Source organism: Hyperolius riggenbachi, chromosome 7, assembly GCF_040937935.1.
Source record: "Hyperolius riggenbachi isolate aHypRig1 chromosome 7, aHypRig1.pri, whole genome shotgun sequence".
Lineage (NCBI taxonomy): Eukaryota > Metazoa > Chordata > Amphibia > Anura > Hyperoliidae > Hyperolius > Hyperolius riggenbachi.
This window is the reverse complement of record NC_090652.1, coordinates 128564545-128636633: the sequence shown is the minus strand read 5'-3', so window position 1 is coordinate 128636633 and position 72089 is coordinate 128564545. Positions and strand designations below refer to the sequence as shown.

General features: G+C 44.7%; 1 protein-coding gene across 2 annotated transcripts; it reads left to right on the top strand.

Moving 5' to 3' along the window:
* The first annotated feature begins 12514 nt into the window (after nucleotides 1-12514).
* C7H16orf89 (chromosome 7 C16orf89 homolog) lies at nucleotides 12515-68231 on the top strand. Of its 2 annotated transcripts, XM_068246826.1 has the most exons (8): nucleotides 12515-12775; nucleotides 14881-15027; nucleotides 42739-42898; nucleotides 48521-48638; nucleotides 51365-51503; nucleotides 54365-54469; nucleotides 60833-60919; nucleotides 68069-68231. In XM_068246826.1, exons 1-8 carry the CDS (start codon nucleotides 12604-12606, stop codon nucleotides 68149-68151), a joined length of 1011 nt encoding a protein of 336 aa, XP_068102927.1. In that variant the 5' UTR covers nucleotides 12515-12603; the 3' UTR covers nucleotides 68152-68231. The 2 variants fall into 2 exon arrangements, with proteins under 2 accessions (XP_068102927.1, XP_068102929.1); XM_068246828.1 differs by lacking the exon at nucleotides 54365-54469.
* The last annotated feature ends 3858 nt before the right edge of the window (nucleotides 68232-72089 follow it).

The following is a 72089-nucleotide window of genomic DNA, read 5'->3' as shown; positions in this document are numbered from 1 at the left end:
ATGTTGTATTGATGTGGCTCTGTAAAATGTGTTAGCTACAGGCTTATTTTACTGTGCACCAGCGGTTCTGTATGTGCAGCATTGCTTCTGCGGGCAAAAAGATTATTTACATATTCAAGAGTGATGTATCATGAGAAACCACAGTTGTTCACTCAGGCTCTGTTCACATCTCAAATCGAAATCGCTGACGGCAGCGATTTTTTATTTTTTTGGTGTTTTTTTTTCCCTCCCAGCGCTCCACTGCGCGCTACGATTTTGTGCAAAGTGTTTTTGTAAGCGCTTTTGCAGAGTGATTCCGTTTCGTTACTTCCTGACATAAGTCAGGAACAGTGGCGTAGCTCCAAACCTCTGGGCCCCGATGCGGAATCTGGATGTGCCCCCCCGGCAACAACAGCCCCCCTCCCCCGGCAACACCCGACGCACACACATATCCGAATCCCTATAGCCAGCTATAGGTCCCCCCAGTATAGATAAGCCAGTATAGTTGCCCCTGGTATAGGTTAGCCAGGTAGGTGCCTCCAGCATAGGTAGCCAGTATAGTTGCCCCCAGTATAGGTTAGATAGGCAGGCGCCGCCGGTATAAGTTAGATAGATAGGTGCCCCCAGTACAGGTTAGCTAGGTGGGTGCCTCTAATATAGGTAGCCAGAATAGTTGCCCCCAGTATAGGTTAGTTAGGTTGGTGCCTCCAATATAGGTAGCCAGTATAGTTGCCACCTGTATAGGCTAGCTAGGTGCCCCCAATACAGGTTAGACAAGTAAGTGCCCCCAGTATAGGTTAGATTAGGTAGCTGCCCCCCAGTATAGGTTAGATGAGGTAGGTGCCCCCCAGTATAGGTTAGATTAAGTAGCTGCCCCCCAGGATAGATTAGGTAGCTTTCCCCCAGGATAGGTTAGATTAGGTAGCTGCCCCCCAGGATAGATTAGGTAGCTGCCCCCAGGATAGGTTAGAGTAGGTAGCTGCCCCCCAGGATAGGTTAGAGTAGGTAGCTGCCCCCCAGGATAGGTTAGAGTAGGTAGCTGTCCCCCAGGATAGGTTAGATTAGGTAGCTGCCCCCCAGGATAGGTTAGAGTAGGTAGCTGCCCCCCAGGATAGATAAGGTAGCTGCCCCCCAGGATAGGTTAGAAAGCTGCCCCCCAGGATAGATTAGGTAGCTGCCCACCCAGGATAGGTTAGGTAGCTGCCCCCCCAGGATAGGTTAGGTAGGTAGCTGCCCCCCCAGGATAGGTTAGGTGGGTGGCTGCCCCCCCAGGATAGGTTAGGTAGGTAGCTGCCCCCCCCCCGGATAGATTAGGTAGGTAGCTGCCCCCCAGGATAGGTTAGGTAGGTAGCTGCCCCCCCCAGGATAGGTTAGGTAGGTAGCTGCCCCCCAGGATAGGGAAGGTAGGAAGGTGCCCCCCCCCCCATAATGAAGGGGGGAGCCGCAGCTGCGGGGAGGGCAGCCCAAACTCTCCCTCCCTTCCTCTCCCCCCCCCCCCCCCCCCCTCAGATGCAGAGTGAGCAGCGCACGGAAGAACTCACCTCCGTCCCTGCGTTCCAATCGCCGCTGATCTCCTCCCGCTGTATAGATGCTAATACACACTGCTTCCTGTTTAGCCGGAAGCAGTGTGTATCAACTTCTATGCAGAGAGGAGATCAGCGGCGATTGGGACGGAGGTGAGTTCTGCCTACAGTGCTTCCGTGCGCCACTCACTCTGCATCCAGGGAGAGGAAGGGAGGGAGAGGTCGGGCTGCCCTCCCCGCGGCTGCAGCTCCCCCCTCCCAATAGCGCGCACGGATCTCCAAACGGACATGGGCCCCCCGGGCCCCCCGGGCCCCTCCCCCGCCTCTTCAGGAGCCGGGCCCGGTCGCCGTGGCGACCGTTGCGACCACGGGCCCTACGCCACTGGTCAGGAAGTGAGCTGTTTGACCCAAAAAAAATATATACAATGGATTTATTGTTAAAAATGCAAACTTAATCGCCGCAGAAAAAGGTTTTGTGAGTGTTTAGCGCTCCTCCTATACCTTCCATTAGAGCAAAATCGCCTCAAAAATGGTACAGGCACCGCTTTGCAAAACACACTGATATGAACCTTCTCATAGAGAATCATTGCACAAGCGTTTTGTTCGCGATTTTGAAAATCGTATGCACTTGAAAAAAGGCAGAAAAAGTGCTTAATGTGAACAAGCCCTCAAAGCTGAATTATTGTAAATACCTTCTGTTTTAATAAAAAGCATACCATTCTATTCATTATGTTCCCCTGGGCCCCTCTGTGCTGTTTCTGCCACTCCCTGCTGCAATCCTGGCTTGTAATTGCCAGTTTTAAGCAGTGTGTACAAACAAAAGACATGGCTTCTAACCAGAGTGTGATAAGGCTGAGAGGAGCTAAGTCTGACTCACACAGAGCCTGCAGGGGGCGTGGAGAGGGTGTGTATAGCTTCTATCCTATCACAAGCAGACCAGCACATTCCTGCCTGAGTGCCTGAGCCCGACAAAGCCGTCAGAGGAAAGAAGATTAGATTATACAACAGAGATAATACAGCCACTGTGCAACTAGGAAAGGCTGCAGTAATCCAGACCACATTAGAACAGGTATAAGAACTTATAGGATAGAAGAAATAGGCTGAAAATTTTATTACAGAGTCTCTTTAAGAAGGCAAAATTACATTTATCTTTGCTTCTTGAAAATGGTCTTTTTGGTCTTTTTTTTAGCTATTTATACCTTCCAGGTGGTTCTGGGTCACCATGAGCTGTCTGGTATTTCATGGTACTGATCCAAGCCCTATCCCATAGAGCTATATCAATCCATACCATGCACTGATGAGGACCAAAACGTCAGAAAATGTATTATTAGCTGCAGGCTCACTATACACCAGCCATTTTGGATGTGTAATCTTGCTTCCGGGAGCAGAAAGGGATGATTTTCATATTCAGCCGCATTGCCTCATGAGAAACCGCAGTTTTTTGTTTTTTTTGCATAAAGCTGAATTATCACAATTACCTTCTGTTTTATGAATGCACAATTACATATAACCTGTAATGTAAAGCATTGTACTTGTGCTGCAAGAATTAGCTGGTGTTAGAGTTACTAACTCACCCGCTCACCCTTAAATCAGGAAAACCACAGTGGTGTTTGTGGGTTTTTCTAAAGTGTTTGTAAGTTCTGTGGCCGCCCCCATTTGCCTTGCTGTGCCCGTCCCTAGCTCGGCAACCGTGGCCTGATAGGTGGCTGCCGAGCTAGGGGGAAGGTCGTGGTAATGAAGATGGGCTTGGCCACAGAGCTCGAAAAAAAATGAGGGCAGCCAAGGGGGAGTGGAGCTTCAGATGTCTAATGATTTGTGGGCGAGTTGCTAACACTGGCACCAGCAGATCCGTGCATCACATAGACTGAGGTTTGCATTAAGGGCTTTTTCATCCTTATTCATTTACAAATTTAGTCCTCTTTAAATAAACAATTACTGTATTTTTGGACTATAAGACTCACTTTTTCTCCCCCAAAAGTGGGGAAAAAAGTCACTGCATCTTATAGTCCAAATGCAGGGAGTTCCTGACAATACGAACCTCCAACCCGCCGCAATGTTGGGTACTCCCTGTACTGTCCCCATGCAGAGGAGGACACTGGGGCAAACGGAGGACACAGGGGGACACAAAATGGCATAGAGGAGGACACAAGAGGGACACAAAGGGGCATAGAGGAGGACACAGGGAGACACAAGAGGTACAAGGGGGCTTGAGGTACAAAGGGGGCATAATCCACAAGATGCCCCTTCACCATGGATGTACCTGGTTTAGTATATATTTTTTCCCGTTTTTTTTTTCCTGTAAACCTAGGACCTATGGTCAGGAGTGTCTTATAGTCCAAAAATTACGGTATTCTTTCACTTTAACCTAGTGTCTGGTTTTCCATACATTTCTACAAATGTGGTCCTTGCTTACCAGTCTGAGCAATCTCACAGAGAAAGCAGCGGCCACTATGCTGTAATTATTGGAGCATTAAGTCCTCCAAGGCTTCGGTAGTCAGACATATTCTAAATGCTGCAAAAACACTATTGGTCAGGGCTTGGGGAACTACAAAAACACCTACGCTAGTAGAAATAGTTAAAGAACTAGATTCAATCTATGACCTGGAAAGTACAGTTTTCAACATACAAGGTAGATCAGAGAAATTCTCTGATATGTGGAGATTATGGTTAGTGTTGGGCGAACAGTGTTCGCCACTGTTCGGGTTCTGCAGAACATCACCCTGTTCGGGTGATGTTCGAGTTCGGCCGAACACCTGATGGTGTTCGGCCAAACCGTTCGGCCACATGGCCGAACTAAGAGCGCATGGCCGAACGTTCCCCGAACGTTCGGCTAGCGCTGTGATTGGCCGAACGGGTCACGTGGTTCGGACCCGAACGCGCTCTGATTGGCCGAACTGTCACGTGGTTCGGGTAAATAAATACCCGAACCACGTCATATCTCCGCCATTTGTCTGTGGGTTTAGCTTTGGGTAGGCAGGCAGGGTAGTTCGCGCTCCAGCCACGCTAGCCAGGGTCCCCCCAGTCATTGTGTGTCGCTGCTGGGAACAGTAGTACACCGCTCGCTCAGCCACACTATATAGCATTGTGTTTACTGCCACTCTGTGTACCTCGCTCAGCCACACTATATAACATTGTGTTTACTGCCACTCTGTGTCTGCTGGGAACAGTAGTACACCGCTCGCTCAGCCACACTATATAGCATTGTGTTTACTGCCACTCTGTGTACCTCGCTCAGCCACACTATATAGCATTGTGTTTACTGCCACTTTGCGTCTCAAAAAGCGTGGCCTTCTCCTCCTGCGCCTCCTCCTGTTCCATCACGTGTGCTGCTGCTGCTGCTGCTGGGTTAGCGTTGCCGGTCCCTGTTTATTGAACCTCTCATCTTTATTACATTTATGACTGCATGGCTGCAAAAAGCATTGCTATATCCGCATGCTATTTGTCCTCATGCAAGGCCTGGGTTGTTGTGTCTGAAAGCGTGGCCTTCTCCTCCTGCGCCTCCTCCTGTTCCATCACGTGTGCTGCTGCTGCTGGCCTGGGTTAGCGTTTCCGGTCCCTGTTTATTGAACCTCTCATCTGTATTACATTTATGACTGCATGGCGGCAAAAAGCATTGCTATATCCGCACGCTATTTGTCCTCATGCAAGGCCTGGGATGTTGTGTCTCAAAAAGCGTGGCCTTCTCCTCCTGCGCCTCCTCCTGTTCCATCACGTGTTCTGCTGCTGGTGCTGGGTTAGCGTTACCGGTCCCTTTTCCTGGAACCTCTTCTCTGTATTACATTTATGACTGCATGGCGACAAAAAGCATGTTACCTGTGCAAAGAAACATGACATTTTCCACATTTAAAAGACAGTTTTTCCTTTGAAACTTTACAATCAATTTTCTCAAAAACTATAAGCTCTTTTTCAAATATTTTTTTCCTCTTGTACCCACTCCCAAGGTGCACATACCCTGCAAATTTGGGGTATGTAGCATGTAAGGAAGCTTTACAAAGCACGAAAGTTCGGGTCCCCATTGACTTCCATTATGTTCGGAGTTCGGCGCGAACACCCGAACATCGCGGCGATGTTCGGCGAACGTTCGCGAACCCGAACATCTAGGTGTTTGCCCAACACTAATTATGGTCCTTTTACAGACACTCTGAGGAATTCAAACAGATTCTTGATGAAGAATAGTTCCAAATCCTTGAGGAGCCACTATGGCCTTGATCCGACCAACATACCTGTCCAACTCCCACTTGTACTGATATATATTAATGCAAACTCTGAGACCCATAGTTCCAATGTTATTGTTATTTTGTTCTTTATATGATTGAAAATAGTCGACCTTGTCATAGACATATATGGGGATGTAAGAGACGATAGACAATGATGCAGCTACTTGAAAGCCTCAGAAAAGGTTACCGTCAGTGGACTAAACAGACTTTTTGAGCAACAGAAGGTTTTCTTCCCATTTTTCTAGAATACTTGAGACAAGAACTTTATACACTATGCTATTTGTATGGTTAGCACTAAAAATCCTCGCTACTGTTATTGTTCATGTCTATATATATATATATATATATGTATATATATATATATATATATGTGTCAACTACAATAAAGAATTTTAAAAAAAGAAAGCAGCGGCCACATTTTGCTACGAGATGACAGCAAAGAAACTTCAGGGAAAACATAAGTCTTTAATGGGCATGCTGTCTCTCATATACCCCCCAAAAAGAGATACCAAAGGGATAAAGAAGTACCAACATAATGCCCACCCAACCACATCCCCTCCTACCACCCAAAACCACCTACCAGCTAATTAAAAAGTACTTTCCATGTTCACATTCACTAGTCATTGTGCGCTGAGATGGATGCACAGGTGGGGATTTTTGTAATTGGAGTGGGGTGTAAAGTTCAGGGAACTCCTGCAAGCTAACTGTTACATCTTTCAAAATTAAATTCTGTCTGATAAGAGACAAGACATGCAATTCCTCATTACCTCAGACTTCAGTCTAATCCAAAATACACAAAAGATAGCCTAATGCTGGGAATACGTGGCTCAATTCTGAGCTGATAAGATGGTTCGATCATTTTGCCACTCGATTCATCATTGAAGTGAATTGAAAAAAGATAAGAAAAACGAGCGTAAGATTAGAGAATCGATTGGGCAAAACAATCAGGCGCAGAATCGAATGCCAGAATTCACCCGTGTATTCCCAGCATTAGTTTGGAGGAGACTGAAGGTCTAAAACTTAACTTTTAATAACTATGTTAAAACCACAGGTGGTTACAAAACATTGCTTGTGATAATGACAAAGCAATAGATTGAGGTAATAGTAGCAATAGACAAAACCTTAGGATGCATAACAGGCATCTACTGGTGGAATAGCATGCAGTAAAATATTTTACACCTTTTTTCAGTAAGCGTGTCAAAGCTTAGCTCAAAACCACTTGAAAATAAATCACATATAGGGTGCACCAGCAGCAATAACTTGGTAAGCCAAACAGTAACAAACTTTGGGCTTGATTCATGAAGCCCTCCATGACAGCCATGCAACCTAAATTCATGGAGGCACGAGGTCCTGCAGAGTAGGACTTCCTTAGTTACGTGCGCTGCTTAAATTAGCAACGCACTTTTCCTTAAATGCCGGCCGCTGCTGTGAAGTATCAAAACCACAGTACTTTACTAACTCGGCCACTACTATGTTAATTAACATAATTACTATGTAGTAACTGGACTGTTAATTAACATAGTAGCGGCACAGCAGCACCCAGCATTTAAAGGAACGTGTGTTGCTTATGTAAGCAGCTGCAGGACCGTGCGTAGCATGCCTCCCTGAATTTAGGTTGCGCTGCTGTCATGGAGCTTTCGTGAATCAAGCCTATTATATCTAAGAAAAAAGCACAAAATCCTTTAAAACAAGTTTGATTGAAAGCTACTATAATTTTCATATATAATTCTAGAAAAATAATATAGTATTGTATAAATGTAAGCCTATGAAACATAATAGAATCCAAATGTATTGAGTTCAGGTAGGACTCTCTGTGCTCCTCTCTTCAGCTGATGCCTCCCTTTCATCCTGCTCTGTCCACCACTATAGCTTGTGTGTCCCACCATGTTTGTAGCAGCTGTGTCTCTAAACGTATTTTTGGTCCCACTCTTCTGTACGTAGCCCATTGTGCTTGGAGAGACAGTGAGGCACTGCAGCAGATAGAGGATGAGAGTGAGAGGCACAGCCCTGGGTCGCCCATGAGGCGGGGTGAGGCAGGTTCCTCAGGCAGCAGAAGTGGGGGGGGGGGGGGCAGCACCCACCTGGCCGTGGGTGGGGGGGTGGGGGTGCTGAGCTGGAGGGGGTAGCAGCCAGGACGGGGGAGCAGCGGGCACAGTGGCGAGGATGGTGGTCAGACCCCCCCCTCACCTGGGGCTCCCCTGTCCACTCTCTCCCTCCATCTATTAGTGCAGAATTTAATTGCGTCACAGAGAGCGGGGACGCAATTACTCACCTCCTTGCGTTCCACTGCCGCATCACTTCCTGCAATGCTGCCCACTGTCAGTGGGTGGCATTGCAGGAAGTGACACGGCGGTAGAATGCAAGGAAGTAAGTTATTGTTGGAAAATGTATGTGTAAGCAGGTGGAGGAAGACCAATCAATGGCATGCACTGCATCAAGTGGTTCAACACTTTAAGTTTGATCAATGCCAAAATTATTTCTGCTGAAATCTATTGAGATCGAGAGTACAGTATGGTGTCGAAATTACACCATAATGTTGATGACTATTTAATTGATTTCCAATCAAAAAGTGATTGATTGGCTTGGCATGTCAGACTGCATTTCACCCATGTCAATCCTCTGCTCATCCATCATCGTTTGGTACACAGGTGCAACCACCAGTAATATAAACTCCAAAGAGTGATTAGTGCGGCAGAAAAGATCATTGGATCACCACCACCACCTCTCGATCTCCTCCACACGGCAAGACTGAAGACAAGAGCCACCAAGATCTCACTTGTTCCCTCCCACCCAGGAAAACGATTCTTTGAGCTCCTCCCATCGGGTCCCTGTTACAGGACAATCCCCTCTAAAACTACCAGGTGTAGGAGCACCTTTGTTCCTTAAGCCATTCTCCTTCAGAACTCTAGCGTTCCCACCTAGGTCCCCCCCCCCCCCCCGCGTAAATTCCATCAATTTCACAGTACAGTCTCCCCTGCGCTCACCCCGCTCCTCCAGGCACTGCACACTTGTTAGCAGACTCTTAATAATTCTGAATATAATTTTGCCTTCCAAGTTTTTTTTTTATTCCTCACAATGGTGTAAATACCCAGATCAGTTCATTTCGGCACGCGGCTCTGAGAGCAGAGTGCCGAAACTGGGCACCATCATAGCAGCAATGCTATGATGCGCGCCCCACGTAGCGGTAATTCGGGGCTCTGGTGGCTGCCAGACCCCGGATTACATCTCCCTCTGAGTTGCGACAACTCGGAGAGGGAATAGTATTTAACGCCGCCTCGGAGTTTAGCCGCAGTGGGGAAAGCCATCATTTGGCTCTCCCCACGCCGAACTGAGCGGCGACGATATAATATGCACCCGTAAATACCTTCCTGTATTTATCATTGAGCACTTCTATTGCGGTTAATAATAATATTCTGTACATTTGTATAGCGCTTTTCTCTTGTCAGACTCCAAGCGCTCAAGAACTGCAGCCACTAGGACACGCTCAAGAGGCCACCCTGCAGTGTTAAGGGGCCCATACACCTAACGATTGTCCCGCCGATATACAGCAGATTTGATCACTGTGAACGCTGACAGAACGATCGATTTCCGTCCAAAATCAATCGTTCCCGTCGATCCGTCCGTGCGGAAGATTTTTCTCGATTCCTGGTGGGTCGGGAGTGCGACGATAGCGGCGTTCGAATGCCCGATGACCGACGCAATACAGCGGAGATACATTTCCTGTTCTGGCCGGCGCGACTCCCCCGGTCTCCACTGTCTTCTTCTCCTCTCCGGGCTCCAGGGCTGCAGCCTCCTTGAACTTCCTGTCCCGGTAGGAAGTTTAAACAGTAGAGCGCCCTCTATTGTTTAAACTTCCCCTCCACAGGAAGTTCAGTGAAGCAAGCCAGCCGGACCGGAGACCAGCACGGAGAAGAATACAGCGGAGACCGGGGGAGTCGCGCCAGCCAGATCAGGTAATGTATAGCTGGCGGACAGGCGGGTGGCAGCGGCAGCAGCATCACAGATTGTGATTTCATGCTGAAATCGATTCACAATCTGTTTGCAGTAAAGGCAGCCATACGATCCCTCTCTGATCAGATTCGATCAGAGAGGGATCTATCTGTTGGTCGAATCTGATGGCAAATCGACCAGTGTATGGCTACCTTTAGGGAATCTTGCCTTAAATTCCAGTACACTATCCAGCCACTAGTTTGTTTAGTGTTTGTTGTCAATGCATGCCTGTTCTGTTGCCAATGCCATGTGTGCCGCATCCAATTCCGGGTACAACAACGATTGTACTCTGTGAATAAAGCTTTCTAATTCTGATGTATGCCAAGGACTGATCAGCTGCAGTATACTCTGTTCATGTTTGGCTTTGTGTGTGTGTGTGTGAGAGTATCTGTTTTTGTATTTAAGAGATTTGTATACATTGAATAAATAGAGGATTCAGACTTCTGAAAATGTAAATTTATCAGTATGTCATCAATGAACGCTTAGGGTTAAACTAAAATTATCAGCTTACGTCAGTTTATGTGAACATTTAAGGGAAGAGTTACGTAATAGTGAAAATAAACTTTCCCAGCATTGCTAAGCATGATGACCTTAATTGCATTATGAAGGGCTGTTAAGCTTTTCTTCTGAATAGGAACTCTTAATGATGACGTAAAATTGCAATGGAAGATTTGTTTGTTCTTATAAACTGTACACACGTTCTTACCTTTATTGATTATTTACTATTATTTATTTTAGCTTTTATTTTTAAACAGTATAAATTGTATTATTTAAGTTTTGTAATGGAAAAAATGTGTGCTATTTAACATGCTTTAAAAATACGGTTACATAATGGATTAATAAAGAACTTTATTGTATATAACCGAATGAATAAAACTTATTTTTTTACAATACTCATTTAATAAATTAGAGACTAGGAACCTGGACATCGTTCCTAACCAATTTCTTCAATTCCTAACCAACCCAAGACATAAAATCTGAGCATTAGTTCACATTTTCAGAAGAGCTTAGAAGTGCATTGTGGGTAGTCACCTGCTAGCGGTGCACAAATTTGAACTTAGCAAAGAATATCTTTCATGCGTCCAACAAAGCGCATGACCAACACAATGACATGACCAACCATATAACAACGCATTGACTCAAATGGCTTGATTCACAAAGCCGTGCAAACAGTTTAGCACGGGTGTGCTAAACAGTTAGCACGTGAAATGCTGTTCACAGACTTTTGCGCGTGCAAAGTGCCGCGATTCGCGCTATAGCGGACTTTAGCACGCGCAATTTGCCACGATTTGCGCAAATCGCGGAAAATTCCGCAAGCAAAAGTCCGCGATTGCGCGAATCGCGGCACTTTGCGCGCACAAAAGTCTGCTAATGGCACTTCACGTGCTAACTGTTTAGCATACCCGTGCTAATCAGTTTGCACGGCTTTGTGTATCAAGCCCAACCTGTCTTTCCACACGGCAAAAGCAACTTAGTGACCAACTCACTTACATACTGCACACGCAAGTGGAACAACGGATTGCACAATATGGCCACATTCAAAACTAGTACAAGTTGTTCAAATGACTTGCACACAAGTGGCACAACAGACTTGTGAGTTGGTCCGCCAGTTAGATCTGGAAAACTGCCTGTTATCAGTTGTTTGTCTAGTTGTTTGCCACGCAAACACACTCCCAACTATCATCTAACACACCAAGTTTGGACGATAGTTAGGTGGAATAGTTGCACGTGTGTTCAAGCTTTTACATAGAGTTAAAAAAACTATATGTGAACATCTCAAAGTCAAGAAAATAACATTAAAGTGCTCTGTTTAATGTTTTGGCATAACCTGGTGCTGTAAGGAGTCTGTTCTGTACTCTCATTCCAGCATCATATTCCCACTAAAAAAAAAACAAAAAAAACTGAGCGAAAATTATTATTAATAAAGTATTGACACATGGGGTGTGTTAGAGCAATGGTCAGGGTCTTGGCTAAGAGTATTACAGACAGAGGATTAGCAGGTTAGCTAGGCAATCTGCATTGTTTAAAAGGAAATTAATATGGCAGCCTCCATAGCCCTATCAGTTCAGGTGTGCTTTAATCGCAGAACTTGGTGTTCGTCAAGCGCTGTCCATTCAAATGAATAGACAGCTTTTTTTAAACATTGGTACCGGCTTTTGCTGTCGTTTGCGCATACACGGTGCATTATCCCGTCATCTTGATTCCTCCTGGACACCACATGTAGTGTCCAGGATCTTGACGCTTTCATGTTCCTCTGCGGGGGTCAAAGCATTTACCGAAGGGCGGGCCATTGCCAAACACTTCTCTGCTCATTTGCAGAAAAACTTTTAGCATTAGCTAAATGCACTGCTGCCGAAAACCCGTTTTCACCGAACCTTAATCTTTCTCAACTACTGCAGCAAAATGCAAGAGAAAACAAGAGTGCAAAGGTACAAAAATATTTCTTTCAACTTTACATATACAGTTTATAGATACATGTTGTTTTTGTTTGTTTTTAAGCTTTGTCTGTAGTTTCTCTTTAACTCTGGGCATTCTTTCTCTTGATTTATTATTTATAATTTATCCCCTTAAATTACTGATGCCCCCCTATATAAAAGAATGAACAGCTTAACCGCAAACCTGCTTTACAAAATACCAGCACCAACTACATTATAGTGTTGTTTGTGTAGAAATAAACAGTACTGTCACATTTACGGTGTTTTATGATGAACTTTTCTTGGAACACTCCTAGTGTTTGCTTTGTAAGAATTGGTTAAAAAGCATTCCCTCCCACATCCACAGCACAAGGTTAACACCCAACACAGAGAGCTTGATCTACAGCTCTTGCATAGAAGCATAAAGACACATGAGAGTTTGCAAGTCAGGTGTTCGTACAGCAAATACCTAAGTCAACCATGCAGCTACTATTTTTATTCTCTTTTACAGCTTTGTTTAGCTCTTCTGTGACAACTAATGAGATTGCCTTGAGAAACCTTATTCCAGCCATTTGGAAATCTGTCTTGCTTCTGGGGAATGAATATAAAGAATTCGATGTGGATGGCTTATTGGGCTACAAGGTTTTACAAGGTATTGTATATAGATTAATTGCATTAAGTCAAGCAATATAAAAAAATAATTTATTTCTATCAATGAAGCAAACCTTTTCTGGTTTAAATGAATCATAGATTTAAACATTTAAATAATGTGCATAGCACTACCAACTTAAAATAGTTTAGAGTCTGTCAGTATTGTAATTTAATTGCTTTGGATCATTGATCCTTCTTTTGGATGGCTTTCTCTGTTAGTGATGATTTTAATGTGTTCATTTCATTTACACAAAATTCACGTAACATTTTGCAATTAGGATTACACATAATCATGATGTCGAAATTGAATTGATGGATTCAGGAGCGCCTCTAGCCATTTTGTCACTCCAGGCAAGAAAACCTGAGAAATAATCGTAATGTGGCAATGTTAAACCATAAAATAATCGTAATGGGGCAGCGTTTCACCAGAAAATAATCATAATGTGGCAATGTTTCACTATAAAATAATCGTAATGGGGCAGCGCTTCACCAGAAAATAATCATAATGCAGCAATATTTCACCAGAAAATAATCGTAATGCAGCAATCTTTCACCAGAAAATAATCATAATGCGGTAATGTTTAACCAGAAAATAATCTTAATGCAGCAATGTTTCTCTAGAAAATAATTGTAATGTGGGCAGCGTTTTACCAGAAAATAATGTGCGCCTGCAGAGGACTCCTCTCCCGGCTGGCCTCTGGCCCACAGCTCCCCCAACGATCTTCCTGCAGCAAATGCAAATCTCCCACACTGACAGGAATAGCAGGGCTATGGGAAGATGGTGCCCCAGGCCCTGTACTGGAGACACAAATAGTCTCCAGTGCAAGGCTTCGGATGCCATCTTCCCGTAGCCCTGCTATGCTTGCTGGAAGACTCCCGCAGGCAGAGTTGGGCTGCGGGGAGTGAACTGTCGCCACGTCTATTAGACACCGCAACCAGTTCGGGGGTCACACAATCTGACGAGGAAGGGGGGACGCGCCCCCCCCCATACGATGCCCCAGGTGACCGCTTGGTCGGCTTGGTGGTCCAGGCGCCTCTGGATGAATTCACGTAATCCATTTGTAAACTTTGCATGTTTCACGTAATTACAAATGCAGTGGTCATAAATTTTTTACGTGTAAACTGCAAAAATACGACGGTGCAAACCAGGCTTTTTTTTCAAAATGGCATTGTATTTTTTGAGAAAATTTAGTTTAAAAAAATTCTAAGAAAAAATGTTTTTTAATCTCTGTGAAATGACATTTTGCTGCAATGCACTTTAATATAAACTGAGTTCTGAGGTATGCATATGCATTTTATATATTTTAAAGCAAGCCTATAACTTTAAAAAGACAAAGCGTCATACTTACCTCGGTAGAGGAAAGTCTCTCCAGAGATCACCGATTCAGCACTAGAACCCTCTGGATGAATGAGCCCGTGCCTGCACAGTAACACCTAGCTGCCCAGACTCAATGGAAAAAGCAAAGCCCGGGTGGTCCCATGCTACTACTCAGGCACAAGGTGTCCTGCGCAATGTGGCCACACTCATTCAGGGTAAAAATACCAGGGGATACATGCAAAAAAAGCTTGTCTGCAACTATATGAAGTATTTGATTGCTGTAATAGCCAATAAAGGCTTCTCTTTTGATTATTGAGAAGGGTATGAATAATTTTGGACTGGACACTTTTTGCTCAAATGTAAATAAAAGCTGAGAAATGTTTTTTGTTTCTTTTTCACAATAATGCCACTTGTATATCGTCTTATTATCTTTTGGGAGACACCTATGTCATTTCCCGTCCAAAAAATTCTTTCTCTTTGAATAGAAGTAACTTTAAGTCAAAAATTCCCAGGGGTATGAATAATTATGGGCAGCAGTGTATCATCCACACTACATCCATCCTACACATACAATTCATTATCTCATACGTTTATTTACACTTTAACTTCACTTTAAATGTAACATTCTTAATGCAATTATAAAGGTTGTGCTATATTTCTTTTTTTCATTGGTGATGTTTTTGAACATCCAGTGATAAAATTAAAATTTACTCTTGTATGGCACATTGTAAATTCACACATATTATGCTTTTCCTTTCTATCTATCTTATGATTTTGTGTTATTTTAGTGCAACTTAAGGGCATAATTGAAAAATGCAGTGTCAAGAAACATCCAGCTATCTGCTTATCACTGGAAAGGATGTCAGACCTGCTGAATGATTCCCTTATTAAGGCAAATTATTATACAAAACAAAGAGATCCAAAATACTTTGACGGTAAGGTATAGATTTATGTAGATGATGGTATGCTAATGAATTTTCTTTTGTTAAGACTAGAATAAATGTACTGTACTGTAAGCATTGTAAGGTAGGACACTGAGCAGTGCTATGTCATTAAATATATTTTCAAGTGAATTAAATGATATGGTCAAATGTTGACAGATGCTGGAAAGATTCAGAATGTGTTCCTATTTTCATCTCAGAAAAACCACTGTGTTATTCCACAATCTTACCAACAACTGTTATGTGTAATGTTCAAGCTCTCTCATTCAATTCCTTCAGCCAGTTTTTGGGAGGTGGGGAAAAGGCGTACATGCCAAATGGGCACTAAGGCAATGTTGGCATCGGAAATGGCCGCTAGTAGAATATCTGTAAAATTACAGATATTCTACTACTGTACGGTTGTAATTCTGACAGTAAACTAGCAGTATATTTTACTATCATGAAACCTAACCGGATTCTCAGAGCTCTCCCTCTATCGATGCCTAACCCTAATTGATACCCCCTGATGCCTAGCCCTAACCAAACCCCCGATTGATGCCTAACTCTAACTGATTCCCTGCCACCAATGCCTGACTCTATCTGACCCCCCGCCAATGCTTAGCCGAAATATACCCCCCATGATGCCTAACCCTAAATCCCCCCCCCCCCCCCAATGTGTAATCCTAACATACGCCTCCACAATGCCTAACCCTAAGGCCCCGTTCACATTACAAATGCGGACGGGCACGCACGCGGAGCGCAACGCGTATGAACGCACGCCATCCGCGTTTGTATGCGTTGGGTGGCTGATCCCATCACTGAAAAGTGAATGGGACAGCCATGCGTTTTGGCAAAAAATGCGTGCAGCATGCGTTCCCGGACCGCACAGGTCCGGAACGCATGCAGTGTGAACATCAGACATTGCACTCTATGCAATGTCTGATGTCGTGCGTGTCGGTCACCTGCACGCGTTTCCAAAACGCGGTGGGAAACGCGTGCAGTGTGAACGGGGCCTAATTGCCTGCCACAAACCCACTGATTACCACACTGTCTTCATTGCTGTGCATGTAAAATATCAGGCATCTCAGAAGTTTGAGTGCTCCATGGGTGCCCATGTTAATATCGGTAACTGAGAGAAATTTGGGTGCCCAATGAAATAACAGGTGTTTAAGAAAAACTATTGCAAAAATAGGTGAAAAGAAAGGTGCAATCCTGGCTTTACTGGCAAAAGCATACAGTAATCATCAGTTTTCTTCTATCCTTACCTTAGGCCCCATTCACACTGCGGCGTTGCGGCATTTTACCGCTCTGCTACCGCAGGGCAATGTAATTCTATGAGTTAAATCACATTGCCTACGGTGTGGTGCACCGGATGTGCCCCATTTAATGCTGGCAAATACTTACATTACCGTGGGGCTCCTGGGACAGCTTGCAGTGATCTGCGGTGGGCCAGAATTCATGTTAGTCTATGGCGACACATGGATTAAAAAAATGATGGCAGCAGTGTGTCGCGCTTGCGGGAAAGCGTATTTTTACAATACACTTCCACCCACTTCTGCGTTCCAAAAACAAGAAGTGAGTGCAAGTGAGCGTCACTTCCTGTTTGGCTGGCTGTCAGACGGGGATTACCGCGTACTAACATGGTAATCCCTGAAAGCCTGTTTTTGGCAGTGCGGTGCGGGCAGGGCTCCAATACACCTCCAATACAAAGCTGGCCTTAAAAGACAGCAGTAAACAAAGTCAAGCCTCAGACAATGGGTATAACAAATCTGTTAAAAGGCAAAAATTAGTCAGCACTGAGAGGGATGACTGCAAACTTATCTGAATGTCACTCAAGAACCGTAGGCTGACATCAGGTGACCTTCAAACACAAAGGTAAACAGAAGTCCTATACACACACTCAACAGCGGTCTTTTATGCAGCGCAATTATCAAACAAATTTTGTTGCAAAACAAGTTTAACAACCCAAAAAAAAGTTGCTTGCTATTGTTAAAAGAACTGATAAGGCTGATAAACCGCCAATCCAACAGTTGGATTGATGTCTTATCAGTTCTTTGAACAATAGCAAGCAACCTTTTTTTGGTTGTTCAACTTGTTTCATAACAAAAGTTGGTTGATAATTGTGCTGCATAAAAGACCGCTGTTGAGTGTGTGTATGGGGCTTGAGACTGGGGTGAAGTGCACAGCAAGTACAGTACAAAATAGGTCTGGGCTAAGCCTACAACCCAATATGCAATTAACTTTTTCTCCTATGTGATATATTTACACTTTCTCTCCTATGTGATATATTTACACTATTTTGATAGTACCTTTTCACCTACTTTTTGGTACATTTTCAATTGCAAAGTGCTGAAACGTTATTTTAAAGAGAACATTGAGAGCTCGTTTCCACTATTGCGTTGCGAAATCGCGTGTGCATGCGAATTTTCGTGCAAATTCCCATGAAAATTCGCATGGATGACGATGTATGCGAATTTAACCATGGCAATGCCGGTGTGCTTTTCCATTGATTTCATGAAAATTCGCATACCAAACAGCATGCGAATTTTAGCAGCGATTCGCATGCATTCCACTCGCAGGCGAATTCTGCAGCTCTTTTGTGCGTTTTTTCGCCGCTGAAAAAAACGCACCTCAACAACGCTACAGTGGAAACAGGCCCATCCACTTGCATTACATGTGCGAATCCGCATGCGTTGGACGCATGCGGATTCGCGATAGTGGAAACGAGCCCTCAAAAATATCTCCTAGGAGAAAAATCGGTACTATTCCGTTAGCCTGGTGCAACTGGGCTAAGTAATGTACAGATTCATGTTTTTACTGGCCGTCTCGCTGCGGCCAAATGGTCTCCCGTTCAGCCGCGGTGAGCCCCAGTAACAGGCTCAGTGACGTCAGTTTTGGTCTACTGTGCATGCGCAGTAGGTCCACGCATGCGCATAAAACCTAGAGTGACTTCGACTGAGCCTGTTACTGGGGCTCACCGCAGCTGAACAGGAGAGCGCAGGAGGATGGCGAGGGATGCATACATGCTTATGGGGCTGGGGAAAGCCCCGGGTAAGTAAAAAAAAACCTTATGACTCATCTCTAAGTCTCTTTAGGAATGTACATGTCATTTGTTTTCTTTGACTTATTTAAGTTCTGCACAAACTGCATTATTGCTTTCATTTTGATATATTTGATGTCATTTCCTTTAAAATGATGCCCGACAGGCAGAACAATATTTTTATTTGGAAATTAGGAGAAATATTATCAGCAGACCTTAACCACTTAAGCCTATCTGGACGAGTATTTTTGTCCAGATAGGCTTAGCTAAAGGCAAACTGGACGAGAATTCTCGGGGCCCTCGCTCCCCGGCGGTTCTCCATGCCGGCGATTAGGGAAGAGAAAGAAAGTTTCCCTGAATAATTGCAATGCCTGTCATGAAAGGACATAACCCCAATCAGAGGCCGTGTCCATTCATAACAATGTAACTTTTTTTTTTTACTTCATAAAACCTTAAAATCACTTCCTTGTAAACCAAGGAGTGTGTTAATCGTCATCTAGTGGCAAAAAGTGAAATTGCCCTGCACAGATTTTGTATTAAATTGTTTGCTTGGTAATTGGGGGGAGGGGGGGGGGCTTTGGAAGTGATTTAATTATATTAATCTTAGTAGACAAGGGCATACACTTGATGGGACACAAAAAAAAACACCCAGAAAAAATACACCTTTATTTCCACATACATTGTACTGAGAACATAATTTAAATGTTGTGATAGCTGGGACTCGGAGTAATAGGCAAATAAAATGGGTGGGTATTATTTATAGTAGCATTGCTTATTTTACAAATATAGGGGGTCGAATTGGAGAAATAGTGTATTTTTTCTATTTTTGTGTGTGTATTTACCTTCAAAATGCATAGAAAATAAAGTAATTACTTAAAACAAGTATTGCTCTCAATTTGTGGCGATATAGATCATTTATGTGTGATGAGTAGTGATAAAGTTATTGGCAAATTAATGGGAGGAATGCTGACAGGGGAAAATTGCTTCCGTCCTGAAGGTGAAAACACCTGCGGGCTGAAGTGGTTAAAGGACTTCCTAGGTGATGAATATGATCTATGTTTACTCACCTGGGGCTCCTTCCAGCCCCTAGCAGCCGTTTCAGTCCCTTGCCACGGCCCTGGTCCTCCTTGGTGTCCCGCTGGCAGCCTGTAATGATCAGCGAGTAAACATAGATTGTATTTGTTGCCTCAGAAGTCCTTTAAAGAGGAGCCGTCAGCCATACTATCTCACACCCACCTATATCAAAACCCACATATATAGAGTGAGAGGTAAAAGCTTGGGCAACCTTGTTAATCATCATGATTTTCCTGTATAAATTGTTAGTTGTTACGATAAAAAATGTCAGTTAAATTAGAGTGACCATATTTTTGTGGGTCCAACCTGGGACGGGGGGGGGGGGGGGGGCGTGGGGGGGGCGGCGCGTGTAGCGCGCCGCGGCGAAAAGTGGGAAGGAGTGAGGAGCACGCAGCGGCGAAGACTGGGGGAGGGGGGCTGCGCCGCGCCGAAAAAATGGGCGTGGCCATGACATTGTATGGGCGGAGCTAACGTAATGATGTAACAGCGAGGCATAAGAAAGCAGTGTTTACGCCATGATGTGGACAAACGAGACTTTATATCATGGGTGTGCAGAAACTGTGTGATGCTAATAGTATACCGTAACCACAAAGCAGCAAACATAGCCATCTACAGTACAGTACAAAATAAACGCAATGCGGGCAACATGTTAGTACAAAATAAACGCAATGCGGGCAAACATTTCACCAGACAATAAACGCAATGCGGGCAAACATGTCAGTACAAAATAAACGCAATGCGGGCAACATGTCAGTACAAAATAAACGCACTGCGGGCAAACATTTTACCAGAAAAGAAACGCACTGCGGGCAAACATTTCACCAGAAAAGAAACGCACTGCGACCAAACATTTCACCAGAAAAGAAACGCACTGCGGGCAAACATTTCACCAGAAAAGAAACGCACTGCGGCCAAACATTTCGCCAGAAAAGAAACGCACTGCGGGCAAACATTTCGCCAGAAAAGAAACGCAATGCGGGCAAACATTTCGCCAGAAAAGAAACGCACTGCAGGCAAACATTTCGCCAGAAAAGAAACAATGCGGGCAAACATTTCACCTGGAAAAGAAACAATGCGGGCAAACATTTCACGTGGAAAAGAAACAATGCGGGCAAACATTTCACCTGGAAAAGAAACAATGCGGGCAAACATTTCACCTGGAAAAGAAACAATGCGGGCAAACATTTCACCTGGAAAAGAAACAATGCGGGCAAACATTTCACCTGGAAAAGAAACAATGCGGGCAAACATTTCACCTGGAAAAGAAAGCATTTACTCACCTGGCAGAAGTGTCCGGCCTCTGGCGCGCTGCTCCGTCCCGGGACCGTCTTGTTCCTCCTGCTCTGGTCTCCCGCGCTGACAGGGCTACGGCAAGATGGCGCCCGAAGCCCTGTACTAGTGACACAAATAGGTCTCCAGTACAGGGCTCCGGCAGCCATCTTGCCGTAGCCCTGCTCGCCTGCTGGTGTCGGAAACAGACACCGGAAGAGGAGGCTGGAGCGGGGCTGCGGGCAATGAACTGGCACGGCGTCTATAGACGCCGCTGCCAGTTCATTGAGGAGAGAGTGGCCAGAGTCCCGAGGCCGGGACGTCCCGCTGCTGAAAGCGGGACGTTTCCCGGGACCTCATGCTGCCTGGGACAGCGGACCCCGAATCCGGGACGTGTCCCGGGCAATCCGGGACGTCTGGTCACTCTAGTTAAATATATCATATAGAAGACACACACAGTGATATTTGAGAAGTGAAATTAAGTTTATTGGATTTACAGAAAGTGCGCAATAATTATTTAAATAAAATTAGGCAGGTGCATAAATTTGGGCACTGTTGTCATTTTATTGATTCCAAAACCTTTAGAACTAATTATTGGAACTCAAATTGGCTTGGTAAGCTCAGCGACCCCTGACCTACTACACAGGTGAATCCAATTATGAGAAAGAGTATTTAAGAGGGTCAGTTGTACGTTTCCCTCCTCTTTTGATTTCTCTGAAGAGTAGCAACATGGGGGTCTCAAAACAACTCTCAAATGACCTGAAGACAAAGATTGTTCACCATCATGGTTTAGGGGAAGGATACAAAAAGCTGTCTCTGAGATTTCAGCTGTCTGTTTCCACTGTTAGGAACATATTGAGGAAATGGAAGACCACAGGCTCAGTTCAAGTTAAGGCTCGAAATGGCAGACCAAGAAAAATCTCGGATAGACAGAACCGACGAATGGTGAGAACAGTCAGAGTCAACCAACAGACCAGCACCAAAGACCTACAACATTATCTTGCTGCAGATGGAGTCACTGTGCATCGTTCAACCATTTGGCGCACTTTACACAAGGAGATGCTGCATACAGAGGAAGTCTTTTCTCCGCCCACAGCACAAACAGAAATGCTTGAGGTATGCTAAAGCACATTTGGACAAGCCAGCTTCATTTTGGAATAAGGTGCTGTGCACTAATGAAACTAAAATTGAGTTATTTGGACATAACAAGGGGCGTTATGCATGGAGGAAAAAGAACACAGCATTCCAAGAAAAACACCTGCTTGCTACCTACAGTAAAATATGTAGGTTCCATCATGCTATGGGGTTTGTGGCCAGTGCAGGGACTGGAAATCTTGTCAAAGTTGAGAGACGCATGGATTCCACTCAGTATCAGCAGATTCAGGAGACCAATGTCCAGGAATCAATGACAAAGCTGATGCTGCGCCGGGGCTGAATCTTTCAACAAGACAACAACCCTAAACACTGCTCAAAATCCACTTAGGCATTCATGCAGAGGAACGAGTACAACGTTCTGGAATGACCATCTCAGTCCCAAGACCTGAATATAATTGAAAATCTGTGGTGTGAGTTAAAGAGAGCTGTCCATGCTCGGAAGCCATCAAACCTGAATGAACTAGAGATGTTTTGTAAAGAGGAATGGTCCAAAATACCTTCAACCAGAATACAGACTCTCATTGGGACTTACAGGAAGCGTTTAGAGGCTGTAATTTCTGCAAAAGGAGGATCTACTAAATATTGATTTCATTTATTTTTTGTGGTGCCCAAATTTATGCACCTGCCTAATTTTGTTTAAGCAATTATTGCACACTTTTTGTAAATCCAATAAAATTAATTTCACTTCTCAAATATCACTGTATGTGTCTCCTACATGGTATATTTAACTGACATTTTTTTTATCGTAACAACCAATGATTTATACAGGAAAATCTGGACGATTAACAAGGTTACCCAAACATTCGCATCCCACTGTAAGTAGATAAATACTTGCTCTACTTACATAACATGTGTATTGCACTGTCCACATTTTGATTTTAATGATTTTTCTACAGTAAAAAAAGAGAAAATCCTTTTCTGCATTTCCCATTTTAACGTGGCTATTTTGAAGCCAATCCTGATGTAATTTCCTCCCTTACTCTCCTCTGCCTGTTTGTGTATGCATTGCCCGCCCTTCACTATAGAAAGTACATTGTCTCAGCATGAGAAATATTGTCCAATCAGAGAGTAACAGAGGTGTGGGAGGAGAAAAGAGGAGGGAAAGGGGCTTCAGCCAATCAGGCTGCATTAGTTAAAGAGAGACTGAAGCCTATTAAAATACTTTTTTTACCTGCTATTTATAATAAGCAATGTTAGGAGTGCTGAAACGCTGCATTCCCGCTGCAGAACGAGGGCTTTATACCCCCAAATCACAGAGGCAAAAATTGGGGAGCACTTCCTGGTAGAGGCAGAGCTTCTGGTAGAGGCAGAGCCTTGCACTGTAACTCTGCCTCTACTGGAATCACTCTCCACTGATTCCTGCCTCTCCCCGCCACTCTCATTCTTCTTTCACTGAGAGGGGCGGGGAGAGGCGGAGATTGGCTCCAGTAGAGGCAGAGCTACATCACAAAGCTCTGTATCTCCGGGCAGCAAAATCCACGACAAAGTCATGGAATTTTGCCCCGGAATTTGGGGGGTATAAAGCCCTCGTTCTGCCGCGGGAATGCAGCGTTTTAGCACTGCTAACATTGCTTAACATAAATATCAGGTAAAAATAAGGCTTCTGACTCTCTTTAAGTCTGAGGGGAAAGTAAAGAAGCAAATAAGGACGAACCCTGCAACTTCCTTTGTGCTTACCATATACAATTTTGTGTGTACCAAATAGTGATGCTCAAATACCCCTTTTTAAAATTCGAGTTTGGTCGAATTCGAATAGTAAATTATTCGAGGTCAGTCGAATATTCGAGTCGAATAATTTTTACTATTCGATTCGACCTCGGACTTCGAGCTCACTATTCGAGTCGGTATTCGAGCTAACTATTCGAGCTGACTATTCGAATTGGCCTTAAATAGCTTCCAACACTTGTTTTGAGGGTGAATGATGCAAGAAACCTCTTTTTTTCCAAGTAACAACAGCAAGTGATTATGTGGGGATGTTCCTTTAAAAAAAAATGTGGAAAGAGAAGTTGTGTCCTTAATTTTGTTCAGTAGTGTTACTGTATATACTTGTTCTTCTTCTTCTTTATCTTTCTTCTTCTTCTTCTCGATCTTCTTCTTCTATATCTTCTTCTTCTTCTTCTATATCTTCTTCTTCTTCTTCTATATTGTCTTCTTCTTCATCTTCATCTTCATCTTCATCATCTTCTTCTTCTTCTTCTTCTTCTTCTTCTTCTTCTTCTTCTTCTTCTTCTTCTTCTTCTTCTTCTTCTTCTTCTTCTTCTTCTTCTTCTTCTTCTTCATCTTCATCTTCATCTTCATCTTCTTCTTCTTCTTCTTCTTCTTCTTCTTCTTCTTCTTCTTCTTCTTCATCTTCTTCATCATCTTCTTCATCTTCTTCTTCTTCTTCTTCTTCTTCATCTTCTTCTTCTTCTTCATCTTCATCTTCTCCTTCCTTTTCAATATCGTCTTCTTCTTCTTCACGTATTTCTCTTTTCAATTTTTTTTTTAAAGAAATGCAGCTATTTTTGAGCGTAACAAATAGCTGGTGGGCGCACGCATGTTGGAAGCGCCATTGTATGTGCTCCCTGGCAGTGGAAACACAAAGACAGCAGGAGGTAAATTCAGCAGCAGGAGGAGGAGGATGAGTGTGTGGCAGCAGGCAGTCAATGAGGCAGGCAGCTCGCCGTGACATAATAGCCCTGGTACCTAGCGGTGATACCAGGGCTGTAAATAAACACAACAGGAGGTCCCAGACAGCGGTCGTGCAGCCCACATTGTGTCCAATACACAACTGGGACAACACAGTTTTCAACCCGGGCACCTCAGAAAAATTAAACCTTTTTTTTTTTTTTTAATGGTTTGTTTGGTTTTGGTTTTGCAACCAATATAGCTATTGTTTGACGTAATAGCTGGTGGCAGAGTGGCAGCAGAAGTTAATTCTGTGTACCCTGGCAGTGGGAAACACAGACAGACAGCAGCAGCAGGAGGAGGAATGGAGGAGTAGGCGAGCAGCTATTGTTTGACGTAATAGCTGGTGGCAGAGTGGCAGCAGAAGGTAAATCATCTGTGTACCCTGGCAGTGGGAAACACAGACAGACAGCAGCAGCAGGAGGAGGAATGGAGGAGTAGGCGAGCAGCTATTGTTTGACGTAATAGCTGGTGGCAGAGTGGCAGCAGAAGGTAAATCATCTGTGTACCCTGGCAGTGGGAAACACAGACAGACAGCAGCAGCAGCAGCAGGAGGAGGTATGGAGGAGCAGTGTGAGTGTGGCAGCAGGTAGGCAGCGTGACATAATAGCCCTGGTACCTAGCGGTGATACCAGGGCTGTAAATAAACACAACAGGAGGTCCCAGACAGCGGTCGTGCAGCCCACATTGTGTCCAATACACAACTGGGACAACACAGTTTTCAACCCGGGCACCTCAGAAAAATTAAACCTTTTTTTTTTTTTTATGGTTTTTTGGTTTTTGGTTTTGCAACCAATATAGCTATTGTTTGACGTAATAGCTGGTGGCAGAGTGGCAGCAGAAGAAGGTAATTCTGTGTACCCTGGCAGTGGGAAACACAGACAGACAGCAGAAGGGCAGTACACAGCAGCCCACTGTAGGTGTAAAATGTGTGGCTGCAGGCGACGTAATAGTCAAAGTGAACCAGGCTGGCTTAGTGAGCAGGAGCCAGGAGGTGGTAAAGGGTGGTAAGGCACATTAACGATGGTTCCGGCAGCCAGTTCATGTCCCCCTCTCGCCGACAACAGGGGCCAGGAACTCGCCTTCCACCCACGCCTGGTTCATCTTGAGAAACGTCAGTCTGTCCACAGACTTGTGAGACAGACGTGAGCGTTTCTCGGTGACCACGCCACCAGCTGCACTGAAGCAGCGCTCGGACAGCACGCTGGAAGGGGGGCAGGACAGCACTTCCAGGGCGTACTGCGCCAGCTCGCTCCAGATCTCCATGCGCTTGACCCAATACTCCATGGGATCAACAGGGGCATCGCTGTCAAGCCCGCTGTACGACCCCATGTAGTCAGCCACCATGCGGGTCAGGCGCTGGCTGTGACCGGAGGAGGATGCTGCTGCATGCATCTCCTCTCTAGTCACTGCTGCCGGAGCCTCTACAGTCCTGTAGAGCTCGTGGCTGAGAGACAGCAGGTCTGTGGGGCGCTTGCTGCTGCTGGATGCAGGCACCTGCTGCTGCCTCTGTGCTGGCTGCTGGACAGTGGGGGTGGAAGGCTGGGGGAAGGCTTCCTCCAAGCGCTCAACAAGGGCCTGCTGCAAGCTCCTTATTTGTTGCGCTGGGTCTCCTCCTGCAGGCGGCAGGAACTGGCTCAACTTCCCCTTGAGGCGTGGGTCCAACATCATGCTGATCCAGATGTCCTCCCTCTGCTTCATCTGGATCACCCTGGGGTCCCTGCGCAGGCACGTCAGCATGTGCGCTGCCATTGGGAAGAGGCGGGCCACGTCTGCTGGCACATCGACGTCAGTGCTGTCCTCATCCTCCTCCTCTGCCGCCTCATCCTCTCTCCACCCCCGCACCAACTCAGCTGCGCTGTGCTGATCCCCCTCATCAGCAGCCAGGTCAGGGACCTCCACCAAGTCCTCCTCCTCCTCCCCCTCAGAGGTGGACTGCGCAGCTGGTTGCCGCTCCTGCTGGTCCAAGGCTGCCACTCCCTGTTCCAGCAAAGCATCGAGGGCCCTGTTCAGCAGAGAAACCAGGGGCACCCACTCGCAGACCATAGCATGGTCCCTGCTCACCATGTTTGTGGCCTGCAGGAAGGGAGCCAGCACTAAGCACACCTGCTGCATGTGCCTCCAGTCATCATCGGGGACGATGGACGGGAAGTTGCTGGTCTTGTCCCTTCTCTGAGCTGCGGAAACAGTGGCCAGGGCAAGGTACTGTTTGACAGCGCGCCTCTGTTCAACCAGACGCTCCAACATCGCCAGGGTGGAGTTCCAGCGAGTCGGAACGTCAAGGATCAGCCGATGGCGTGGCAGATCCAGCTCCTTTTGCACGTCTTCCAGGCTCGCACAGGCTGCAGCCGAGCGCCGGAAGTGACGCACAACATTCCTTGCCGTTTCCAGCAGTTCGCCCATCCCCTGGTAGGTGCGCAGGAACTTCTGCACCACCAGGTTCAGCACGTGGGCAAGACAGGGGATGTGGGTCAGGTTTCCCCTGTCTATTGCGGCAACCAGATTGGCCCCATTGTCGGCCACCACCTCTCCGACTCTGAGGCCTCTGGGGGTCAGCCAAATCCTCTCCTGCTCCTGGAGTTTGGCCAACACATGGGTTGCCGTCAGCTTGGTCTTCCCAAGGCTGACCAAGTGCAGCAGCGCTTGGCAGTGGCGGGCCTTCACGCTGCTGCTGAGGCGGGGGGTTTGGCCAGGTGTGCCGGAGGATGGCAGAGGATCGGAGGAACCTGCTGCAGTTCCCCTGAGCCTGCGGGGTGGCACCACCCACTGTGTTGCTGCTGCTGCTGTGCCCGCTGCTGCTCTCCCATCCTCACCCCCTTCCACCAAGCTGACCCAGTGGACAGTGAAGGACAGGTAGCGGCCTGTCCCGAAGCGGCTGCTCCAGGAGTCCATGGTGACGTGGACCCTTTCACCAACCGCGTGCTCCAGCCCTCGCTCCACATTGGCCATCACAAAGCGGTGCAGTGCAGGAATGGCCTTGCGGGCAAAGAAGTGTCTGCTGGGGAGCTGCCAGTCTGGGGCTGCGCAAGCAAGCAGCGCACGAATGTCGCTCCCCTCCTGCACGAGCGTGTACGGCAGGAGTTGGGAGCACATGGCCCGTGCCAGCAAGCCATTCAGCTGCCGCACGCGACGGCTGCTGGGAGGCAGAGCCCTAACCACCCCCTGGAAGGACTCGCTCAAAAGGCTCTGGCGTGGCCTTTTGCTGACACGGGAATCAGCAGACACAGCAGAGGAGGCCACTGAGGACTGGCTGCCAGAACAGGCCTCAGTGTCGGCGGCAGGAGTTGCAGAGGGGGGAGGAGCAGTGCGTTTCCGCACTCCTGCTGGTGCTGCTGGAGGAGCAGGAGGGCGGGTGGCTGCTGTTGCTGCTGCTGCTGCTGAAGGCTGTGCAGTGATGGGTGTGGTGCCACTGCCAGCAGCAGATGCCTTCAGCCTCTGGAACTCCTCATGCTGGTGGAAATGTTTAGCCGCAAGGTGGTTGATGAGCGAGCTGGTGCTGAACTTTAAGGGGTCTGCACCTCTGCTCAACTTCCGCTGACAGTGGTTGCAAGTGGCGTACTTGCTGTACACAGTGGGCATGGTGAAAAACCGCCAGATTGGTGACAGAAACTTCCCCCTACGGCATGGAAGCGCTGCTGCCTGTCTCCCTGTGGTGGTTGGGGGGGGGGCTTGGGTGCGGCTGGGGGTGGTACTGGCTGATGCTGCTGCTGCTGCTGCTGAGCCTGAGACACCAGCAGGCTGTGGGACGCTGCCAATGCTTGCAATGATGCGCCTCCTTGCAAGGCCCACAAGCGCATCCTCCTCCTCCTCCTCAGAGCTGCTGAGGACGACATCCCCTGGAGGTGGTGGCACCCAGTCTCTGTCTGTCACCGGGTCATCATCATCCTCCCCCTCCTGAAACATGTCCTGCTGGGATGAGGACCCCCCAAACTCCTCTCCTGATGCATGGATGGGCTGCTTGACTGTCGCCACAGTCTTGCTGTCCAATCCCTCATCCCCCAAAGTGCCCATCAGCATCTCCTCCTCAAGATCGCCAACAACAGCAGACAATTTACTCATGATGCCTGGGGTCAAAAGACTGCTGAATGACAGGTCGGCGAGTGACAGTGAACTGGCCTCCTCCCCAGACCCTGCTGGGCGGCTGCTGCGAACAGGGGTGGTGGTGGTGGTGAGGGTGGAGGCCTCGGATGCAGAGCTGATGGCGGGCTGCTCATCCTCCGTCATGAGTTGCACCACAGTGTCTGCATCCTTTTCCTCAATGGGACGTTTCCGACCCGGCTGGAGGAAAATGGGAGCAGGTGCTACACGCTGCTGCTGCTGTGTCTCTGCAGCGTGAGTTGCAGATGCTCCTGCTGGGCGGCGCCCAAGGCGTCCACGGCCAGTGGCTATGGGAGGAATGTTAGCCACTGACGCTGCTGCTGCTGCTGCGGAACTGTGCATGGTGGCGCGCCCGCGGCCGCGGCTTGCCACAATGCTGCTCCCTCTCCTCCTGATTCCCTTGCTGCCCTTCCCCTTGCCCAAACCGCGCTGGCTGCCACTTCCAGACATCTTAAATGTTTTGGGCGTATAGACAAAAGTTTTGTAAAAGGGCGGGTGAAAAGTGGGGTACTTTAATGGAGTGGGTTGGTTGGTGAGGTGACTGAGTGAGTGTCCCCTAGTACAGTAAGTAAGTAGTAACAGTCAGGAAGTACAACTAGCAGTTACAATAATCAGTAGTAATCACAAGTAAATTTAGTGTGTGTACACTCAGACAGTGAGTGCACGCACGCAGGAGCTAGTAGCCTATGAACACAGTGACTGAGTGTCCTAGACTCCTAGTACAGTAAGAGTAAGTAGTAACAGTAAGTAGAACTAACTAATTACAATAATCAATCAGCGATCAGAAGGAAATGGAGTGTGGGTGTGTGTACACTCAGACAGTGAGTGCACGCACGCAGGAGCTAGTAGCCTATGAACACAGTGACTGAGTGTCCTAGACTCCTAGTACAGTAAGAGTAAGTAGTAACAGTAAGTAGAACTAACTAATTACAATAATCAATCAGCGATCAGAAGGAAATGGAGTGTGGGTGTGTGTACACTCAGACAGTGAGTGCACGCACGCAGGAGCTAGTAGCCTATGAACACAGTGACTGAGTGTCCTAGACTCCTAGTACAGTAAGAGTAAGTAGTAACAGTAAGTACAACTAACTAATTACGATAATCAATCAGCGATCAGAAGGAAATGGAGTGTGGGTGTGCGTACACTCAGACAGTGAGTGCACGCACGCAGGAGCTAGTAGCCTATGGACAGTGACTGAGTGTCCTAGACTCCTAGTACAGTAAGAGTAAGTAGTAACAGTAAGTAGAACTAACTAATTACAATAATCAATCAGCGATCAGAAGGAAATGGAGTGTGGGTGTGTGTACACTCAGACAGTGAGTGCACGCACGCAGGAGCTAGTAGCCTATGAACACAGTGACTGAGTGTCCTAGACTCCTAGTACAGTAAGAGTAAGTAGTAACAGTAAGTAGAACTAACTAATTACAATAATCAATCAGCGATCAGAAGGAAATGGAGTGTGGGTGTGTGTACACTCAGACAGTGAGTGCACGCACGCAGGAGCTAGTAGCCTATGGACAGTGACTGAGTGTCCTAGACTCCTAGTACAGTAAGAGTAAGTAGTAACAGTAAGTAGAACTAACTAATTACGATAATCAATCAGCGATCAGAAGGAAATAGAGTGTGTGTTGTGTGTGTACACTCAGACAGTGAGTGCAGTGCGCACACGCAGGAGCTAGTAGCCTATATGAACAGTGACAGTGAGTGTCCCTACGGGTACAGTAAGAGTAAGTAGTAAGTAAGTACAACTAACTAACAATAATCTATCAGTAATCAGAAGGAAATAGAGTGTGTGTACACACAGACAGTGAGTGAGTGCACACACGCAGGAGCTAGCTAGTAGCCTATAAACAGTGACAGTCAGTGAGTGTCCTACTCCTAGTACAGTATAACTACTACAATACTATTAGTAAAGGACAGCAGAAATACTGGTATAGATGAGAGAAATAAACAGAGGACAGCTGCCCACAGAGGCAAGGCCCCCCTGAGGCCTAAACCTGTAAGCTTGCAGCAGCTGCCTGTCTCTAATGTAACACACAAGCTACTAACTAAAATACAATGTCTATCTAACTAACAACAATATAGGTGTATATGGCAGGTGTAGGTGAGCAAAAACGCTAGGTAAATGATCACAATAGAGCACTTGCTAAGCCAAAGCACAAAGGAGCAACTCTCTCTCTGTACAAGTCTCAGGCAAGCATGGAGAAACGGAACATGGCGGCCGCTATTTATAGGGTAGGGGCTGGCCAGGGTCCCCCTCTGTGATTGGCTGCCGTCAGAGGGCCTGGGAGCCCTCTGATTGGCTCTAAGGACATCAATCTGGGCTATGACGCTATTCGAGCTCGGTACCGAGCTCGAATAGCGCCGAGTTGCTCGAATAGCTCGAATAGTGAATGGGCTATTCGAGTGTACTCGGATAGCCCATTCGAATAGCTCCAGCTATTCGGAGCTCGAATACCGAGCTCGAATAGCTGAAAAAGAGCTCGAATATTCGAGCTACTCGAATATTCGAGCTCTGCTGAGCACCACTGGTACCAAATAAGAGTCAGGTAAACTGGGGAATGATCATTCAGCAACAAGAAAAGCCTGGTTAGCATCTTTATTGTTTACCAGATACAAATAAAGAATAGATTTTTTATTTTATGCCCAACAGTTACACTTTAAAAGAGAACCTGTAACAAAAAAAAAGTTCCCCTGGGGGAATACTCACCTCGGGAGGGGGAAGCCTCAGGGTCCCAACGAGGCTTCCCCCACTCCTGTAGCTGCAGCTAGTCCAGCGCTGGCTCTCCCGAAGTGTCCCGGAATCCTCCCTCGACAAGTCTGACATGCACTGATAAGCGCTGATTTATTTACCTTTCCTGGCTCCAGCGGGGGCGCTGTTGCGGCTCTCCACACGGAGATAGGCGGAAATAGCCGATCTCTGTTGGGTCCGCTGTACTGCGCAGGCGCAGGAGACTTGCGTCTGTGCAGTAGAGAGGTCCGACAGCGGGGGGCGTGGCCTGCGATGAGCGCGTGAGGACGTCTTCTTCCTCAGCTCCCCTGCACCCGCATAGAAATCCTGGCTAAAAGAAGAGGAAGGCGCCGCCACCAGTCCCGCCGCTCACACAGGCAGAGAGGGGAGAAAGCAGAGAACGTGGCCATGACAAAATACGGCCCAGCCGCCCCCACAGCAGCGGTAGAAAAGCTGGCGAGGTTCGCCCGAGATGCCCCACAAGATGGCGCCGGCAACAGGGAGGAGTGCACACTTTCTTCTCCTCCGACAGAGACCTCAGGCACGGAGAACTCTCGGACATCCGGATCTCCCAGCCCCACGCAAGCACTACAGGTACGCCAGCCCCTGCAATCAATACCACCCAGGCCCCAAACAGACAGAGGAGGTGGCGGTATGGGAGACTGGGGAGAGGGAGATACAGGGCCCCAAGATGGAGCCACGAGGAGTGAGGAGGGGGAGGCGGAGCCCACGAGAGCTGAGTTGATGGCAACCATTCAAACCCTTCAGCTCACATTAACATATAGGCTGGATACCATCCACACAGAACTATCCTTTCTCAAGGGGGACCTGGGAAAGATTAAAGATAGAACAGCTGAAACGGAGAGGAGGGTGGGAGAACTGGAGGACATTGTATATCCACTGCAGCGTGCTCACGGCAACACTGTTAAAAAATCAGAGGCGCAGGCAGCTAAACTGGATGACCTGGAGAATCGCTCCAGGAGATCAAACTTAAGATTTGTGGCTTTCCAGAGAAGTCGGAAGGTAATCAACCAGAGCTCTTCCTAGAAGACTGGCTAAAAGACAACTTGCCTGAAATGTCTTCGTCGCGAGCACTCGCAGTGGAAAGGGCCCACCGCATCCCAGGGGGCCCCCCTAAGCCTGGGACCCCTCCTAGACCACTAATAGCAAAACTGCTTAATTACAGAGACAAACTAGAAATACTTCGTGCTGCACGTAAAACGCCCGACATTCAGTTTAATGGCTCAAGGATATCTAGAAACAAAGAGCTACCTTTTATAATGTTAAGAAATGTTTACGGGAACTGCAGATACCATACAGCATGATGTTCCCAGCAAAACTCCGGATACAATATGAAACCAAAACGCACTTCTTTGTGTCTCCAGAGGACGCAATTGCCTGGATGGAGCAAAAAGGCATGAATGTAACCACTGCACGGCAACCGGTTGCAAACAAGTGATCTCGATATGTGCAAGCAAGAGGTGAAGTGTGTCACGGAATGCACTTCCCTGAGGATTATTGTTATATACGTTCATCTCTGTACTGATCCAGGAGACAGTTCAGCTTGCCTCATTTATACTATCACTATGGAAGAAGAATCTTGCTGGAATGGGGAACATACAAAAGGACATTGTTCTCTATCATGGTGTGTACAGTGTTAATCTGTCCAGTAGATGGCAGCAGACACCCTGGAAAAAGAAATTGCAGAGCCTGGAGACTGTTATGGAGCTCTGATGGCACTGTTATGGGAGCTCTATTTTCATTTTTTCATTTTCATTTTAAATTTCTGACTCCCTAATAACTTACTAATTGAGGAACAGGGCAAAACTGTCCACACTAGACCAAGAGTTATTATATTCTCTGTATAATTGTATAATTGAACCCTCTTTCTCCAGCAGGAACGGATCTATGCAATGTAAAGGTGCACTACATAATAAAATAAGTTGCAATACTACTAAAATTACTGAGTGCCTTAGACCTAATGTTGTCAATGTTGTAATGTAGACTCCACTGTCTGCCTCCCTCCTCCCCCCCCCCCCTCCTCTTCTCGTGTACACTGCTGGTACCTCTTTGGAACCGCCTCTGTGTCCTTGATCCTCCTACCTCCCCCACCCCCTCCCCCTCCCCTCTCTCTAGTGTTATAAGACAAAATTATACACATGGCCGCTCGCCAAAAAAGAAAATAAATATATGGCGGGTGCAGGGTAGCAGGTAATTATAACCAGCTCCCCTAATAGCTAGTACTTAGTACTTAAGGGTACGTTAGGGTAACAAGCTTCCTAGAAAGTTTAATCTGGGAAGCAGGGTGGGCAGGGCATTTGGTTTAATGTTTTTAATGTGTTTGTTTTCCTCCAAAAGCTATTCATTATGTAAATGGTTCTATCACAAATACACAAAAGACAGAGACAGGTGTTCTCAGAGGCCCAAGCGAGTATATAAATTCCATAGCATAACATGGGACAATTAAGAATATTATCGTGGAATGTTAGGGGGATGAATAATAATATAAAAAGGAAGCTAGTATTTGACCACATCCGTAAACAGGCACCACATATCGTCTGTTTGCAGGAAACTCATCTGGTGGGAGCTAGAGCCCTCTCATTAAAAAAGCCATGGATATCAAACTATTACTTGGCACACTTCTCTACATTCTCCAGGGGCACTGCGGTCCTTATCGCAAAATCATTCACTGGTAAAGTGCTAACTGCCTATACTGATACCCAGGGTAACTATGTCATCATCAAATACAGTCTCAAGGGAAAGATTTTTACCTTAGTATCTGTGTATATGCCACCACCCTTCAGATTACAAATTTTACAAAGTATGTCTACAAGACTACATACGTTTTTAGAGGGCCCATTACTCCTGATGGGTGATTTCAATGCAGTAATAGATCCGAACCTTGATAGACTTAATAAAAGCAGCAGATCATGCTCACCCCTACTAGATTGGATGAGTACATACAATTTGATAGATATATGGAGGTGGAAACATCCCACGCGTAGGGAATTCTCATGCTTTTCAGATACACACAAAACTATGTCACGCATTGATTTAGCATTAGCATCTACAGATTTATTGCCCTTTGTGCTAGAGATCAATCAGCTATCACATGGTATATCTGACCACACACCGTTATTATGTACCCTTAATACACCTAGTTCCAACTGCCCGGGCCTCTGGAGAATGAATCAGGTTTGGCTGGAGGACGAAACGGTCCTAGCTGAATGTAAAAAAGGAATGAGTTACTACTGGAAAGAGAATAAGGGATCAGCTGCTGTAGATGTTTGCTGGGACGCTAGTAAAGCAGTACTTCGAGATAAGTTTAGAACAGCAATGTCTATTTTGAGGAATAATGACATGGCATATCAGGAATACAAAAAAAGGGAGTCTGAGGACTGCAAGGCACGCCTTCTGGCCAACCCATCCCCTGAAACATATAAAGCATGGGAAGTGGCTCATAAAAAACTAGAATTAACTCTTTTGACAAATATAAAAAGAAAAGATATAATCCAAACGCAACAACAATTTGAATATGGTAATAAGTGTGGGAAATTACTGGCTTATTTTCTTAGAACCCATACCGAAGCAACTGCCATTCCCAGGATTGACTTGCCGGATGGACAGTCAGTCACCCTATCAGCAGATATCGCTTATGCTTTTAGGGAATTTTATGAAAATGTTTACTCCTCCCGGCTCCCGGATTAATCCATACACGGAACATACTTCAAATTTTCTAAATAATCTAAACCTACCAACCCTAGAAATGACCGACATTGAGCAGCTAGATGCTCCCATTAGTGCAGAGGAAATTAGCATGGCCATTTCATTAATAAATAAAGGTAAAGCACCGGGCCCTGATGGAATACCGGTGGAATGGTATATTAAAAATAAAGCTGACTTAGTTCCTAGATTAACGGCCCTTTTTACAGATATATATGCAAATGATATATTACCAGCTTCTATGCGCGAGGCCCTTATTACAATAATACTAAAACCTGGGAAAAACCCTTTTGAATGCGACTCCTATCGGCCTATTTCGCTAATTAATATTGATACGAAAATCCTAGCCAAAGTCCTTGCAATTAGACTCGATAAAGTTATGCAAAAATTAATACATTCAGATCAGTGCGGTTTTATAGCAGGAAGGTCCACTAGACTTAATATAAGGAGACTATTCTCCAACATACAATATCCACATGCATGCACGGGTACAAGAGTCATCCTCTCACTTGATGCCAACAAGGCTTTTGACTCTATTGAGTGGTCATTTTTGCTGCAAACATTAGAGAGGTTTGGATTTGGACCCGGGTTCCGCAAATGGATTGCAATATTATATAATAATCCAACAGCAAAAGTCAGGGTACACCAAACCATATCCCAAGAACTAAAAATAACAAGGGGAACCAGGCAAGGCTGTCCCCTATCCCCACTGTTGTTCGCATTGGCAATAGAACCTCTGGCACAGGCGGTCCGGCAATCTGACCGAATACATGGACTCTCTATAAATCATATAGAAGAAAAAATTTCTCTGTATGCTGATGACATGCTGATTTATTTAGCGGATCCTGGACCCTCCTTGGCAGAGGTTCTAGAACTATATGAACAATTTGGGCAAATATCAGGACTCACAATTAACTGGGCCAAATCAGTATTATTCCCATTAGATAATTTCGATCACTCTACCATACATTCAGCCTCCAAATTACAAGTGGTGGATAAATTCAAATATCTGGGGATATGGATACATAAAAATATACACAGCTATGTAGACAATAACTTAATCCCCCTTATAAATAACACTGAACAAAAATTAAAACAGTGGATGGCACTCCCCCTGAATCTTTTGGGGAGGGTATCTTCAATCAAAATGATTATAGCTCCAAAACTGCTTTATGTCCTTCAAATGGCACCATGCTGGATACAACAAAAACACTTTAAAAAATTGGACTCTATGATCTCTTCCTTTTTATGGAATGGTGGTCTCCCCCAGACTGGCGCTTGCAGTCCTTAGACTCCCCACAACACAAGGGGGGCTTGCGCTACCTGACTTCTATGCTTACTATTTGGCATCCCAATTGGTCCCGGTTGCTAACTGGCTGAGTTCCTGTAGGACTGACTCAGCAATGAACACTGAAGCTGATATTGCATCCTCTTATGAAGCACTGTGCAATGCAATATACAGGGGGTCAGTGCCTTCCGGGGATAAAGGTACATCGCTTATTAAAAATACAATTAAAATATATCAAAAAGTACAAAAAATATGTGATCCATTACCAATGGCTATGTCTCCTAGCTCCCCACTATGGCTCAATAATAACCTACCAGAGTTGCTGACAATCCCAGACATTTCATTTTGGTGCAGTCACAATATTAAATATATTAACCAACTATATTTAGATGGCATGTTCAAGGACTATGTAACGCTTCGTCGGGAATTTAACCTTCCCCGACACTCGCTGTTTAGGTATTTTCAATTACGGCATGCGATCAAAGCACAAATGGGCCTCTCATACCATCCCTATTGGAATCACTATTGTTAAATAAAGAATCTACAAAACTAATATCAAAATATTACAATTTTATTATGATTCATAAATACACGGCTAAACGAGGTACATATAGGGATAAATGGCAACGTGCAGATCCGGAAATAACAGATTTACAATGGGAGGAGTTTCAAACTACATATTTTGGCACAACCATTGCATCAAAAGATAAAATCATTCAAGGCAAATGGTTACACCAGGCATATCTATCACCAAGCCGGTTGGCAAAAATGAGCAAAGCCCAAAATGGAATGTGCTTCAAATGCGCTGCACCAAATGCAAATTTCATACACTCTGTCTGGTCCTGTCCACAAGTCCAAAAGTATTGGAAATCTGTTGTTCATTTCTTATCCACTAAAATAGGACTACCCATCAGTCTTTCATTTCAAATATGCATGCTGGGTATTCTGGGAGACATGGCCTGCGGGAAACACAAAAAAACACTGATTAGAATCCTACTCTACTATGCTAGGAAAGCCATAACGGTGTGTTGGAAGCAACCCAATCCGCCAGTAATTAAAACTTGGATAAAGCTGGTTAATGATGCAATACCTTTATATAAACTCACCTATCAAGCTAGAGCCCAGTTTAATAAATTCAACAAGGTATGGAGCATATGGGTAGATTCCTTTGAAACAATAGCACCTATCCCTAACCTAGATATCACAACTATGGTACAGGATTTGCACCTATAACACAGATATGCTACATATTAATCCAAGAATTGTGATCTTATAAGGTTACCGTATATACTCGCATACAAGCCGAATTTTTGACCCCCAAAATGGGGGTCAAAAGTTGGGGGGTCGGCTTGTATGCGAGTCTTCCCTGGTGGTCTAGTGGTGGGTGGGTGGGTGGTCCGCGCCCCGCTCCCCCCTCCCCGCTCCCCCCCGGCCGCCGCTGCTAATACCTGTTTAGGCAGCGGCCGCTTCCTAATCCGCGTTCCTCTTCTTAAGTGTCTTCTCAGAGTATCACAGCAGCGCGCCCGGCGCTGCTGCTGTGACGATGCAGGGGGCAGGAAAGAGCGGTTCCCTTGGCAACGGCGATACAGATCGCCGCTATAGGGAGCCGCGCTCTTTCCTGCACTCTACATCGTCACAGCAGCAGCGCCGGGCGCGCTGCTGTGATACTCTGAGAAGAAACTTAAGAAGAGGAACGCGGATTAGGAAGCGGCCGCTTCCTAAACAGGTAATAGCAGCAGCAGGGGGCGGGGGGGCGGAGCACTACCTACCTATGCTGGGCACTAAACTGGGCACTATACTGGCTAAACTTGGCACTATACTGGCTAAACTGGGCACTATACTAGCTAAACTGGGCACTATACTAGCTAAACTGGGCACTATACTGGCTAAACTGGGCACTATACTGGCTAAACTGGGCACTATACTGGCTAAACTGGGCACTATACTAGCTAAACTGGGCACTATACTGGCTAAACTGGGCACTTTACTAGCTAAACTGGGCACTATACTGGCTAAACTGGGCACTATACTAGCTAAACTGGGCACTATACTAGCTAAACTGGGCACTATACTAGCTAAACTGGGCACTATACTGGCTAAACTGGGCACTATACTAGCTAAACTGGGCACTATACTGGCTAAACTTGGCACTATACTAACTAAACTGGGCACTTTACTAGCCATACTGGGGCACTATACTAGCTAAACTGGGCACTATACTAGCTAAACTGAGGCACTACCTACCCATACTGGGCGCTATACTGGTTATACTGGGCACTATACTGGCAATACTGGGCACTTTACTAGCTATACTGGACACTACCTACCTATACTGGGCACTATACTAGCTATACTGGGACACACTGGGGGGCTGCACCAATCCAGCATTTCCTACCCCCGGCTTATATGGGGGTCAATCATTTTTCCCTGTTTTTTTCAGGGAAAAGTTGGGGGGTCGGCTTATATGCGGGTCGGCTTATATGCGAGTATATACGGTAATTAAAAATTATAATGCCCAATCATGCAATAGACCACGATATGGAAATGTATGTACTTATATATATAAGCATGTATAAACTGAATTACACCTGCCTCTTGTCACATAACTGTTATATGCAGTGGCGTAGCTAAGGAGCTGTGGGCCCTGGATCAAGTTTTACAATGGGGCCCCCCCAAGCCCTCTACATAACAATTGATACAGCGCACTAAAATCTGCCAACGGTTACTACAGTGTCAGAGGTGCAAGAGGGGGATGGGGAACAGTTTGTTAATGATTACCACTATTCAAAGTATCTATAGAAGTGATTATTATGAGCACAGGACCAATAGAGAGCTAAAACTGTAGTTGAGGGAGGGCGCCTTGGGGCCCCTCTGGCCCAAGGGCCCCGATGCAGTCGCTACCTCTGCACCCCCTATTGCTACGCCCCTGGTTATATGCACTACCTGTTATGTACACTGTCTGCTATCACAGCTAGTGGAGGAAACGTGTTGTTTTTTTATGTGTTGTTTGTTTGATAAAACTTAATAAAAAAATTCTCTTTAAAAAAAAGAGAGGTCCGACAGCAATCGGCTATTTCCGCCTATCTCCGAGGCGGAGAGCCAATAATGCGCCTGCGCTGGAGCTGGGAAGGTAAATATTTACATCGCCGCTGTTCGGGGAGCTTTATCGCCGCCGCCATGGGACCGAGGAGGACAGGGGAAGCCTCCATAGGATCCGGAGGCTTTCCCCACCCGAGGTGAGGACCCCCCCCAGGGGAGGTTTTTTTTGTTACAGGTTTTCTTTAAAGAGGAACTTTAGTGAAAAGGGGGAAAAAATAAATCAATGCAAAGTGAGAAGTTAAAATGTTCGACATATAATTTGTTCACATTGTTTGATCCACAATCAGCCTGCAAGTAATCATCTTTACTACTGGCAGACATAAAAAAAATGGACAGTGCCAACTGCCATCATCTCTAACCACACCCCCTAACAATAGGCTAAAAGGTTTTATTATACATATGCACAGAAGGAGATACTGGTTGCTTGGCAGTTGGATACAGTTGTCATTTCTTACAATGCAACGAGGCTCACTAACAGGACACTGTCAGGACCTAGGCTCTGACATCACACTGTGGGAGGGGCTTCACTACAATATCACCCATACTGACTCCCCCCCCCCCCCCCCCCCCCATCTATTCAAAAGATTTCTCATGGGAAAAGGGGTATCCTTGGTTACAGTTCCTCCTTAAAGGGACTCCGAGCTCACGAAAAAAAGAAAAGTTGTACTCACCAGGGGCTTTCTCCAGCCCAGTGCTGGTCGGGAGGTCCCACGCCGGCGTCCTGGCTCCTCTCCTTCTCCCCGCTCCGGTATAGCTGACAGGCCGCAGCCCGGGCGACACTCGGTGGAGTGTCGGGCTGCAGCTTCCGCGTATGACGCGGATTACGTCACACGCCGGCCGCCTCGCGTCATCACGGCGGCCGGTGTGAAAGTACTGCGCATGCGCGCTTTAATCGCGCATGCGCAGTACTTTCACGCCGGCCGCCGTGATGACGCGAGGCGGCCGGCGTGTGACGTAATCCGCGTCATACGCGGAAGCTGCAGTCCGACACTCCACCGAGTGTCGCCCGGGCTGCGGCCTGTCAGCTATACCGGAGCGGGGAGAAGGAGAGGAGCCAGGACGCCGGCGTGGGACCTCCCGACCAGCACTGGGCTGGAGAAAGCCCCTGGTGAGTACAACTTTTCTTTTTTTCGTGAGCTCGGAGTCCCTTTAAATATAAGGCAAAGCTTTTTAGTTAAGCATTTGCACCTATAAAAGTTATTACCTGAGAAACCTTTTGCAGTGGTCTTTTCTTTCCAGAGCTCTACCATATTTTTCGGACTATAGACACACCTAGCTTTAGAAGCCAAAAACCAGGGGAACAATATACTAAACCTGGGTGCATCCATGGTGCCGTGGCATCTTGTGGCGCTTCACCCCCAAAGCTGTCTCTGTCATCAGTTGTGTGGTTAGCAGTGTGATCAGCAGAAATTCCACTAAGGGCAGGCAGCAAAGATAGGGATGTTAGGGGAATAGAAAGGTGAGGACTGGGTTGGTGCAGCAATGTCACTCCAGCTGCCTACTAGTCTGCATGCAAAGGGAAACAATCTGGGAGGCACTCTCTTCTCAAAGGCCACATGTAGGTCAGGTGGAGACCAGGAAAAGTGCAGTTAGTTTGGGAGCCATTAGAAGGCAGCAGGGCTTCATCAGCGCAGTAGTCTGGCAGGTGCTTGAGAGCACTTCAGGTGGTTCATTGTAGAGTCCGGGAGCCCTGTGGAGCTGTGGGCAGGGACGCATTGAGGAGCATAGTGGTGCTGGTGCAGGCGGAGAGGCGATCCAGAGAGTTGCTGGATGCTGGGGGTGATGGTGGAGGGATCCGGCGGCTCAGGTTTCCAATCTGTTGCTGTTGGAGTGGATCGCGTGCGGAGAGCCAGGCGTTCAGGATGTAAAGCCACAGGGTGAGCGAGGCTGGGATCAGCGCCATGCAGCAGGGGGAGAGCCAGGCTGTTGGGACATGGTGCCGGTATGCTGTTTCATTGAAACACCCGAGGGAGAGGTTCAAAGCAGCAGCGAGCGAAGCGGAGCTCAGAGCGGTGGCAGGCAGGAGTGAGGTGGGAGCTCTGCCTTCTCGGAGTGCCTCCTATGCCTGATGGTAACTGGAGCAGGAAGGACTGGACCGGCTGGGGGTCAGCCAGGACTGCAGAGTTGGTGGGGAAATCTTGGGACATGACTCTGAGGATTCGCAGCATGTTTCGTTGGCTATCTTGCTTTGAGTGCTTCTCGGAATGTTAGACGCACTGAGCTTTTGGGGGAGAAAAAGTGTGTCTTATTTTCCCAAAAATATGGTATGTCATACGCACACAGAGCAAGAGAAATGAGGTCTATTAGATATTTTAAATATTGCATATCATGCATAGGGGATACCTATACGTTAGCATACACAAAGTAGTAGGAACACCCAATAGCAATGTAATTTTGGCTCAATGTGCCAAAACCCAGTTCAGGTGCTTCTCAGATCTGATCGTCAGTCCATGCAACAAGGGTCAGTTGCCATTAGAGTCCATGGGCTGGATTCACTAAGACAAATAGCATGCCTTATCAGAGTTAACACACCTTATCAGAGTTAACACGCCTTATCAGAGTAGCATAGTGAGCGCTACAAACTTATGCCTGCTAATTGGCAATGACGAGCTCCACTCGTCCAGCCCAGAGCCCCTGCAGGTCCAATCACTTTAAAGGACATTATCCCCGCACTTTGATTGGACCCATAGGCTGCCTGTGAAGATTCCTGTCAAGTGACAGGCAGCCTATTGGGCCAATCAAAGCACAGGGTTAATGTCCTTTAAAGTGATTGGATCCGCAGGGGCTCAGGGCAGGACAAGTGGAGCTCTCGACATTTCCAATTAGCAGGCATAAGTTTGTAGCGCTTGCTATGCTACTCTGATAAGGCATGGTACTCTGAGCATCGCACCGCTCCTAGTGGAAACGGGTCCTTGCATTTTATTGTATTATATTAGTGTTATATGAACAGTCTCAGGTCCACCGATCTGGTCAGGTGTTGTGTGTCCAGGCTCCTAATTGGTGCCTGGGGAGAGTTGTTTGATATGTACTTAAACAAAGAAATTCAAAAGTGAGTGCACACAAACCTTGGTTGCTGGCGTAGGTAAGGGGAGGGGCATGTGATATATATGCTGTGGAGAGCGGAGGGTATAACTGTCTTGATGAGGGGGGCGAAACGATCATCGACTCTTCTTCATCCGCACCTCTCCATGACCAGTACCTTATGCTGCTACACTGCTCTTGGGATGCGATAAGTATCTGAAATCTTTTTTACTGCCTGTTTGATTGACTGCCTTTTAAGAAGATAGTGGAATTACGTTTTGATGTTCTTAACACAGCAAGCGAAGTTGCTCCTGGATTCTGTATTCGTTATAGTAAAACTGTTGTTTGATATGTAAACCTGTGGATCCATCTGGACCAGGTAGCAGCTTAATAAAGAGAGACGCCTACCCCTCAAAACAGAAGTCTGTCATTGCAGATGCTTTTAAATGCTTTTATGCCTGATTTCTGAATAAAAAGCTTATAACTACTCTTAAGTGGTGCCGAACCTTGTTTCATGATACCTGTAAGTTAAACATATCTCCATTCCACAACTTCTACAGAGTTGCAAGATATTTTCAGAAATGATCAACTATGGACTTTTACTTCTTCCTGGAATCAAACCAGACCAGAACTAGTATATACAGAACTGATACCTCATTCATCCGAGTATTTTACAGAGGAATTCAGTGATCGTTGTATTTGTTTTCTTCTTGGAAGCGCGTAAGTAACATTTTCCTCTATGTTTTTGCCAAATACCACTAATTTTAATGTATACAAGGTTTACCGGATGAAAGAAACATTGACAGTCCAACTTAGAATGTGACCCTGTTTCCTTTTTTCTTTAATACTGTCAATATTAATAAACCAGTGCTATAAATCAGTCTATTAGCAGTCATGTAAGGTTCCCATGCCTCCTAAAGGTGTTGCAATGATCGTAGCTCAATGATTAGGACACTACTGCAGAGAACAAGTGCTATACAGAAAAATCACTTGACTATGGCCAATGAAGAAGGGAGGAGGAACGTGGGATGGGCTTTAATCTTCTCCAACCTAATTTTCACATAGGAATTTACATTTTCACCTGACACAATTTTCTGTGACAATATAATGCACTTTTTGCAGGATACACATTTTTGCAAAAATGAAAACTTTCTTCAAAGGGTGTTTCCTGCATCTCCACGAACCTCAATGCATTTTGCAACAACGTGCTTTTGCATGCCTATATTCTCATTTGTGCAAAAATGACTTTTCACATGCCCATTGACCTCAATGTAGTTGGCAAAAAAGGGGTTTTCCCATGCTCATATATTTTCATGCTCATTTTTACCAGTGCAAAAATATGTTTGCTCATGACCTTTTGTTTCCGCACGTTGGGCTCGATCCAATTCACTTTTTCTTTTTTTTTTATTTCACATTATCAATAAAATGTATCAATAAAATGCCTTTCAAGCCACCAGCAAGCAAGAAAATACTTTTTGATTTTGATAGTACTTTTTCACCTATTTTAGGTACGGTACTTTTTTCAATTGTAGGGTGCTGAAAATTTATTTTAAACAGAAGATGAAAATTATCTCCTTGGAGAAAATGTAGGAGAAAAAGTGAATTGGATCAGGCCCATATTCTGATCTGTGTAAGAATGTCAAAGTGAGGCAAAAAGAAAATGGCCATATTCGCATAATCCCTAGGAGGGACAATGGGGCAGTGCACAACAGAGCGACTTCTGGCTGGCAAGGAAAGCAATAAATTCATCCTTTCATCTATCTGTGTTGCTCAGAGATCCAGCGTGCTGCATTCTGAACGATGCTGTTGAACACCTGAACTTACACTACATTTTTGGCTGAGACAACGCCAAAAAGCCTCCTTGGCCAAGAGAACTAATGCACAAGGCTTAATAGCAGGTCAGAAACTTTTGCCTGGTTGAAGCAAACATTTTTGAAAGCAGAAAACAGATTAAAAGTTCAGTAGGTGATCTTACTCTGCATGGGAGCTGAATAAACAAAATGCACTAGACAAAAAGAACTGTAAGTTGAAACAGAGGCGCCGGTACAAGTATAAAATGCATTGTGGAGTGTATGATTAAAGCTACTTGTTGACAATAATCAACAGAATTGTGTCTACTTTAGGGGGGGTAAGTCCACCACTACCACCTCTTTCAACCACTTCTGTTTATCTGGACGATTGTAGTTGTCCAGATAGACACCTCTTCAACTGTGTGGCGAGTGCGTGTGCATATCCGAGTGACTCATGCTATTACCTGGCCGCATTTCCCAGTGGCAATTGGGGAAGGGAACCAATGGTTCCCAGAACCAATCACAGTGCCTGGAGTGAATGGACATGACCCCGATCAGAGTTAAAAAAAAAAGTAAAAATAGAGTAGTGTTTCTAGTGCCATCTAGTTACAAAAAGTTAAATTGCACACACCCGGCATTTTTCATAAAAAATAATACAATGAATCCCTTCCAAATCCTGCAGGACAATCACACCGCACAAATGTGAAATTAGCCTAAAGGTTATTCAGTGCACTTATGTTTCCAGTGGTTGCTCAGCCTACCTAATGGCTCACTTACACAAGGCCCAAAAATGCTTCGATGTAGTGGGGCAGAAGTGCATGTGTTGTCGGATCCTATGCCATAAACTTTTCTCCTTAGTTGTCTCCTGGTATTTCACTTCCATCTTACCTATAAAATCACTTTTCAGCACCTAATAGTTGACAAAAGTTTTAAAAACTAGGTAAGCAACTAATTAAAACATATTTGAGTATTTCTAAAAAGAATTAAGCTTTTTGGCAGCCAGCTGCTCTCTGGCTGCCCTATCTCTGCATGTTGCATGTAATTATGCGACATGCAGGAAACAGGAAATAGAGTAATCAGCTGGAGCATGGATGCATCTGTATCAGGTGAAATTCACTCACAAGCTGTGGCACTGTGCCCTACTCTGCTGGGGGACACAGGAGGGGGGCCCATGGAGTGGTAGGGAGGAATGATATCAGTCCCCCTCTTCATGTCCCCAGACTCCCAAACACTAATCCACCCCACTGGCTGGAGCCGCCTCTGCTCAGGTGTCACCTCTTTCTTGTTACGGCATGCCCCCCTTCCCCCACACACCGCTTTGTACACCACTGGTTGGTATAAACCTTAATGTGTCATCAAGATATCTGCGCAAGATGTCCTTCAACTTTTACTTTTCAATTTCCATTACAACATCATTTTAGACATCAGCTGTTTTTGGCATCCTAAGCCCAGTTGCCATTTTTCCACGTTTCAAGGCAAAGTAAAGGCTCTTCTGCTTCTGATGTCTCATCAGAGGCGTATCTAGAGGGGTAGAGGCATGGCTTGTGCCATGGGTGCCATAGCACAGAGGGCGCCATCCCTGCTCTTGTGCTGTGCCGCCATGCCTGCCCCAATGCCTACCCGTCACTCAGATTAGATTAATTCTGTTATTTGGGGAACATGGCTATTTAATTTATGTATGTAGGGCGCACTTGGCTTAGTTTTAGAAAAAAGGACAGAGGAAATAAGAAGAGGTATTTCCAAAAAAGTAACTTCAGCAATATCCTGAGCCAAAAAACACAGGCAACCATAACGTATCTGAGAGAGGATGCTTTTTTTTAGAGGGGAAGGGGGCTGTGACTGGGAAGAGGCGCAATTTCAGTGTTTGTCATAGGCGCCATATTACCCAGATACGCCCCTGTGTCTCATGGTTATGTACTTTCAGACTCAACTTACTCCAATCCTTAAACCTAGTCATAAATTTAGATGTCATAGCTGTAGCACTTACAGCAAACAAAAACAAAAATCCATATTAACCACTTCAGGATTCTGCGTACGCTTAACTACGCCCCTGAATCCTGAAGTGGTTTCCATGGAAACGGCCGCTCGTATGAGCGGCCGTTCCATGTCAGTTCACGGAGGGTGTCTCCGTGAACACCCTGCGAGCCGCCGATCGCAGCTCGCAGGGTAAATGTAAACACGCGGGGAAGATCTTCCCCGGTGTTTACATATATACGGCGCTGCGCAACAGCAGCGCCGTAGAGGAGATCGGCGATCCCCGGCCTCTGATTGGCCGGGGATCGCCGGCATCTGATAGGCTAAAGCCTATCCTATCCGGCGCAGGACGGCTTTCCGTCCTGCGCCGCACACAGGGGACGGGAGAGGGAGGGAAGGAGGCAGAGGGAGGACTAGTTCTGCGGAGGGGGGCTTTGAGGAGCCCCCCCTGCTAGGCACAGCAGCGCGGCGGCGATCAGACCCCCCCAGCAGGACATCCCCCTAGTGGGGAAAAAAGGGGGGAGGTCTGATCGCCCTGCCTGATTTCTGATCTGTGCTGCGGGCTGAAGAGCCCCCGCAGCACAGATCAGCCAAACCACCCGGTATCCGGAAGTGGTTAATTCTTAGTGACAAGTGTGTAATCCATTCATGATCAGAGATTTTTATCCTCATTTGGCATCACCTTGTAAAACCACTCTTTTGAAAGGTAACATCTTGCTTTGTTTTTCCCCTTACCTTGCCACGACACTGAAACTTGTCTTTGTTCTGCAAATTATTTAAGAGGAGCCCGAGGTGAGAGGGATATGGAGGCGAACATGTTAATTTCCTGTTAAATACTGTACATTGCTTGGATGTCCTGCTGATCCTCTGCCTTCATTACTTTAAGCCATAGACCCTGAACAAGCATACAGACCAGATGTTTATGTCAAATCTGACAAGATTAGCTGCATGCTTGTTTCAGGTGTGTGATTTAGACCCTACTGACCAGAAAGATCAGCAGGACTGCCAGGCAACTGGTATTGATTAAAAGGAAATAAATATGGCAGCTTCCATAGGTCTCACATCTCAGGTTCCTTTTAATGATTTCAATGCAAAAGTGGTCTACAATTGGTTTCACCCAGACAGAAGTGTCACATTAAAATTCCACATTTCTCACCTTTGTACAAGTTTACTTACCTTAAAGGGAACCAGAGAGGATCAAGTATACATACCTGGGGCTTCCTCCAGCCCCATACGCACGGATCGCTCCCACGCCGCCATCCTCCGCTGCCTGGAACCGCCGATACCGGGTCCCATCATTACCGCCTGTCGGCCGGCGGACGCGGCCAATTCTCCGCATCACCGGGGGCTCCCTCTATACAGTTATGTGTGTGGCTGCCTAATGCACAGCCGCGTGCGTACAGGTACGGAGGGAGGCCCTGTGATGCGGACAATTGGCCGCGTCCGCCGGAAGTGACGGGCCTGGTACCGGCGGATCCAGGAAGCGGAGGATGGCGGCGTGGGAGTGATCCAGGCTTATGGGGCTGGAAGAAGCCCCAGGTATCTATAAAATCTTTTTCTATTTTAAAAAAGCATTCCTCTCTGGTTCCCTTTAAGAGGTAATTTTATACAGTATATAGACTGAATGGATCTTCCTCTTCATTTATTTAGTGGACTCCGACTTTTTGTGGCCATATGTACTTTTGCACACCAGATGTGTCTGTCAATCACTGCTTCTTTCAGCTGTTGCATAGGTATGTTCATAGCTTCACATACAGTATTCTGTCTATCCATGTTAGCCTTTGTAGTCCTCTTCTTCTTTTGCCCTTAATTGTCCAAGCATCAAAGATTTCTTCAGAGAATCTGGTCTTCTCAATATGTGACCAAACTATTTGAGTTCTGATAGTACAATACAATACAATAACATTTCTATAGCGCTTTTCTCCCATAGGACTCAAAGCGATTAGGCGCTCTCAGATTCAGTAATTGGTAGTAGTATGAAGTATTAACACAAAAATTATATTTCTGCAAATGCCAAACTGAAGAGGTGAGTTTTCAGTCTGGATTTAAACACGTCCAGGGATGGAGCTGTCCTGATATGTTGAGGTAAGGAGTTCCAGTATCAGCCCCTCTAGGTAACACTCTGGCCTTATTTCTTTAGGCCCCTTTATGGCATTGCAGTAAGCTATTTTACTGCAAGAGGGCGCTAAGTCATTGAAAGTCAATGGAGACCTTCATCCTTACGTGATGTGCCGAAGTAGTAAATTCTCCACATAGCCGCTGAAAGGTCATCCATGCGATACCCCATGATCTGTGCCTATCGCATGGATTATACAGTAATGCGGGTCTATGGCGATGCAGTGAGTGTGAATGGTGTGGCACGGCACGCATGCTGTCCAGCAGGGAGTACATCATTAAACAGGGCGGGCCAATGCATATGACCCTGTCAGTGCATTCTGCCGCAGGGTCATTTAAACTACTGATTCGTGCGGTGATCCCATAGCAGGCTGCCATGCCATGGGGTCACCGCACCTCACAAGTGTAAAAGAAGTCTCAACTATTGTAACATGTTTACATTCATTGTTTATTTCTGCATCAGAACAGAAGAAAAGGGACCATGTTTTGTCAGCACCCGTTGTCGGGAGAAGATGACACAACTAGGATGTAGTGGCTACTCGCTGTCACACCAGCTGTTGTATTTCATTTTTGGAAAAGGGGTATGTATAGCAAAGGCTGGTCAGAGACAGACAGCATTTGCCAAACTAGGTGATCACAATATATGGATAATACGGCATCAGAATACATTACAGGTAGGGATTGTCAATTAGAGGCAAATAATCCTGAGTTGATGCGGAATTATGCAATTTTTTATGCAAAAGCATCCGTCTTATCCTGCTGAGCTGGGTTACTTCCTAATACCAGGAATACATCTGGCTACCTATATTTGGGGGGAGGGCGGGAGGGCATATCTGCTAGCTATGCTGGGGGTCTACCTAACACTCACACCTCACTCACATCTGCTACCCATACTGGAGGGGGGCTCCTTATACTAAGGGTACATCTGCTATGTGTATATAATACTGGGGCACCTCTGGCAGCATAATGCAAGAGGTGTAAATCTGGCTAATACTGGGGTGGCTGTATCTGACTACCTAATACTTTGGGGCACCTCTGGCTACTTATTACTGAGGTTACCTAATTCTGAACTGCACCTAATACTATTGTAGGACACATCTGTCTGTATAATACTATTTGTGGCACATCTGACTACCTAATATCATTTGAGGTAAACATCTAATGACCATATCATACTAATTAGTGGCACAACTGGTTACCTGAAATGGGGGGAGTCATATGTGGCCCCCTAATACTGCTATTTGGGACTAACAGGGCTACCTATACTGCTAAGTGAGAGGCTGGGGGCAATCTAACTAGCTAATACTGATATCTAGGGGCACATGACTACTTGAATATTTTATCTTGGGGAACATGACTAGTTTGCTACTTAATTTCTGTATCTGGAGACACAAGGCTATTTAATTTCTGCATATTGAGCCTAATTCTTTTATCTTGAGGCACATGGCTACTTGACTATTTTACCTGGAGCTATGATGTGACTGCTTAATTTATATATCTGGGGGCATATTGTGTATTTAATTCAGATATCTGGGGAGCCCAGCTGCTTAATTCTGGTATCTGGGGCCACAAAGCTGACTGATAACATTAGTGTGGCCTGCAGATAAAAGACACGCTGCCTCTCTGGCAGGATAATGATTTGCAATCTCCCACTGCCCACTGAGATTTTCCAACTTACTTGGGCACACTAACTGGTAAATTGGCAAATTAATTGCTCTTCTTGTGGCTCTGTTTTAACCTATCTCTGACTGTGGGCAAAGGGGTGATAGATAATGCTGCTCAGCTGCAGTTTTTCCATCCCATTAATTGCTGCCTTGTAGGACATTAGGCTTCCAAAATATTCCTTTGCTAAATTGGACAGTTGCGGCCACAGTAACTCTATCCCCAAAACCCTACTGAAATTATACGAGGCCGCATGGTGCATGTCATGTGATATCTGTTGATGATACTTTACATACCTTAATAGATTATTGCTGGATGTATATTTTTCTTGTCATGTGCCACAGTGGTGCTACCAGCTAGCCATAGTGCTTCTGTAACGATTGGTGTCAGCACGCAGAGAGAATCTGATTATTGGTGATCTGCAGTATCACCAAGAATGCAGATATATACCCGATTATTGATGATCTGCAGTATCACCGATAATCAGATATATTGCTAACCTCTGGACACCTATAGGTATGTAAGTGTTAGATGTAACAGTAATACTTTGAGTAATGCACCTGCTGGGCAGGTGATATTAGGCAGTAAAGGCTTGGTCAGCTGACTCCCTTCTGGCTGTCATAAAAGTTCTGCCTCCCAGCGCACGCGCGCGTCCTTCTGAACCTGTGTGGACTATCAGTCCCAGCCACACCAGACATGTGTTGTGTACCACCCGGCGCGCTGGACGCGGAACCAGCCGCACCGCTATCAGGGCATGCGGCGGTTTCTCCGCGTTCAGCCATACTAGCAGATGTAGGCCTATACGTGCAAACCGCCGCGTTAGGTGCGGAATCAGCCGCCTTGTTCTGAGCACACGCGGCGGCTTTTCCGCGTTTTCTCACAGCTTCACAAAAAGTTTGAAGCTAAAGCTGCCACTGGTCACCAGGGCTGAAAAACACAAGATAGAGATTAAAAAAACGCAGTCACTATAAAACTTTAGCTATATCAAGATATATATACTTCTATAGCGAAAGAGAGATTCTTTTGCTTAAAGGGGCACTATTGCGAAAAACGGAAATTTAAAATATATGCAAACATATACAAATAAGAAGTACATTTTTGCCAAAGTAAAATGGGCCATAAATTACTTTTCTCCTATGAAAATGAAAAACGGTAATAGAAATCTGACAGAAGCGACAGGTTTTGGACTAGTCCATTGCTTCATGGGGGATTCTCATGGATTTATTTATTTTCAAAAGCACTTAGTGAATGGCAGTTGCTCTGTCTAACTGCCAAAAAACTGTGTAGCGAGCAGGAAAGCTGACCAGCATCATTGTTTAAATCCTTTTTAGGGAATATCTTTATAAAGAATAAAAGCCTTGCTGAGAATCCCCTATGAAGAGATGGACTAGTTCAAAACCTGTCACTTCTGTCAGATTTTTACTACCTACTGTAAGTGACAGCAACATAGGAGAAATGTAATTTATGGCTCATCTTACTCTGGGGAAAAAAGTACTTCTTATTTGTCTGTTTGCACATATTTTAAATGTAAAAAATTTTCACCATAGTGCCTTTTTAACTAAATGGATTTTCATTTGACTCTTATGTGCATTATGTCATCAGTGTTAATTACAGTATATGAATCCTTCTGTTATTTCTACAACAGAAAGGATGCACAAATGATCTGTTCGTAAAGGATGCCCCCTATTACATGAATGTATTTTGTGCAAATATTATGGAAAGGAATGTAGAAATAGAAAGCAACGGATACCCCTTGGAGGATCGGGATCTATTTATGGAAAACAGTAAGAGCTGTTTAGTTTTAAACTATCATGCTACAAAATGTATTAAAATGTTTGTTTCGCGATGTGTTTATACATTTTTTATGATATTGATATTGAAATTTTCATGTATATGTAAAATAGATTTACTTTAACAGACACTGATTGGCTGAAATACTCAGCAGTACGGATGGTCGGAAATGCCGTTTTCATTTTTGTCAATAAGGTTGATTAATTGTAAAAATAAAAAAAGCAGAACATTTTTTTTAGTAGATACACACTATTATGCGTAACTTGCATTTCCAATTGGCAAACGCATTAAACTTCTGCATTCTCTTATTGGTCTAATACTTCTGAGTCTTCTGATAGGCCTAGAATTTCTACGGTAATCTGATTTCCGCAGCACAATACTGATTCTCTGATTGGTCCAATACTCCCAAATCTTGTGACTGGCCTAAACTTGCTAAGTCTAGGTAATGCGTTATTGCCGCGGAATACCAGTTTCCGCCTACCACTTCCCATATAGCAATTTCTGGGGAAAAAAGTCGATTTCCGATGGAAACTCTGAAATCGGAATTCTGTGGAAATCGGAAGTTCATCCCTACTCACCAGTGCTTAGTAAACCTGAGCTGAAAATATACTTATAAGATAATAAATTATATGTGTTGTCCTCATAGTAGTAATAGGGTCTGAAGGGGTGGCACTGAACCCTAGGATTGCAAAGAACCCCAGCTGAGAATGGCTGATATAGACAATAGTATTACAAGAAAAACATTAAAAGGGAGACATGAAACAAAATCAGTATATAGTCTGTACAGTATAGCAACAATAACAAAATGACAGAACTGTAAAAAAAAAAAAAAATAATGAAGCAAATATAAATAACATTAACATAGAAAAAAAATCAATTTTAAAATAAATACAAATGTGTGCTCCTACACACGTAGTAATTCAATCACAAACATAAGTTTTAAGTTAAATTGCAGGATTTTGTTTAAAGAGGAACTCCAGTGAAAATAATGTAATAAAAAAAGTGCTTCATTTTTACAATAATTATGCATAAATGATTTAGTCAGTGTTTGCCCAGCGTAAAATCTTTTAAATCCCTAATTTACATTCTGACATTTATTACATGGTGACAGGTGATGTAGCTGCTGCATGTTTTTTTGGCAGTTGGAAACAGCTGTAAACAGCTATTTCCCACAATGCAGCAAGGTTCCCAGACAGGAAACTGCCAGGAGTACGTATTCAAAAGTTTCTTGGGGGGGGGGGGGGGGTTCAACACAATATCAGATGAAATTTACTAAAGCATCTATATTTACCTTGGGCTTCCTTTAGCACCCCTTTAGGCCACTGGCTCCCTTTTTGTCCTACCGTGCCGCTCCGATCATCTGCTAGCTGGCCTGTCTCTTCCTCAAGTTGCCGTCAGTCCCGAAGTACTGTGCATGCGCGGCATGGCCAATTGTGCACGCCCCCATCATGCTCCCGTTGCCAGGAGTGCTCTTTGCTCAAGAACAGAATGCTTCAAGTGATGGGGGTGTTTGCACGGGCCTGTGCTATGCAAGCACAGTACAGCACGACTGAGCCAACTAGAGGGAGAGATCGGGCTGGTCAGCAGATGATCGGAGCAGCTCGAGAAGACAGCGAGGGAGCCAATGGCATAACGGGGCTGAAGGGAGCCCCAGGTAAGTTTAAAACCTTTAGTAAATTTCATCTCATTTACACTTTAAAAACGTTTGAAGCTAAATAGTATTACAATAAATCAGTTTATTAAAATAAACTACTTTTAAGCGCTTAGTGATTGGGATTTTGCAATGTGATTTTTAAAGGAATGTGCATTTTTGCACATTACTTTAAGCAGAATCCCTCTTAAAAAATGGTACATGCAGCAACATGAGGATTTTTTAAAAATCGAAATACTGCTGTGAGAACACCCTCATAGGTTGACACTGTTTCTAGCACTTTGCCGATCACTGGCGATCAGCAATTGGAGTGCAATGGCCCTCAGTGTGAACACTTCATAGTTTCCAATCTTCATATTGAATATTGGATCATATTAGGTTATAACAAGGATTGCTGAAAAGTAAGTGAATAAGCAGTTATATGAGTGCACTCTTATGCACATATACATACAACTCCACTAAGAACTTTTTCAAATAATAATTTAGGAAAGCCTAAAATATTTTTAAAATGTTTACACTGCAAGTGTGTGTATAGGGCTAAAATCTCACATGCACTAATCAACCAACCTTTCCACATAACAAGTCATGGTCCAAGTCAAGAAAGGATTGTGAATCCTTGCTACCTAATAGTGAACATTTTACAATAAATCAAGGACAGTTTACTAGGATCACTTTTGACCTTTGATGATCTCTAGTCTGTAGAGACTTGTAGAGGACATGTGTTATGGCCCATACTCACGAGGGACTTTTGTCGCCTCAACACGCGGCGCGCGCGTGTTGCGGCGACAGGTCGCCCGTGAGTATGGGCCGCGCGCACCCCGAACTGTCGCCCGCAACGGGCGCGCACCCCGAACTGTCGCCCGTCGCTGATGTCGCCAGGCGATTTAAAAGTTCAATCGTCTGGCGACAGTCGCCGCCGCAACTCCGCCGCAGCTGTCGCGAGTCCGCGTGAGTATGCGGACTAGCGACAGCAACCTCCATTGAGGTACACAGAGCTTCCGGCGAGCTTCCGGCGGGGGGAGGAGGAACGTCGGCGACAGCTTCCGTCATGCCGCTGGTCCCTCTTCCGCGTGTGTATGCGGAGGGACCTGGCGAGGAGCTGTCGCCGGCCTGTCGCCCACACGCTCACGTGTGCTGGCGACAGGCAACATTTGCTGCCCGTGAGTATGGGCCGTTTGTTAATGTTTTGTTTTTACTTTCTAGTATTACTCTGTGGCTTAAGTGGTTTCTCAGATTTCTTCAAATTAAAATGGATGAACAAAATTATCAGCTGGCAAGACCCCAAGACTGGTTGCTTTGGTAATATAGGTACAGTAAATAACAATGCATGAGTGATAAAACAAATAAATGCAACAGCGCACATTTTAGATATTCATAAATAATGTTATGTGATAAAACTACTGTATATTCCTTGGTCACCCAAAGTCAAAGTGTCAAACCTGAATATAAATGTCCATATATCTTCTGACACTTTATTACACCTTCCTCTGGGAATCAAAAAAAATTGCAAATATAATGTAAGCTTTTATATTTCAGGTCCAACAGTCTTTATTCCTTTTTCAACCACAAATCGCAAAGCTTTACTATAAATATATGTTCCCGTTTTTATTTGTCTTTAAGATATGAGAATATGGAAAACGTTTGCTAGATAATATCATTTATGACAAATAGGTTTGTGACTTTTCTCCAAGTGGATCTAAATTCAAACCTTACCAATAAAATACATTGAGGCTAGGTTCACAGTGGTCAGTTGCATAATGCACGCATTATAATGAGTGTGAAATGCAATGGAGACTGGACATAGACTTTAATACTAAGACTGCATGCAGCGAGTTAGAAAAACATGATCAGTTACAATGCAGTACTGTGAACAGGTGCATAGAATTGTATGGGCAGTGAGTTGACATGCAGAATTATTCTGCAACACAACTGAACACTGTGAACAGAGCTTCAAAGCTTCCATCATGTATCAAAATTCAAAAAATTTTTGATTTACTTTTTAGCCTACTTTTAAGTATTTTTGCTAATTGCTAAAAGTTATTCTTTAGATAAGATGACAAAGACAAACACTTATATAGCGCTTTTCTCCTGGCGGACTCAAAGCGCCAGGGCTGCAGCCAATAGGACGCGCTCTATAGGCAATAGCAGTGTTAGGGAGACTTGCCTAAGGTCTCCTGCTGAATAGGTGCTGCCTTTCTGAACAGGCAGAGCCGAGATTCGAACCCTGGTCTCCCGTGTCAGAGGCAGAGCCCTTAAACATTAAAACCATCCAGAAGATGACAATTATCTTCTGGAAGAAAACTCAGGACAAAGAGTCCACATACACAGTTTACAAATGTTAATAGACAATACCACACCAATGGTTGTAATATTTTATTCTAAAGTATTCAGGATATTTCTCCAGGACATCTGTCTTTATTAGCAGCTTTGATTACATCATGGTTCCTTTAAAGAGAATCTGTATTGTTAAAATCGCACAAAAGTAAACATACCAGTGCGTTAGGGGACATCTCCTATTACCCTCTGTCACAATTTTGCCGCTCCTCGCCGCATTAAAAGTGGTGAAAAACAGTTTTAAAAAGTTTGTTTATAAACAAACAAAATGGCCACCAAAACAGGAAGTAGGTTGATGTACAGTATGTCCACACATAGAAAATACATTCATACACAAGCAGGCTGTATACACCCTTCCTTTTGAATCTCAAGAGATCATTTGTGTGTTTCTTTCCCCCTGCAGCTATCTTCCACTGAAGTGTCAGGCTGTTTCTTCCTGCAGAGTGCAGACAGCTCTGCCTGTATGTAATTCCTCAGTATGTGAAAGCCCAGCCAGCTCCGAGGAGGATTTATCCAGCTTGTAAAAGATAAGAGAGAAGAGAGAAGCTGCCCTAATCTAAATAATACACAGGCAGTGTGCAGAGAGGGGCCTGGAGGGGGGAGATGCATCACAGAACCACAACACTGAAGAACTTGGCAGCCTTCCAGACACAGGCTGACAAGTCTGACAAGAGAGAGATAAGTTGATTTATTACAGAGATGGTGATAGTAGAACGTGCTGCAGTAAGCCATAACACATTAGAATAGCTTTTGGAACTTGTAGGATGATAAAAAACAGGATACAATTTTTGTTACGGAGTCTCTTTAATGTCTTCACCACATATTGTTTGCAGTCTTCTTTTGTTGCTTGAGGATCCTAAGAGTAGAGCCATTCTCTTTGAGCTCCTCTGTTCTACTAACAGGCTGCTGCTGCTGACTCCTTCTTTATTTATAGACTTGGCCCTGTCTCACCAACTCATGGCCAGGCTGAGTCTGTAAACAGGGAAAGAGCCATCAGTTTGTTAGTTGAGCAAAAAAAGCTCAATCAATATACATCAGGACAAATAGCAAGATAGAAGATTGCAAGCAACATGTGGTGAAGACTTCTATCAACAAGAAAGAAACCATGATGCAATAAAGACTACTAATGAAGGTGAGGAATCAAGAGAATAATCTTACAGGAAGTCTGAAGCATTAAGAAAAAAAACAGATACTCGCCTAAGGAGAGGGAAGGCTTTGGGTCATATATTTTTTTTTTTTGCATCAGACTCCCTTTAAATCACCTCAGAATAAAATATTACAACCATCTGTATGTTTTGTTGACTCTTCACTTTTACACACTTGGATAGTATGTATGGGGTCTCTTATACTCATTAGCCAGGGTGTGGGTGTTTATCTGAATGAATCTGATCATACCATAGACGATTATTTCTTCGATCAGGCTTCCCAATAGGCATGGGAATTTGCTTAAAGAGCACTCATGCCCACCACTGGTTGGGACAAAGTTCTAGAAACAGAGTAGGCATTATGCTGCTTCTTCATTTGAGGGACAACTACCCACTCTGCTGTGGGGTTGGAACTCGTAAAACAAGGGGGAGGGGCTATGTCACCCCACTGCATTGGTGCCTCACATCATCTCTTGGGATTCGCAGCACTGAGTCCAAGAAGGACAATCCCTCTAGGTATAAAATAGAGTATGGTCACTCGTATGTAAAGGAACTATATAGTTAAAAAGAGTCCCAGTCGGGTCACTCTTCACATGAGATTCGGTGTGTATATAAACACTAGATAATACGTGGAGGTCTTTGCTGATCCCCCACACTGACAGATCTGCCAGGGTGGTGTAGCTATTCCACATACACCGAATCTGCAAAGATAGGGGCAGTTGTAATGATCCTGCTCAGTCAGTATCTGATAGTACTTCTGACCTGCAGTGATCAACATCCATATTACGGCTCGCAGAAACTGTTCGAATGAACAAGCGGTTGAGAAAGAAAGCAAATTGTTAACTCAGAGATTTCTGCGAAGAGGCTTCCCAGAGGAGGTCATTAAAAATGCATACGATCGTGCTAAACTGACCCCCAGGCAGCAGACTTTTATTAATGCTTCAGTGACTAAACGACTGGATGTGGCCAAGAGTGAACCCCAACGTGTGCCACCACGGCTTGTGGGAACGTACACTGAGCATTCACACACTGTGTTTGAAATAGTGAAACACTACTGGCCAATCCTTACCAAGGACAGGGATCTGTCCAGATTTCTCACCCCTAATCTGTACATTACATACAGAAGGGCACCGAATCTAAAGGACATATTGGTGCATAGCACATTCTCTAAAGCCGCATCTACACGCGTAGATGCGGCCGCGATGCTCCCTATCAATCGAGCCGCTGATGCAGCTCGATTGATAAGATCCGACAGGACGGATCTCCGCTCCGCCGATTCCCTGATCGATCCCCGCGAGGGGACAATGGCAGGGAATCGTGCGGGAGATAAGCGGCGCCGGCGGGGACGAGCGGGCACGAGCGGGGAATCGAATGCGGCGCATGCGCGGCGAGCGGGGACGCGGCGGGCACGCGGAAGAGGCGATCCGGCGGCTAATCGAGCCGCCGGATCGCTACAATGTCCCATGGTGTAGATGGGGCTTAAAACTCCAACACAATCAAAGACGTGGCTACCCACTAGACCACATGGGTCCTTCCACTGTGGAAAGTGTAAAGCATGTAAATACATGCCCACAGTGAAGAGATTCATAGCCCCAAGAAACGGCAGGTCTTTTGAAATTATGTCATTTATTACCTGCAACACAAAGGCGGTGGTATACGCAGCGAGATGTAAATGCGATCTTTTGTACATTGGTAAGACCACACGAGCACTTAAAGAGAGAGTGTTGGAGCACATAGGAGACATCAAACATAAAAACGATACAGCGGTGGCTAGACACATGAATTTGGTTCACCCTCAGTCGAGATTTGATATCTCAATTTGGGGGGTACAACATTGGCAGAAGAATATTAGGGGAGGAAATCTGGACAGGAAATTGACCCAGATTGAGTCCCAATGGATATATCGTTTGGACACGATTGCCCCAAACGGTCTAAATGAGGACTTCAATTTGGCCTGTTTCTTATGATCATGACGTCTGTCTATTGTTTGCTATATATTGAACGTACATACATTTGTATCACTCTCTATTATGTATTATAAATGTAAATACAGTGGATTTGACCTCATGCAGTCCTGTGGCTTTTGACATATATTTGCAAGCCTACGCATGTTACAACTTGTAACCTTTTTCCTATGTGATATGTGCCATGTTACCTAAGAAAGGGCACACTTTTACGTGCACCGTTACGCATATGACTCATACAGTATGGGTTTATAGTGGCATGTATCATATGTATATATATATATATATATATATATATATATATATATATATATATATATATATATATATATACACTAGTCACCTTACTGGATGCTATATGTGCACAATTGTATGCACTCTAGAACATAGGTACTGTGCTGCAATATGTATGCAAGAGGGGCCACACACTGCCACATATCTATCCGCAATGCAGCCCAGATCGAGGGCGCGTTTGGATATGCGGATGTATCTGTACTATTTGGCGTAATAGATTATGCGCGTACATAATATTTTTTATGTGTGTGATCGGCGTGGTTTGAAAGATGGTTGGAGCGCACTGTCCCCTCGCCGATGTCCTACCAATAGGATGCTTTGTTTACCCCAATCGGCGTCCCCGGTCACCATGGGAACGCCATGGCCGGAAGTGACACCGCCGCAAACCGGAGGTGCGGCGACGTCACTGTTCTCGCCGCACCGTGTACGCAGCGCTTGTTCGGGGGCATACAGACGCCACCCTTGGAGCCGAATGCTCCCCACCACGCCACCACTGAACCGGTATGTTTATACAAGAGCTGACACACCCCTTTAGGGTGGTCAGACCATCATCAGCAGTATTTAAACTTGCACCGAACAGGGTGCTTCAGCTCTGACTGGGGCTTGCTGCTGGGGGGAATTTTGTTGGTGGAGGGTGCACTTTTATTACTCATTGTATATATGTACAGCAATTCTTTGATAAAATCGTTAGGGTGAAACATGTCAGATATCTAATATACAAACACTATGTAAATAGCACCTGTGCACTTTTACTACCTCAGCGCTCTTAGTGACAGTTGTAATATGGATGTTGATCACTGCAGGTCAGAAGTACTATCAGATACTGACTGAGCAGGATCATTACAACTGCCCCTATCTTTGCAGATTCGGTGTATGTGGAATAGCTACACCACCCTGGCAGATCTGTCAGTGTGGGGGATCAGCAAAGACCTCCACGTATTATCTAGTGTTTATATACACACCGAATCTCATGTGAAGAGTGACCCGACTGGGACTCTTTTTAACTATATAGTTCCTTTACATACGAGTGACCATCCATACTCTATTTTATACCTAGAGGGATTGTCCTTCTTGGACTCAGTGCTGCAATTTATTTTCCCTGGTATACGATTTCTCGGTTAGTGTTCGATCTCTTGGGATTCCAAAGGAATTTTTCTAGCTTTCTGTGGAGTAGTGTTGGTGTTTGAATTCAGCAATACGTGGTTTGGAACTCGAACACACGCATTCAGCACCATTTCGGCATGGAATCAAGCCCATTGTCTTTGATGTGTACCTGAGATGGCCCAAAATAAAAGTTTTATATGTATCTGGGGCTTCTTTCAGACAAGACACAGAACATTTATATCGCACTTTTCTCCTGGCTGACTCAAAGTGCCATAGTTGCAGCCACTAGGGCACGCTCTATAGGCAGTAACAGTGTTAGGGAGTCTTGCCCAAGGTCTCCTACTGAATAGGTGCTGGCTTACTGAACAGGAAAAGCCGAGATTCAAACCCAGGACTCCTTAACCAGTACACTATCCTGCCACTGCCACTTCAGTACCCTTCAGTCTCTCGCAGTCGTCCTCCTCCGCCTCCTGATTCTTCTACAAACGGCCCAGTAATCCAGCCAGTCGGCTAAGGTGCAGTCCAGCCATGTGCGCTCCCATGTCATGCTCCTGTAGCCAGGAACATTCTTTGCCTGCGCAGAAGTACTGCACAGGCACAGAACTCTCACGGCAATGGGGAGCGTGCAAAATACCGGGCCGAATTGCGGAAGAACCAGGAGGTGGAAGAAGATGGCAAGGTACCAATAAGTCTGAAGGGGGCTGGAGGAAGACCCAGGTATGTATAAAACATTTATTTTGGGCCATCTCAGGTTCTCTTTAAATATTGTTCTATACTGTAAATTAAAATGATATATAAAGATATTATAATTTTATTTTTTATTGATTTAGGAAATAATAATTATCTGGTGAGAACTGAAAACCAAAGTAAACCGGAAAAAAGTAAAATGGAAAAAAGAAGGGCAAGAATATTTTTAGGTATGTGTAATGCCATTATAAAATTATAATGGCTTTTTTTTATATAAATAACCCAAAAATATATATTTTTTAAAATTCCGAATAAAAAAAACTTTCAGAGAGAATTTGTTGTCACATGGGGGTTGGTTCATAAAACTTATCCTAATAATTATAGTACCTTACTTATTAGCCCATATTTTATCTCTACTTAACTGACTTAAAAAGAACAAGTAACACCTATTCTAATCTAGAAATAAAAACCACATATATAAGTAGATAAATACTACCTCTACTTACATAACAGATGTATTGCACTGTCCATGTTATGATTCCTGTGAATTTTATAAAGGAAAAGCAAAGAATCCTATTCTAAACAGTTTTTCCATATTGGTTACCCTTGACCCCCTGACATCATTTCCTCCCTCACTCTTTTTTTCTCCTCTTGCTAATTGTGTATTCATTACCAGTCCTCCTCCCAGAGACTTCAGACACTCCCACTGAGATCTATACTAGGAAGTGCACTGACTTATGTCATTAGAAGGAGGGGGAAATAAAGGGAAGAGGAGTAATATATTATAGATAAAAAAAACACTAGCATGCAACTGTTTGGCACTAACTATTAAAGGGCCAGTTCTCCTTAAAGGGAACCAGAGAGGATCAAGTATACATACATGGGGCTTCCTCCAGCCCCATACGCACCCACGCCGCCGTCCTCCGCTGCCTGGATCCGCCGATACCGGGTCCCGTCATTGGCGCCAGTCGGCCGGCGGACGCGGCCAATTCTCCGCATCACAGGGGGCTCCCTCCATACAGTTACGCGTGTGGCTGCCTACTGCGTACGGGTATGGAGGGAGCCCCTGTGATGCAGACAATTGGCCGCGTCCACCGGAAGTGACGGGCCCGGTACCGGCGGATCCAGGAAGCGGAGGATGGCGGAGTGGGAGCGATCCAGGCTTATGGGGCTGGAAGAAGCCCCAGGTATGTATAAAATCTTTTTCTATTTTAAAAATGCATTCCTCTCGGGTTCCCTTTAAGTATGTGATAACTCCAAACCATAGCAGCAGAACATTTTTTGAAAGTTTTGAATGCAGGATTAGCATCTTTATCACTTAATACGCTAAGACCAGTTGCTGTTGAAATGTGATTTTTATATTGACAATCCCGCTTTAACTTATGCTTTATCTTCCTTTAACTGACTTAACTCATGATTTATCTCTCATAGGGCCAGATGCACTAATGTCTGGTAAAGTTGCTGTGCACAAGGTGTGGCAATATTACTGGTAGTAAGTGCATCAGCTCCCTGAACTAACTGAACTAACTTGGGGTTGATTCATCAAACTGTGCTGCTCTAGCAGCGCGAGTTTAAAAACAACTTGTGCACGCTCTGCACACTAGGGGGTTCATTCACTAAACCGTGCTATTTTATAGCACGCGTATCAGGAAATAGTGCGCATGTACGCGCACGTTAATTATTTTGTACTTGTTAATTTTAGCTTGTGCGTGTTATTTTTTTTTTTTTTGCCACAGTTACCAATTGATCATTTTACAGCAGAGTTGGACTCTAAATAAGACGTTTGGGGACTGCAGCCTCATTATTCGATCATGGTTGTGCCCTTTTGTAGCTCGTTTGATATTAAGAGGTTTTATACGTTTTTTTTTCTCTATTCATTAATTAATGTTTTCTATATGTAGATTAATTTAAAAAAAATTTGATACCTTTTTCATGCACCCAATAGCCAATTCTCATCCTTTATCATATAATATTCCTAATTGTTGACATTGTGCATGAGGGTTTTTTTTTTGTGTTTAGTACTATTTGTTGCTTTATGGAATCCTATTTGGCTGTTGTTCTTATATATTGAGATATTTGCTACGTTTTGTTTCTTTTGCGCGTACAGCGTAATGCCGATAGCGATAATTACGGCACAGCGCGCATTATGTAGATAGTTGTGCCACGTTAACGCGCAAAAAACTTTGTTAGCGCACATAAAACACGCCCATGCTATGCATTAGCACGGTTTAGTGAATCAACCCCTATGTGTGGCTAAGCTGTGTAGCGTGCGTTCCTTAGATACACAATTGTTGACTAGGTTACAAGCGCTCCTTTAACTGCCACACCCTTTGAAGTTAATTAATGTAGTAGCAGCCGCGCTAGTGAAGTGTTGCGGTTGTAGTAAAACCTAGTCAAGTAGTAAACAGCGGATGTAAATAAGGAACACGCGATACGCAGCACGGCTGCAGCTGCATGCTGTTTTTTAACTCGCTATGCTGGAGCAGCGCACATCAATGAATCAACCCTCTATCTCTCCTTGGGGCTGATTCCCTAAGCTTTTTTGATGAACTATCTCACCTTTACTTAGTAACTCTCCTTATCTAACTTAACTCATGATATACAGTATATTTCCTTAACTGACTTAACTCGTGGTTTATCCTTCCTTATTTGACTTAACTCATGATTTATTTCTCCTCTGATTATCTCATGAATTATCTCTCTTTATTTGTTTATCTCTTGCATTAGCTCTCCTTACAGTTAAGGTGATGAATAAGTAAGATGATATTAATTCAGGAGAAAAGCTTTGTGAATCAACCGCATAGTTAGTCAGTGAGGGCCTGTCTGCACTCGTGCGCTGCAAAGCGGATTTCAGCAATGCAATGTATACTGCAATCTGCAAGGACATCAGAAAGTGCATAGAAAGTCAATGGGTGTGCTTCGAATTGCATAAAAACGCAATGTACAGCGTTTCATTCCACAATCGCAAAACGCTCGGAAAAGTGCTTCTAGGGCTTGTTTTACTAAATCGTGATAACTGAAATATCATACCTCATCAAAGATATCATACTCGCGATGCTACTCTGATAAGGTGTGTCAACTTTGATCAAGGTGTGATATCTTTCATAAGGTGTGATATTTGAGTTATCACTGTTTAGTGAATCAAGCCCCAGGTGTGATATCTTTGATAAGGTGTGATATTCGAGTTATCACGGTTTAGTGAATCAAGCCCATAGTGTGAATGGGCCCTAATAGAGTTTTTTCAGCCAGTAACAGAAAGGTTTGTGTTGAACCAGGAACAAGTTACCCTTAGTTTAAAATGCTCTGATGAAGACCAACCAGTCTGAAACAGTCAGTATGCGTGTTGGATTAGTGTGGCTCTGTAAAATTAACAAGCTGAAACATCATTACATTCCAGTGGATCTGGAGGTGTGTTTACCTCACATGGATAACAATGGGTGATTTGCATATTGCAGCGGTGATGCACTGGGAGAAATCTCCGAGCTCACTCCAACCTGAATTATCGCAAATACTTTCTGTTTTAAGAAAGCAAACTTTTGTTTTCCATAGCATTTTAGTAAGAGGGCTTTTTGGTCCATTGTAGCCCCTTACACACTCCTAGGAGTTCTGGTTCACCAAATTGGTCTGTGGAGTATGGGCAGGCAACAGATCTATCTCTGATTATATTCAATCAGAGAGAGATCTGACTCATGTCAATCTGCCCATACATCACCTGATGTATAGACACCTTAAGGTGAGGGATTGCATATTGTCATTCCTAGTGCTGGCGTGATTACCTAGGCCAGGCATGGGCAGACTTGGCCCTACAGCTGTTAAGGAACTACAAGCACTACAATGCATTTGCCTTTATGAGTCATGACTGTGGCTGTAAGACTCCTGAATTGTGCAGCTTGTAGTTCCTTAACAGCTGGAGGACCAAGTTTGCCCATGCCTGACCTAGGCACTAAGCTGGGGACAGTGTACAGCCACAAATGATGCCACACATTTGGAGGTGTTGATTGCTGCTCCTGCATCCACACATGGCTCTTTACAGGCATTTACAGTGACCAGATAAATTCTGTCAAGGGGCATAGCTACGTAGCTATATGGGCCCAGTCCAAGTTTTACATTGGGCTTTCTGATGTACTCTACACGTAACAACTAATATGGAACACCAAAACCTGCCTAGGACAGCTGTAGTGCAAGAGAGGTTTAAGTAGGGGAAAAGAACAGTTTGTTAATGATAACTGTTCAAAGCAAACATAGAAGTGATTATTACACAAACAGAACCAATGAAGTGCTAATACAGTGGTTAACAGAGGACCCCTCTGGTCACCATGCCATCAAAAATGGTAAAAGGGTCCTCCGATTCCATACAAAGCCCCCCTTTCCCTTTAGGGCCTACCTCCATATGAAATGGTGTAGTTACCACAGCCTATTTGAGGCTGTGCTACCCTGCTTTTGCATAGGGGGATTAGTGTTATAGACTGTGTGGGTTGGCAATTCTCATGGGGTGGAACCCCACATTGGTGGGTGCCCACAGTTCCTCGTTTTTACAAGGAGTTTATGGGAGAAGGGCACAAGTCAGGGGTCATCTTATACGCTGGGTGTCATTGATGCCGGATAACACGCACTATCCTGTTACCGACTCTCAGAACTCGCTGCTGAGGGCAGTAGTGAAGCAGCGCAGGCGCACATGTGCGACATCTGAAAGGCAGAGAAGGAGGTAAATAGGATACAAGGGTGGGCCAGAAGGGTGAAAGAGGTGTGTTTTATGGGCACAGCGCACTGTATTCTTCCATACCGCTCTGATAACCAGGGAGACAGGGAGAGCTGACCAATCCACTTAGGGAGAGGGAGAGTTGACCAATCCAACCAGTCAATCGCCTGTACATTATACTGTTATATACTGGGTACCACATACAGTACAGAACCAGTATCTGCTCATGCATAGCACCAGTATATGATGTTTTTTTAATTTTTATTTGGTGTGCATTGGAAGAGGGATTATTATAAGGCGAGTATATCCCAAACTCTATATTTTAACTGGAAAAGTTGGGGGGTCGTCTTATACGCCCAGTCGTCTTATACGCCAGAGTATACGGTATATGTGTGTGTGTTTTCATAGCTTCCAAGTGTCCCTCTTTTGGAGGGACAGTCCCTCTTTGGGAACCCAATCCCTCTGTCCCTCTTTCCTCCTCATTTTTCCCTCTTTCAGGACTCATGTACAGACTCTAAACTTTATTCCTATCATTTAAATTAATTTATTTCTTAATTTCAAATGTTAAAATAAAGTTAAACTACTGATGACAGAGAAGGACCAGTGAGGTTTGAATGATAAAACTACATCTTTTGCTGCTTCTGAATCCTTTGAGATATGCAAGACGCAGGGTGGTGGGGGAGTGGTTAGAGATGTGGCATGGGCGTGTCTTGAAGCATCCCTCTTTCTTATCACAAAATGTTGGGAGGTATGTGTTTTTACTTGAACAATAAATTATTTTTAAAGCAGTTTTTAAAATACAATCACCGTGGGGATGTTTTATAGACTTTTTCACTAAAAAATGTGAGCGAACACAGATCTGAACTGAGAACAAGTTAGTTCATCTAAAAGAACCTGTGAACTAAGGCCGAGGTATACAGCTATACATTGCTCTCATTCTCAGCTTTCCACATTTATCATTATTTGCCTTAAGAAGGAAGGTGTTCAAGCATATCTAAATACAATTAAAATAGGTGTGTATTAAAGGTGTTGAACTGAGTTATCTGGGATATTCCATCTTATTTTCTGCGACTTTGTCTTTCAAGTAGGTCAGTTCCATATGACTGACATACAGTTGATATTTTCCCATTATTCAAAAAGGGAAAAATACCAGAACTGTGAAAATAAAGACCTGTGTGATGGCTCAGCTTTTGCTGTGTGGCAGCATTAAGGTTGCACACCCATTTCCTTATGCGTGTGTCCTGTTGTGTGTCAACCTTTTATCCACCAGTGCTGTGCATTGTATGTGACCGGAGTCTCCTAATGCCACTTCTTGGAGGAAGGAAGATGTTGCAAGTCAGGGAAAATTTAAAAATAGTGCAGCACGCAAAGCATAACGTTTAAAGTGATTGAGGGGTAAACGTTCACCACTGCCAGTCTTCTTTGGATGTGCTCAGTCTGATTAAAAGAAGAAAGGGTACAAACTTGATCCAACAAAAGTTACAGAAGACAGGCACCAACCACGGCAAAGTAAACCTTTCTTATGCCACTTGCACAGGTCACCTTATATCCACACAGACCTGGTACATGAAATGATTTGTGTCATACTAAATTCATGTTTGCCTAGTGCCCCATCGTGCCTAAAACTGGAAAGAGTTCTTCATAAAGAGGGTGAGAAATGTCTCACTTACAATAAGTGCTGCTCCAGGCAGCTGTGGCAGTCTATGGATAACATAGGAGAACTGACTGTGGCAGAGAGTAAATTACAGAGGGAGAAGAACAGAATTACACTAGGGAGAAAAGAATATAAAATAATACGAACTAGAAGAGGAGGTGAGCACACTGGAGCAGAGAGAGAGAGAAAGAAACACTTAGTAAGGGGGAAGTACCAGTGGCGTAGCAATAGGGGTTGCAGAGGTAGCGGGCGCATGGGGGTCCTTGGGTCAGAGGGACCCCTCGGGGCCCTCCCTCAAGCACAATATTAGCTCTCTATTGGCCCTGTGCTGGTAATAATCACTTCTATAGATGCTTTAAATAGTAGTACTCATAAACAAACTGTTTCCCATCCCCTACTTGCGCGTCTGACACTATGTAAATATTTGGCAGGTTTTGGTGCGCGTATCAATTGTTATGTATAGAGTGCATGGGGGGCCCCATGTAAAACCTGCACCGGGGTCCATAGCTCCTTAGCTACACCACTGGGAAGTAGCACACTATTTACATGAGAAGACCACTAATTGCAGAGCTTGGGGACCCAACTGTTTGCCAAGAGAGATGTGGTACACTGACTGTGGGGCAGGGTAGTGGAAAACCAGGTAAAAGGCCGTGAGGTGAATGGGAAGCACAGCATACAACAGTATTCTCAGAGATTGGACAACACATCTGGGTAGGTAGAGAGAGGAAGATGCTGTATAGAGAGTTGACTGCAGCTTACAGATGGCTGCAGCACAGGATCAGTTTGGTGGGAATTAAGCAAGAATCATAAGGTAATCTTGCAGTCTGTGTATGCAGCAACAGGGAGTTACAATTTCTGTCAGTGTGATCCTCGGCAAGGACAGCTACAAAATTACTTTTGACATCCCAGGTGGAGATGCATTAGAAAATCCTTTAATTCTATTTGTTAATGTTTATCTCTGTTATGTTAATACAATTTATCTAGACACCTCACATTAAATGAGTCATTTGTTCTATTTTTTAACAGGTACATGTGAGAGTCACGAGACAAGCATGGCTGTGGGATCTCTTGCAGGATTTCTGCATTTTATTTATACCCCTACCCAGTAACATGCAGTTTTAAAGAAAAAGTCACCAAAATTCTTTCTGTACACTAGAAATTAGCAGTGGAATTATGCGGTGGTGGTGGTGGTGGTGGTGTGGGGGGGGGGGGGGGTTAGGGGATTTTTGCATGTTGCCTTCTCAAATTTTGGAAGGCCAAAAAAAATGCAACAGAATGTTGGGTCCAATTTTCAATAAATTTCTTTGGTACTAGCTTTCCAAATAAATTACGAAGCACTCAGACATGCTATCATCACCTAAGTTGTCAGGGTCACTGTTGGGAACATGTCAAAGTATGAAGGGAAACAAGTCTTTTTAGTTTTTGTGAAAATGTATTTCAAAGTTTTGGTGGGAAAAACATATTTTTAAACAAGTCCAACGAACCTTCCAGAGGAAACAAAAAAGACACAGATCCTCAGGAGCCCCGTATAGTGTAGTAATTGAAAATACCAAGTAGGATGTGGGTTGCAGTGCTAGCAACTACCGTATAAAATCAGGTGAGGAAAGCCCATTCTCACTTGGGTTCTTTGGTCTTCTAGAGAAGTCTTTGGATGTGTCGCGATCTATAACCGTTTACTATAAGTTCTAAAAAGGACCAAAAGCACAAAACCCTTTCCCAAGTAGATATGCTGGGTGAGGATAATATTGGGAGGGAAGAGGCACCCCAAAAATAGGTTGTAAGTGGTTTGATTTGCATAAAAAATAAATACAATAAAATTAGTTTACCTCAAAAGAAGAAAGTAATTTTCATGAGATAAGACAAGTTTTCTTGTATTAAACACTAAAACAGATACTGCGTTTCGCGGATCTCTGCCCACCTCCTCAGATCAATACATCGTGTTCTTGAAAAAAACTGTTCTTCAGCTAGGATTGAACTAATTTTTGGGATGCCTCTTTCCTCACAATATATTTTTGAACAAAAGCAGGTTTGAATTGCAGCAATTTTGGGATCACTAGTTTTCCGATGCTTCAATCTATAATAGTGTTTTTTTTCCCCCAAATCGATTGGTGAAACTTTTAAAATTTACCGGTGCAATCTGACCCATGCTGCATTACAAAATTAGTTTTCCCACCAAAATTGTAAAATAATTTTCTCAAAAACTATACGGTCTCCACATTTTTATTAGCATGTTTCCACAAGTGACCCTGGCATGCATAGTTGAGAATAGCACGTTTGGAGGCTTTACAATTAGCTCAGAAAGTTTGTGACATATAAGGCCCAGTTCACACTGGCATTAAAAACAGTCCGTTTAGCACAGAGGTGACAAAACTTTTTATGCCAAAGGCCACATCATCATTTTTGAGAGTGCCAGGGGGCTGAACTAGCGAAATTAAAGCAACATTTTTGCTGATTGCCGCTAGGCACACTCTGCCTGTGTCATTTTGTCAAAGAAAACATTTCCACAGGAAATAACCCATATACCATGTGCAGTTAGCATGTCCCTTTCAGTATGCAGGCATAGTGCTAATGGCACAGTGTTAGCTGCTAATCAATGGCTGTTACTGTTGCTGGCACAGTAATGTTGATAATCAGTGGCTGCTACTACTACAGCGGTGGCTAATAACCTACAAGTGAGCAAAGCGGGAGGCAGAGTGGCGATACAAAATGGCCCCTGCATGCAGCATCACAGCTATGGCTTGCAGGCCACTTAGAATTCACAACTGTAGAGAGCTTCGGGGGCTACCACAAAAGGCTTAGCAGGCTGCATTTGGCCCCAAGGCTGGACTTTGGACATCCCTGGTTTAGTGTAACTAAACAGACCGGATCTTCATGGAGGTGAAAGGATCAGAATCAGAATCACGTTTATTTCGCCAAGTACAACGGGGGTTGTACCCGGAATTATTTTTGGCTCAGACAGGGTAGGAGGTGGTACAAACACATCCATGCAATCCAACATGTACAGTCAGGTACAGTAGTACAAGTAGCATATACCTATAAATACAGCACACTAGCTATAATGACGGATGCGTGGGGGAGTCTGGAGAGCTGTGTGAGGGGAGCAGCCGGTGGCCCTCTGGCGGTGGCGCTCGCTCAGCTCCGCAGCAGCTCCAGACGCCCCTCCGTGTGTCCTGGAGAGAGTGGACAGCGAAAGAGAGAGAGAAACAGCAGGAATAGCTAAGAGACTTAGGAAGGAAAGAGAAAAGAGAAAGAACAGAGAAAGAACCAGGGCAAGAGGAGAGAGACAGAGGCAGAGTTCCCCCCAGAGCTGCAGGATATGAAAAAAAGTACCCCAGGGTCCGACAAAACAGTCCAAACAGAGTCCATCCCCGTGGAGAAGTCGCCAGGTGTAGATCGCTAGTCCTCCAGGCTGAGTGGTGGGTGGTGGAGCAGGCTGACCGCTGTTAATCAACAGGATCAGTTCACATTGCTTTGTTAGAACAGATCAGTTTGGCACCTTTCGCCGAACGGACTGCAAGTTTGTGGAGGCTGCGACAAATCCAGAGAAACGGACGTGTGACATTGACCCTGCACTAACGCTCCGGAGGGTCATGAATGAAAAACTGATCCATTCCACGATCAGTTTTTTCTACAGGTGAGTTTTTCATTCATGCAGTGTGAACCGGGCCTTATTCAATGCAAAAGCCGAAAGTCAAACCAAAATCTGGAAATTTGGCTTAGCATCCCGGATTTGAGCAATTTCACTCATCTCTATTTCTACTTTTTTTTATTTTTCTTTCATTAGCCATATTTTAAACATACATGCTGATTGTGTTATTTTCTGTATTGTTCATTGTCTGCTGTCTTCACAGTTTGCGTGGTGTTTTAAGTAAAAATAAACATAATTTTGAAAGAATTCCTTTCTTTTTTGTGACAGTCATTATACTGAGAGTGTGACTTGGTGGCAGCCAGGCACAAGCTTCAGCAGCTGGACTCATGAACCTAATTTAACCATTTCAGCCCGCGGGGATTATTCACCTTACGCATCTGAGCAATTTTCACCTCCCATTCATTCGCTAATAACTTTATCACTACTTATCACAATTTATTGATCTATATCTTGTTTTTTCCGCCACTAATTAGGCTTTCTTTGGGTGGTACATTTTGCTAAGAATTATTTTTTTATAAATGCATTTTAACAGGAATATTAAGGAAAAAAATGGAAAAAATTCATTATTTCTCAATGTTCAGCCATTATAGCTTTAAAATAATACATGCTACCATAATTGAAACCTGTGTATTTTATTTGCCCGTTTGTCTCGGTTATTACACCATTTAAATTTTGTCCCTATCACAATGTATGGCGCCAATATTTTATTTGGAAATAAAGGTGCATTTTTTCAGTTTTGCGTCCATCACTATTTACAAGCTTATAATTTAAAAAATGTTTGTAGTATACCCCCTTCACATACATATTTAAAAAGTTCCGACCCTTAGGTAACTATTTATGTTTGTTTTTTGTTTTTTTTATTGTAATTTTTTTTTCCATTAAAAATTTTATTTGGGTAATTTTTTTGGTGTTGGGAAATAAACAGTTAATTGTTAATGTTATAATGTGGTAAATTGAGTTGAAAAATGTATGTAGATGTAGTTTTACTATTTGGCAACAAGATGGCCACCTTGTGTTTTTGATTTTTTTCCTTGTGCTTCTCGCTAACCAGAAGCACAAGGAGGACGGGGAATTTTTTTTTTTTAGAAAAGCTGCGGTCTCTGATAAGATACCATCGGTTTTTCTGCAGGAGACACGGATCAGTGAATGGGAACCATGTTCCCGTTCACTGATCTCTCGGCTACCGGGGGACAGGACGGGGACATGGGGGCGCGCCCGCGATCGCACGCGGTAGAGGGCGGGAGCGCGCCACTGCACCAGAGCAGCCGCCTGGAAGTGAGGATCACATCCGGGTGGCTGAAATCGTTAAAGGAACACTATCAAAGTTTTTTTTCTAAACACCTTAAATAGGCAGTAGGGCCTTTCGGATGACTTATAGTGTTAGTAAAAGGGGAAAAA

Coding starts and splice junctions, on each gene's coding strand:
- C7H16orf89 (XM_068246826.1), top strand. CDS start 12,604: ATGCAGCTACTATTTTTATTCTCTTTTACAGCTTTGTTTAGCTCTTCT. Junction 42,899..48,520: donor TGTTTTCTTCTTGGAAGCGC/GTAAGTAACATT, acceptor TTTCTGCATCAG/AACAGAAGAAAAGGGACCAT. Junction 54,470..60,832: donor TGGTTGCTTTGGTAATATAG/GTACAGTAAATA, acceptor TTATTGATTTAG/GAAATAATAATTATCTGGTG.